The sequence below is a fragment of the Trichoderma breve genome, chromosome 2 (assembly GCF_028502605.1).
Source record: "Trichoderma breve strain T069 chromosome 2, whole genome shotgun sequence".
Classification (NCBI taxonomy): domain Eukaryota; kingdom Fungi; phylum Ascomycota; class Sordariomycetes; order Hypocreales; family Hypocreaceae; genus Trichoderma; species Trichoderma breve.
This window is the reverse complement of record NC_079233.1, coordinates 2,484,499-2,544,384: the sequence shown is the minus strand read 5'-3', so window position 1 is coordinate 2,544,384 and position 59,886 is coordinate 2,484,499. Positions and strand designations below refer to the sequence as shown.

Below are 59,886 nucleotides of genomic sequence, written 5' to 3'. Positions count from 1 at the left end.
CCATCATCCAAAGAGTGACAACCTTCCAAATAGGTTGTTATCTTGAGAGACAAACAAGGTATGTGTATGTATCGCACAACATAGCCTAGATTGGCTAAATCCAAGATATTCTCCTTGTTATCTCCCCGGGGATAGGGGTGCGGAAGACTAACTCCAGCTTCCGGGTGTCGTATGCCGTGACGAATCCGACTATTGATGCTACTGTTGACTAGTACTGCTGCAGCTGCCGGGGAGCTAACATTGATGCTATCAAGTGTATCCCGGGGAAAGAAATAGTATGCTAGTTCTCGAATTAGTGATAGTAGTAGTAAAATTATACGCGACGTCCACCTTTGCTTGTGATGGAGGAAAGTACTCGTACTTTTACCTCCAGCGAGGGAGCGGGAAGAGCTGTGGACCTCCGGATCTGGGGTATATGTCGGCATTGACAGCGGCAGTTCTACAAGATATATATCATATAGATACAACGGTACTCATTAACTGTTGAGAAGCTTGCTGGTCGCACAATAGGTACTGTTACAAACAACTCTGGAATATTCCCTGTCAATGGGCTCTAGCCGGTGTTCACTGCAAGCGGAGAATGTCTGCCCGAAACTACCTATCCAGCAGTGAATTTACATCGACTCTTTGATAAAAGGAATCAATAACTCCAAAGACAACTTTCATCTCTATTCTCAATAGTATGCTTATTAGAGCTATAAATGAACTATTTCATTGAGAACTCTGCCGTACGTTGTTGCAATCCACGTACGCAACGCAACAACTCGCACTATTGCCGATATCCCGAGACTAGGTAGCTTCGGGGATATTTGCCCCGACCAAACCGAGAACCTTGTAGTCTAGACAACAGCACAAGACCAATTCGCCAGAACCGCACTACGCACTTCATGTGCCGCAAGTTTTGCTCCGAGAGGGCGTAAAAATTACTCAATACGTGAGATGACTCGGCGACAAATCATTGGCCTGCTTTTCTCACTGGCACTTTGCATGTATGTACTCGTACAGGAGACTAACACAACCTAAGGCATAGATTAATTTCAACAGCACTGTTCAGTCGATAAGCTAATAACCTTCTTTACGCTTGTACTAGCTCTGTTTCATCATGCCATGGTGTTTTATAACGATAGCGACAGAAATACAATAGCTTCACCCGCTACGAAGGCTGCAGCTCAGCTTTTCGAAGCCACGTCCCATGGGCTTGCTTCCAGAACGCTCGCTCCCTGCAGATATGCCGGTCCAGCAAGCCACCGAAAACGGCGTTTTCCAATCAAGTCGCACAGCCAGCAACCTCCGAATGGTGACGATATTTTGTCTCCGGGTTTCTGTGACAAATGGCAACGATGGTTCCAAAGGCTGGGGCGTGTGCATATGTACTCCGTAGATGCTCTCGTAAATATCCATGTCAGTCTCTAGAGCAAAGGAAAACTTAAAGGAGGAAGCGAGAAGGCAGATGGAAGAAAGAAAAAAGATAATGCATGGTTTTGTTCCGGGCCATCCGCTGCGGTAGCGTTCCCTGTACATGTAGACGGCGGTCGCATCCAGAAACAAGCAAAAATACGCAAGCCCATCCCGTTGAACCAAGAAAGGAAAATACAAGGGAAACAGAATTAGTTATCATCATCCGTGAACAGCAGTCACAATCACATATCGGCATGTGACAACGGCGTATGCATGGGGCATCGACAAACTGGAAAACCCGACGGGAGGCAATTAATCGTCATCCCAGATACGCATTTCTTGGCAGCGATAGGATTAAGCGTAAGGTTACGCCATGGCCGCTAATGCATGGGAACCATTAGGGGCCAAGAGCAAAGCAAAAAAAAGAAAGCTGGCGGATTTGACCAATCACCTTGGCTGCTAAAGGGCCAAGCTTTTGCCTCGTGTCTGGGCTATTTGTTTATTTTTGCACCGAAACAATGCGAGGCTTGTTGGGTGTGACCCTTCTTTTGTGCGTGTCTCTGAGGACGACATCGGCGCAACGGGATGGGGAAATTTACGTTATTTTCTAGATGCACGTATTCCATGGTTCTTTGGGTGTTTCGTCATCATGTTTTTATGCCGTAGATGGCTTTTTACTTTGCGTGTACAGTACGGGATAGGCTCTGTCAATACTTGGGACTGTTCTGGAAGCGAGTGTGTGAGTGTGAACTCTCCCTGAGCCATGTAAATTCCCCCTGCTCTCTCTGATCCCCGGTACGCCCAAGAACTCTCTTGCCATAACCTAATACGATGGCCATCTATTCCAACAGTTTCCAAAAATACGCTTGCACCAGCGGGAGCCCCGTATTACAAGGAAACCGGCCATCAAGACAGGCTGCCTCTTGCTTACCCTACAGTGTGACAATCAGATCTAATATTAACAGCCTGGGGCAGCATTACGGAAGTAATAGAACTCAGTCAGCACCTTGTTGATGCCCGCCGGGTTGGATAAGCATATTGTTGAGCCAAGATGTGCATCAAGACAAACTAATGTCCTTTGACTTTCCAAATCCAGCTGAAGGAAAAAGGGTCGACCATCTTGGCCAAGGACCACCGAAGACGGAGGACGGAGGACATGAATGCTTGTGGTGATCCTTCCACTCCACCTCTACAGCTACAGCAGGCTAGTTGAAAATGAAAAGGGACAGCTGAAGACTAAGGAAAACTACTGTACAGGTTCCCCGTAGCATTCGGTCGTCTTCCCTCTAGGCATCCACATAACCAAGCTTACTAGCGACATAGTAACAACATGGATTAGAAACGGGCTTCGCGCTCGTCTTTTAGCCTTCTCGCACATACCTACTACATACAGTATGTGCCCAAGCAACACTTGGATACAAAACGTATTGAATTAGCTTGGCTACCATAAGTAAGGGCCAGCCACCAGTCACGAGCCATGCGCTGAAGCAGACCAATGATTTAACCTTATGCCAAAGAGGAGCCCGCCCGCCGAGTCTATACATTAGTTCTCTCCCACGGACGCACAGGTCGGATAATCGGATCTGACCTGCGTGTCTCGAAATCCGGGCTACGGAGTATTACTCGTGCACTCGCCCGCTGAATAATACCTTAGTACTCGTACTGTACTCGTACGTCGAGAAGCGTCAAAAACGACGGGCGGAAATGAAACGCTGCAATGTACTCCGGAATCCGCACTGGCCTAGCCCATGATTAGAAACATCGACCGCCAAGCTCAGGACCAGCGGCCTTTACAGCACATGAGCATTAGCACTGGTCAATGCCACGAGACGCCCTTGCCAGTGCCAGTAGAACAAACTCGAGCGAGACTCCACCCCCTCCCTGGGAGCCAAGTCGGCAAGCACGGCATCTTAGATTTGCGCCAAGTGCTCCAGCGGCTCCACACGCAGCAAGCCACCGTTTCCACCAGGAAAGAGGAAAAAAAAAAAACTGATGAGTAGGAGGAAGCTGTGGCCCATTGAGACCTGCGGTTGCTGGCTGGCTGGAATTTGAGCTGAAAGCGCGTGCTGCGAGATGAACTGACAATAGCACGGTATAAGTCCTCCGTCGCCGCTCATGAGCAGACTCTACTGTACTCACAGATGCCAAATCATACAAACACGCCCCCCCAAAGCAACATTGGACGATAGCTGCCGCGCCAAGCATAGTGGCTGACAACGCTTAAATTCATGCTTAAACGCGCGAGCTTGGCTCTTGGTGTGGGCCGCGCGCACAACGAGAAAGAAGAAAGAGACTTTTTTCCCCGGCCGACTTTGCCGTAGCGCCTCCACAAATCCCTGCAACCCTGTCCAATGGTCGCTCATGTTTCGGGCCATGTCCAGTGTAGCCTGTGGGAAGGGGTGAAGTTGGTGACCTTCCCGGCCCTCCTGCTGGGTTTGCTCGCTCTCTTGTGGCCGTTTTCGATGCAACGGCCGCTGAAGGTGCTGTAGGTGCTTTTAACTAAAATTTTCTTTGATGGCAGATGATGAAGATTTGGAGATGATTTCGTCATGGGACGTGTTGTTGACGATACTTGGCTGAGAAGGTACCTCGACGGAGTCTTGTACAGTGGTATGTCTGAGCGTATGTGTGTACCCGTGCTTGCCCCTTGGTACCTACAAGTGCCAACACTCGAGTATTGGATATTCCAAGTCGTCTTGCTTCAACAAGCATGTCCATTTTCAGGAACATGCCACGTAATATGTGTCAGGTCCCCTAGGAGCAGCAGGCAATTACCACATACTGTACTCCGTACTATTGAACGATGTAATTGCCTACCTTAGTAGGTACTAGGTAGTACAAGGTTGATGCTGTACTCGTGCAATATGAATCCATCCCATCTTACAGAGTGGTATCCTAGGCCGGGGGTTACGCTGGATCGACATCTTCGCTTGGCGTTTTCTGCTCACCACCAGCGCATCTCGCATCGCCATATTCGAACTGGACTCTAAGCGGCATCAAATGCAAAAGGGAAAGACGTCGTGCAATCTCTCGGCGACGACAAGAGATTGGGAAGGTCAATCTGTCTCGCCCTTGCCCAGTGAAGCAGGCCCAGTTCCGTTTCTGAAACCAGACTGTGGGATGGAAGCGATGTTGGAAGCCGATTACCCGGACAGCCAGGCCGATCAAGAGTCTAGACTAGCAATAGCAGCTTATCAGCGCGGGTCGAATCAGAAATCGCACTGTGCTCGCGCTGATCCTGGAAGATCAATACTAATTAATTGATTGCAACTATTAACTCGTTCATGCTGTTTGTCAAATTAGCCTACAATACTACTATACCTTGTCGTCTTTCTGTACTGCACTTGTCAACTACTAGTCTTGTATTCCAACTTTTCAACTTTTCTTCAGTGCTCTCTTCCTGTCTCATACTAAGCCCTGCAGCGTTCACAAGCCAAGACCCGGAAGCATGTCTCAGCAACCCTCCCAAGCCTTTTCGACGCCGCCGGAGCCGGCTCGGCATGCTGATGGCGACGTCATAACGGGGCTGCGAGAAGGCACTGTGGCTGCTTCTTTCCCTCGTGTGTACAAACCCTCGGTATCCTTCTAGGCCCGTTGCGGCCGTGGAGGGGCGTGTGCGCATCCGCCCCAGGGCAAGGCTGGCCGACTCAACCGAAGCTCGCGCCTCGCTGACGACTCTGTACGGCGTATCTGTGGTCACGTCATTCGCTGGTATTTTTACCCTATTTTACTCCGTCCTGCTGGACAATTAACTGCTTTTCCCCTTTTGGGGTCTGTGCTTGTGTGTCCTGTCCTGTCCTGTCCTGGGCTCGTATACAGAACAAGAACCAACCCAACGGCATGGATAAGCATGTTTGGGATGCCTCCTCTCTAGGCAAAGCCTGCTGCTTGGGCGAAACAACCTCTCAAGATCTCAGATGGGAATCCCGTGTGCATGACTTGTGCGACAACGGATTCCCTCCTCCGGTCTAGTGCAAACATGCTTACCTGTTAACCTCGCGGGATCGGCGCGACGCATCGCCCACAGTGTTGCGCGCTCTGCTGCGTGTATCAATTCCTGTGCTTCGTATGTACGAGTCTTTGCTCCGCGCCATTACCCCATACAGCCATTGACTGCTGCTGGATTCTTACATGTACTCTTACTGGCAAAAGCCAACCGCAGTGGGAGGAGGCAGAGGTGAGAGGCAGCAGGACAAAACAAGTGTGGCCCGTGCCTTTCTGGATATCGGCACCACACGGCATGTCGAAACAGCCCGCACGGCAAATGAGTCCCGAATGCCAGCAGCTGCTTCATCCGAGTAATAGGCCACAAGACTTAGTACCTGGACGGCGACCGTTACATGCGACAAGGCACCCGCCGGTGGCTCGGATGCAACTGCTACAACGGGTTGGCTGCGCAGCTCCAGGTAAGGGAACCCAGGCTGGCATCTTGTCCGTTTCGAGGCAATACGCATAGCCAATCTTGCTCTGCGGGATAATTGATATCGTGGGGAGCCGCACTACAAGGACAGGTGCTGTAGTTCCTGGGAGCCGAGATGCCGCTTGGCGGTCCTCCTTCCTTGTACGGCTGACAAGTTGAATCTATTAGCTTCACGTTGTTAGCACGCGGCCACCTTAATCTGTGCCTAGTAAGGCCTAATCTGCATGGCCTAATTTGTGCCGCCGATTGCTCTGATAAGGCGAATTCTGGCTTTTTGCTCTTTTGCTGCACAACCACAGCTGACGCTTCGGAGGAATTCAACTCGGCATCGAGACAAACTCATGATGCCGTCTTAGGTGTGGCGGTGAATCATGAGGACCGGCTCTCACCAGTGACTGCTAAAATTAAACCCGGCGAGGCGTCCGCGTCCCCTTCTGCGCCGTCTTATCACCAAAAACGACCTCTCTCTCTCTGATTTCCCTTGATTTCCCTCTCCTATATGCTCCGTATATGCGTATACGAACGCCAGCTTCGTCATTGCACCCCGTATTTGGATAAAACGGCATGACCAAGCTTTTCTTTCAGCGCAAAGGGGGTGTGAATACGTCTGCATTTGTCGGAAGTTCGGCGTCTCAGGCTCCGGCCCGGCTAGAGAAAGAAATGCTCGGGATCAGGAATGGAAAAAATGGAAAAAGCCCCATCAGCGGGGGGGCGTCCAAGCGAAACTAGGATGAAGGATAAAATAGCACCAAAATAGGATGGGAAATAGGATGAACATCCGTGTGTAAAGCGACAAATCCCAAGGGCAAATCAAGCTTCTGCGCAAGCCCCCTCACGGCAGCCACGGCAACTCAGGCTGGGTGAAGATTGGAGACGCGACTTTTAGCGCTTGGTGAAGAATGAGGCCAGATAGCCGCTACATCCGCGCAAGTACCTGCCAATAGCAGCCGTTGATATAGTTTGCAGTAGCATCGCCGAGAGGAACACCGATGCTTGTTATGTATGCTTGTTGGCCATGTGCAGGCATTGCTGCTCTTTTACAGTGGCATGTACAGAGGTACCTCATATATAGGTACGTGTACTCGTACTATCGCTTGAAGCTTTATGGGGGAGGAGGATCTAGTCGTTGCAATGAACCTGAAACAGACATCAGCATATCCTATCCTTCAAGGCTATGTCCGTGTAATAACATCAATGCCATCGATGACGAATACGGGCATTTGATGTTGTTATTATTACTATTCCGTTCGGACAGCCAACTGAACGAATGGTCACCAACGTCAAAGCCTCGCAACACGTAACCGTGGGCCATGACAACCCCCGTGCCGACTTACCCAGAATATGGGCTCCCCTCGGCGGTTCGTTGGTTTTAAGGGGGGTTGCTGCAAGGAAGGGGGTGCAAGATACGAGTACATGAATCTCGTCTTTAGGGGATCAACTGGCCAAGAAGACGAGACAAGAGAGATCAGGTTGATTACAGCAAGCCCCAACAGTAGCGAACAAAAGGCGCGCGGATCAGCGGGCAAAACGGCACAGCACAGCAAGGAAAAAAGGGGGGGCGTGGGTGCAGCGACAACGATTTTCGGTTTAAAGGTGTAGAATCGACAGGGCCCCCCATGTCGAGAATTGACGCTATGCAGCCAGTGGTGGCATGCTAAGCCTTTTCGTCAGCGAGTATTGAAAATAAGCTTAGGAGGAATTCTATGACCTTATTATACCAGCCAGTCCCGGAGCGGCGCGGGGCTTCTCGTGGGCTCCCCTTTCGCCGTGTTTTGTCATGAGCGATTGTGAGTGACTTTGCACCATTTTTTGCTGTTTAGTGCTGGGTAAGTGAAATGGGATGAGACTACTAATGCAAAAGAAGGTATCTGTAGCCGTCTTTTTGACTCGTACTCGTACTGGTTCTTGGCTGTTCTATCTTTAGCTGGATGGTACCCAGAAAAAAGAGGCTACAATTCTGGCGTCTTACTCATCTTAAGTTTAATAGCTGAAGTTTCTCTTATTCTCCCCGGCGGTAGAAATTGACACCGAAGCGTTGTCGAGAGATATACTAGTAAAAAGTCGCCTCTGGCAACTCTCCAACGAAACCGGGGGGCAAAGAAAGACGACACGAGTCATCATCTCTGGGAAACCCGGCACCGCGACGACCGGACTTTTTGCGCAGAAGCAAGCAAGGCAGGCAAAATAAATTGTGGTGCCCTTTTAGGGTTGGGATTTCCCATGGTTGGTTTCTTGGCTTGGCCGATTGAACCCCGTGCATTATTCCCGGCCGCCCACGCCGATTCCGTCCACCCCACACGGACTTTTTTTTTTTTTTATTTTGTGTTGGTTCTTCTTGGCTATTCTTCCACTTGAGCTATTAGTCGCTGGTCCTTTGTTCCTTTGGCATGCCGTCTTTTCCATGGCAGGGCTAGCGAATGACCAGGCTGTGCATGACGGGCTACGGTGCCGTTTCGACATCCGCCTGCAAGTGGGTGACTTGAATGACACGATATGAGATGAGATGCCATCTCTCTTTTCTAAAAATCCTTGCCCTGTTCCTTGTGCAGTTACAGTGGAGAGTACGGTATTAGACGGTGGTTTGTTTCCATCTCGCTTGATCCGACTTTTCCACCGCTGCATGTCCTGTAGAAAGAAAGGAAACCCCCCTTATCTTTCGTTTACAGAATCGCAACGCGTGGCCTTTTCTGTTTTCTTGGTACAACTCGCCCTCAAACCTTGTGAAACGGGGACGAGGCCTTTAGATGAGCCGGCGGATTCATTCAGGCGAGAGGTCTGGATAGCGGAAGTCGGACCCTCGCCGCCACAGCTTTGAGCGAAACAGGCAGAACGGCGCTTCGGCACGCAGGCTGGAGGCTAACACGGCAACTGAGGTTCCGTATGGGATCCCGAATCATTGGCGGTTGAATTTGATTTGATTTGGCATTTTGACAGAGGGGGTACGTAGGCGGCTTGTGTGTTTTTTGTCGGTTGGGGCTTTGCTTTTTATTTTGCTTTGCTGTCAACTTTTTACTCTACCTTTTTGCGTTTATGTTTATCTCTTGGCATCTTCTTTTCTTCATCTCTTCTTCCACCTGGCGCTGTCAAACGGGTTTCTATCAATCGGCACGGTTCAGCCCCGTCGTTTGGGTGGCCAAAAAGTCTCAACCCATCAATCGCTATAACTCTACGGAGGGCATCGCTAAAAGCCACCACTAAAAACGGCCGAATCTCACCAAAATTCAGCGCATTTCCACCTGAGACCGAACCGCTAACCGCACCCCTCCCCCCTGCTGCCAAACCCCACACGTCCCTGCGTCAAACGAGCCGATTTATCCATCCATGACCACACCCTGTTCACTTGGCTTGCCCAACCTTAATTCTCCCTCTCCTCCTCCATCTTTTCTTGTCCTCTTCCTTTTACCTTTGTGGCTTATATGTGTTAGTTTTAACCTTGTTCCGTGTGCAGATTCGTTCTTCTTTTTGCGATTCCGCTACGACGGCCGTTCGGATTACTGGCAATCTCATAAATCTGGCAGCCCGGCCTCTTTTTCTCCCTTCTTCCCCTTGCTGCCTTTTTCCGATTTTCTTGGCTACGAGTACATTATTTATCCTTCTGGTACATACATATCCACCGCCCATAGGTAAGCCGTTTTCCCTTGTCCTTCCATCTCCTGCCTTTTCTTGCCCTCCTTTGCGACGATATCCGCGTGCCTCCATGGCACTGGTGATTTTGTTTCCCGAGGCTGCCTGCATGGATCTAGTGTTCCCATGCTGAGGCGTTACTGTGCTCCCTTTGTGCTGTGGTGTTTTCCCGCCTCAACCATTCTCCTGCCTTAGAACAGCTCTGTGTGTGAGAAGGGAAAAAGAGAGACGGGAGCAATAAAAAAAAAGTAAAAAAAGAGGCAGAGACAGAAAATAAGAGGAGGGGCGCCAGAGCTCGGCATGCGTCCCGGGAAGCTGCCTTGTGGGAATGCGCTTCAGGCCGCACAAACACCCTCCAGCACATGTCGGAAGCTGTCCATCAGTTTCGGCCTTGATGGAACCGCAAACGCATGCATCCTTTGGTCGTTGCAAGTGCTCCGTCCTGCAAATCGCCGAGCGGCATCGCCACCAAATCAGACGAGTGAGGTCGATTTGCGACTGTATTCCAACGGGCAGCTCGATTGGATTCGAAAAAAGGTTGAGCGTTTTCAGGCATTCCGCTGCTTCACACGCAATGTGTTACTTTTGTCTCGCGGGCCTGCCAGCTCGTCCTGAGTCAAAAGGGTACATATGATGCAGATGAGCCCTCTCAGATTGATGCATGGCAGCTTGGCGTCAACCGTCTCATCCCTCCCTTCCATCTGAAAAGCACCGTCTTGCTTGCGCTTATATTTTCAACTGCAAACCTTCTTGCGTAATCAACTAACCCGTATCCCGTAGTGGTATTTGAAGCACATACTTGAAACACACAGTCAACTACGACACTTCTGGCGACAATTTGCTGTTGTATTCTGCAGCAGATATCAACTCTTGATATCAAAGTCTTGATTTCCCGGGCTGACGAGAGATCGCTTCAGGCCACCGTGTCTGAGTGATTCGGCCCTCATACAACTCTCTTATCTGGGATAAAGCTAGTCCGCCTCATCGGACGTTTACACATGTACAAATCCGAACCAATGGCTTCGGAGAAGATGGAGACGTACCATGGATACGTACGGACTCCGGCGGATGCCATCAAGCTGTTCGAAGCTTGTCGGCTAGGCCTTCTACCTCGAGTTCAGCGTCGACTATCAGAAAAGGAAAGACAATCCATCCGATCCGGTTCAGTTTTCGTATGGGATGAGCGGGAAGCAGGCATGAGGCGATGGACCGATGGAAAGTCATGGAGTGCCAGCAGAGTATCAGGCAGCTTCTTGACCTACCGCGAAATGGAGGGCAAGCGAGGCGGTGGCTTTGGTGGAAGCAGACGAGGGAACGGCAAGACTCCTGAATCCGGCCGCGGCAGTGACGAGGATCACGACGATGGCGAACCAGAGGGGTACCGATACAAGGCAGATGGTCTCATGAAGCAGTCGTTCAGCATAACAACTTCGACCGGCCAGCATCTCCACCTCATCTCCTACTACTCTCGACCCCAGCCCGGACAGCCCGAGCTCCCTCAGCCAACCACCGACCCCAACCTGCGAGCAATTGTTCCTGTCAAGGGCATGTATCCCGAGTCAAGCATGGGCGAGACGAACCAAACACCGGCACTCACCAGGGCGCCGATGCAGCAGCCTCCCTACATGATTGCTCCTCAGCATCACCCTCCTCACCCGGCTCACCAGCCATACGCAACTCATTACGCGCAGCCAGGATATGCGTGGCCTCCATCGCCAGTTGCGACACCTCCATATGCCCATTACGCTCCGGCCCCTTACTCTCATCCTCCCCCCGGCCACCATCTCCCGGCTCCATACCATCCCCAAGGACCTCCTCCGCCACACCATGCGTATGCGCCGCCTCCACCTCCGGCACAAGCGGCACCACCGCCGTCACATCACTACCAGCATGCCCCGGCTCCTTACGATCGCCCTCCGTCTTACGAGCGCCCTGCCCTGCCGCCTCTGCAAAACGCCCCAAGGCCTGCTGCTCCACTACCTCCGTACCCTAGCCAGCAGTATTCACAGGGACCGACGCCGCCCCGTATTCACGATTCTCCTCACCAACAGACCTTGCAGGCTGCCGCGCAAGCTGCTATTGGAGACTCACGAAACATGTCCGACAAGAAGCCCCAAGGACCCCTTCCAGCTCTGGGTGCTATTGCCAACGGCCCTCTTGCTCCAGCCCACAGCGGACTGCACACCCCTCCTACGCGGACACTGAGCTCGAGCCCGCCGCAAAGCTCTCACCTGGAGGTCCACAGCACGAACAGCAACAAGGCTAGCCTCTCTGTACTTTTGCACCCGACGACCTCTTCAAACTCAGAGACTGGCGCAAATGGCAGCGCGCACAGCAGCCCAAGGACATCAAACGTTGCTCTTGCGGAAAAGGGAGGCGCAAGTGAAGATACTCGTGCCCTAAGGATGCTTGATCGCAAGTTCTGTATCTGAGTAGCGCGGAGCTGGTCTATTCCCATACTTTCTTTATGACTCTTATTTCTACTTAGAACTGTCTAGGGCTTTGGGAGGCTATACAAGTCATGAATTTTTTGTGTGTTTTATATCGGATGCATTGTTCTGGCGTCTGGAGGAGCTGGCTGAATGACTTCTTGGGCTTTCAAGCTTATATCACTCGCTCCAATTGAGATAGGAGCGTATTTCCTTTGTGTGGATCTCTGGGTTGGCTTGGTTTGGTTCGGAACTGGGAAACAAGCCGGTGGAACCTCTGGCTTTTTGGCGAAAAGGAAAGACTTGAACGACTGAACATGATTTGGTCTTTTTTTATTATACTTATTTTTATAAGTAGTCTAGTTGAATGGTGAAATTTCATTCTCTTCTAAGTTTGCTTTAAGTTAATTGAGCGTCTGTGTCGTGAAGTATAAGTACAACTTGTCAATTCTAAACTAAGTGTTTGCTTGCTTGTATGAACGAGAATCGCAGATAACGCCGATTTCACCAAAACGCAGAGTACCTAGCAGTTGGTTGCTATTCAACCTTGACAGTATGTAGTGACCTGCTAAGAATAGGTTGTCCCGAACGAAAGATGTGGAATTTGAAGTCATACAGTATGATATCAGAGGTGCGACAGATGTCGTAATCCGTCATTCGGCCACGAGCAGCATGCGCTCCCCACGCTTTTTTTCCTGGTTCCCGATAACAATGAACTAAAAAGCTGATTCCCCTATTCCGTAACTAACCTTGTTGTATGGTTTTCCTGTTACCTTTTATGGCTGAAATTGTAAACAGCTACTACGGTCTTGAGTGCGCTGGACAAAAGTCTACGAGTAGGTACCACAATGATTGCTACCAAAAACTACATTTTAGAACTTCGTAAGAAAGGAGTCATAGTATTTTTAAAGCAAGACAGCCTCAATATTATCAACTTGATTGTCTTTTAATTATTTCGGCGCATTCGGATTACTTTTTTCGCCTTGTTGTACACTAACAGAGCCGTAGAAGTTGTGGAATTAACGTTTGGTGTCATTTCCAAACCCCATAAGTGGTCGCAGATCAACTACACACTGTACGTACTCAAACAAAGAGAAAGTAATTGGAGCAATCCCTTACTACCGAAACGAACGAAACTTGGTGCTACTTTTGCGCGGAAGTGTAATATGTGGACTATGCTCATTATCTCCAAGAGAGGCCGCGTCACCCCCCATTTTGGGATTATTTGATACCATCCGCATTAGGCCAAAGCTGGTGTGAGCCCACGGCAAGGAAATGCCGAGTCGAGCCCAAAAAAAGAGAAGGAGGGGTGTCTAATTTGCACCAAGGGGAGTCGCAGATGATTTTTAAAAACAGCAATGAAATAAGGATGGCGGAGAGATTGAAGAGCCGCCGGGCGCTAATAAGCTGTTTGCTTGCTTGCTTCGGGATCAGAATGCGGATTGGGAGGGGGGGGGTATTACATTTGTCCAGATGATGCTCTTTTTTGAAGCTGGGAAAAATTGATAAGCTTCGTGAGAAACGAACGAAAATGGGTGGTGTGGGAGAGGGAATGGTTACATTCTTTCTCGGCAAGATTAAAATTTAGATATACTTGGGTAGCACTGACTAAGAGATTTGTGTGCCTTTTGCCGATATTGCTCTGGGGAGCTAAAAGGGCCACGATGTGACAGGGAAGTGGTTTAGAGTGTGTTTCTGAATGCCGGGGATCGGATTGAGAGTGAGTGATCATGGGTTGGTTATTGGTTTATGTGCGCGATATGCGCAGACGAAAAAAGAAGAGTCACGAGCTTGTTCTGAAAACTCCTATCTAAAGCATAGTCTCGTCACGGTTCGTTTCGAGGGTGATACTTGAGAGATACTGTGCCGATATAGGCGAGAGTTGAGTACTAGGTATATAGTCTAGGTAGTGTTCCTTTGAACATAAAGTCATTCGCGCTCTGTTACTACTGCACAAAAGGAGCTCACGAGAGGAACAACCCCCTCACTCATACATAAAGAAGAGAGGCTTTTGGAAGAAGAAGATTAAAACAAACGAACAAAAAAAGCAGTGTATGCAAATGCAAAAAAAGAAATGCGCTCTTGATGTCTCGGGTATGTATATATAGGAAGAGCCCGATGCGGGGGTCGAACCCGCAACCTTGAGATTGCATCAGAACGTGTGCTCATAAGAGTCTCACGCTCTACCGATTGAGCTAACCGGGCAATCGTATGAAATCATATGATCCCGATCCAGCTCGAGCGCTTGTTGGGAACAGCGTTAATTAATATTTATTATAAGGGAAAGCTGAAGTGCGCCACGCCGGAAACTCAACACCAGATTGGACATGTGGTGCAATTTATCTTTCTCGAGGTCATGAGTGTATTTTGGGAAGAATTTAGAAGCGCTTCATGATTTTAATATGGCTGACTTTTTTTTTGCTCTCACTTCCTAATAATTCAGATGACGGACCCTATGGTCAAAATTTGGTAAGAATTGATTGGGTAGAGTCTCGGATGAGTAGCAGACCATTCGTCTGGCGAAAAAAATTTGATTCCTCTAGTTCATGAAATAACTTGAGCTATTGAGTGTACAAATTGCATCCAGCCTACTTGAGAGTCTCGAGCTACACGTATTGACATCGCTGGGCTACTGTAAAGTCAGTATTGACCGGTGGCCCGTTACTGCTTCACCCTAACGCCGCTGGTTGAAGACAGCAGCTCTACTTTATTGTTCTCGTAGTCTTGCTCTACAATACTGATTTACATGTTAAACCGCAATTCTCTTCTGAGAGATAAAATGGTAGCTTTCAGACTTGACCTGGGTAATATGGGCTGGCGATCTCTTTCCCATATCGTGGCGTTATGTACTGGGGAGTATAATTCAAGAGCCTGTTGCCGTGTGTCCTCTATTTTTTTTATGAGTTTTAATATGCTATATTGACTTGTAAGCGCTTATCTTACGTGGTCTGGCTATTGACAATGTTCTCCTCCCGTTCTACCGTCCATTTGCTAGCTCTGAATGCACGATACCCGCCACGGTCTCGAGTCTGATACACCCAAGAGTACGAGCTTGTACGGATATAAAAATTAGTGGACCTTGAAGATGTCAGACTGTCATAGCTTAATCTCTTGGGCGGTAGAATCATCAATCGTCCCAGAGAACGAGGCTACTCCCATACTCCTGCTATGAGCTAATTGATCACCGGAAAATGACGGTGTAATAGTATTAAACTATGGTAAGATAAGTTGAATTGGAAGATTATGTATAAGATGTTCTAGACACTTACATACAAAATGGTTGAGGTTGAGTCTTGGGCAATGGCTGAACTTCAGCCGAAAGTTGTAAGTGTAAATTCGTTTCCCTCGACAACCACCTTCGTATAAGATTCGCAGTAAACTCTCTAATTGGGACACACAACTGAATATCTGGTATTTATCGGAAACATCGACTGGTATTGTTGGTCGAGAGCACTCCAAGAGAGCGTAGCGTAGCACACATATACTCTATTGGGTAAGCACTCCCAAGTGGTGTGTACATTTTAATCCTTCATGGCAAAGTCACTGGCGATTTTGATGCCTGTTTATGAGATATATGCATTGATATGAGAAGAACATGGGAAGAGTGGAGGAGGAGGGAAGGGAAAATGACTCTATGAAGACCAAGGAGAGCAATGAATGCAGTACTTGCTCGATGCTAGACCAGCAAGCTGAATGCATTCCGCTCTTTCACGCTAAAACTAAAAGTATGCAAGCGCAAAGTGCAACAAATCTCGTGGTCATAGAACTGAAGCCGTAAGAGCTCTTTCATCGAGCCTGGTCTCTTCCTCAGTCTCTATATGACCAGCGATTCGCCTCCCGTTGCCTAACGAGGTGAGGCTGGCTCAGGCTTTCGTCTCCGCTGGCGGCCAGCAACTGATTGAAGCTTGATTTATGGTTAAATTGCTTCTTACACCCCTGGTGGATGCTCTGTTATGAGTTGTTAAGCGGGGATCGAGCTAACCGCATGTAAGCTTCTGCACATAGAGCCCTTCACTCTTAAACAAAGACTAGGATCGAGATGACTTCTTGATTACTCTTGGGTTCCGAGTATTTTCCGCCATATTACTCTTTTAGTCAGCCTCAACTAGTGGCACCCTTCTATCTATACTCCCCATTTAATCGCAGTAGCTTCTGAGGCTACCAATACGGCTTACTGCATCGTCTGGGCACTGAACATTCCCCAAGTATCACGGCAGTTGAACTGGCTGTTGCTACCCTAGCTGCGATGTCTGCTGAGCATAGAACAGATATTGGTCTCAAGGTTACAAAATCCTTTCGTCCAGCTTCACAGCCGAGCGGCCAGGGAGAGAATTAGATGAAACAAACCCTGTATTAAGTTGGCCTTCGTCTGAACTCTGTTCTAGGAGCTCGGGAATCGCAAGCTATTGGTACTAAGTAGTCATTATTCTTAATGGAGCTCTTCAGCCCGCCAAATTGGCTATCCAGCATCCCGGCGGCTTTGTGGAGTTTAGTGACCATGACAAGATGCAGAGGTAAGATCTTTGTAAGATCTTTATTTACCATACTTGTGAATCTAGATGCTCGATTCCTTGAGTATCCGCTACTCCCCATTGAATGTGACGTTATCTGCTCTGTTGCACTAACTCCATTTCCACCAGTTATGCAGTTCGTTCGTAACTCTTTGGTAAGATGAGCCATATCGGTCAGCTGTTACAGCCCGATCCCGAGCTATAAAAAGACGGGGGAAAGTATGAAAACAGATATGAAGAGCTTTAAGTTCATCAAATAAAATAATCCCATTTTGACCACAGAGTAGATGAACAGTCAAGGTGGTGTTTTCACTGAAGGGAGACGGTTAATCGGCTGCAGACTTGTTGGATCCTATACCGCAAGAGATTCTTAGAATTCAGAGGGTGTCCACTAGATAAATGACGGCCAGTGAGAAAATTCTCCAGTGGCTTGAGCAATATTTATACAATATTCAGTAGGCCGGGATTTTCCGTATAACCAATTTGGGGTTGGTAGGTAGAGCGCTGTAAATCAGTTTGAAGAAGGTGGTTCTACCTTGACCAACCTTCGTCAGTGATTACAAAGCGGTTTCTCAATGTTGCTGAAAATAACCACCCAAGGATCTGTAGAATGGTCGTTCAATCATCCTGGGCAAGAGCTGAATATGTTCGTATAATTCTCCAGTTAATTTAGGAAGATGATACTCCACCAGTGGGAGGCATTTAGAGCGTTTTATGGCTTTCCAGATCAGTGGGTAGCAATTGTCGGTTATAACCACATGTAGGTAAACCCGCCAATTCGCTCGGTCTTCGGTAGCAAACCAACTGCGTAGCGCAACTAGTTGGCTACCGAAGACCGAGTCAAGGGGCAATTAATTACTTCGTATACTCATATGCCTCAGGCTCTAAGACATACTGACTGACATAATTTTGCAAGTCTTTTCATTTGCTTCTAGTTAAGAATAAGAGTCGTCAAAAGCCATTAATTGTGCTCTGAAATGTCCAACTTTCCAACGCTAGTCTTTGTTCCTGGTGCATGGCATTCGCCTGCCTGCTACAATTTGATCATCAAACCCCTACAAGAGAAGTACAAGCTGAAATGCGTCGCTGTCACGCTCCCTTCGACGACCGGTGATCCAACCCGGACCTTTAAAGACGACCTTGACGCCGCACGCAAAGCAATCTCGGACGAAACAAGTTGTGGGCGTGATGTGGTAGTCGTCGCCCACTCATACGGTGGTATGGTTGGAAACAGTGCTATCAAAGACTTTGCTCGACCCCGAGGAACGGTTGCGAAGAATGCCCAGCGTGCAACTACCGGCTATGTCGTTGGCCTTATTCTCATAGCGTCCGGCTATACATTCACGGGACTCGCCTTCATGGATCCCTTCTTCGGCCATCCTCCCCCCATGTGGCGCGTAAATAAAGAGACTGGGTTTGCCGACATCGTTGTTTCTCCACGCAAGTTTTTCTATCATGACGTGCCAGAAGATGAGGCAAAGTACTGGGTCTCATTGCTCACTCCACAGAGTCTCAAGGCATTGTTTGAAGGGGGCGAATACTCGTATGCTGGATGGAGGGATGTGCCTTCTTGTTATATCGGCACCGTTGAGGACCAAGGGCTTCCAGTGGTAGTACAACGCATGAATGTAGGCATGGCGAGGAGTATGGGTGCATCAGTTATGCATAGGGAGCTGCAGACAAGTCATTCGCCCTTTTTGAGCCAACCGCAGGAGACTGTCAAGATCATGATTGAAGCTATCGAATCGTTTATTGGGAAGCCGGTGAAAGAAGCAGCGGCGAGGAGAGAGAAAGATGACAAAATAATACTGCCGGAAGCCAGACTATGGCGGCCTATTACTTGGTATCGGTTTGGGTTGCCTCTCATCTTTGGCCGCATCATCGGAAAATTTGTTTTACTCTTCGGCTTTGGCAGAAGGCTGCTGGGATACAGGTAGTAGGCAAAGACGATAACCTGGCTTTTGTGTTGCATTTCTCCGCTCCTGTCTTATATACTTGGAATAGTATAGATATGTTAAAAATTAGATATGAAATAACTACAATGGGACACTCTAATCACTCATTTTAGACCTGAAATATATGTCAAATTTGCTTGATATGGGATGGGATATGACGGAAGATCTTGTAAAGATTTGAGACCAAAATGCCTCTTCCCAACTCTTAAGCGCGCGTATGCAGATAACAGTAGAGTTCACGCTTACACGGATATTTTGACTGGACAAGAAATCTAAGTAACTAGTCAATTAACTATTGAACTGATACTAAATTTGTGAGTGCAGGGCATTATTTAGAGCCAAACGGTGGAAACGGAATCGGTCAGCAGCGAATGTGTATAGATTATTATGCAATATTTTGCTGTTTATCCCCAGTGTGGGAAATTCACACTCCATGTAGACTCAAAGGCATTGCGTGGTAAATAGTAAAGTGACCTTAAGCTTTCAATAATAAGAAACAGCCGTGCAAGAACATAGAAGAGAGCCAAAACTCCTTGGATTGTCCTGATTTGCCGTATTCTTATCTTCCTAATGTCTGTCCCGTGTTTCATAAAGGAATAGTGGGTAGCAAGGTACGGTAATGGCAAAACTGTAGCTGCCACCGAGCAGACTCTCCATAATTGTTGTTCGAACTTAGTTTGGAAGTAGAAGTTCCATGCAAAGATGTGAATTCCCCCAAATGAAAGAATAGAAACAACTGCAATAATAGCCGTTTTCACCCAAACATTGTTGCTATCATTGCTGCTGTTGCTATTCTTACCGTTACCATTGTCGTTCGGATAGGCAACGTGAAAGGCGCAGCTAGGGATCTGATAAAGCTTGGTTGGTATGATGGGAAATCGTAGATATGGATAAGGAGCTGCTTTGAAGACTTCCTCAAAAGCTCCTCTGAAAGCTTCTTTAGAAATAGTCGATTCAGTATTTGATCCTCGAGAGACACTTGATCCGTGAGATGCAGTCGTATTTTGAGAAGCGGTGGTTTCCGAAGAGCCTTTCTCTTTCGGCGGGGATTCCACTTTATTTGCACGAACATAGATGGGTACACTGACGTCTTTTGGCTTATTCCACTCCAGGATATATAAAATAATTGTAGAAGCCGACAGGGCAACTGTGCTGATTTCAAACGGTGCAGAGGCCAAATCGTAATATCTCCGGGCAGCAAGCTGGATGATGAGCCATAAAACTTGCATAATAGCCAAGGTTTTGACCAGTGCGTCGGATTTACTTTTATCTTGGAGCTCCTTTTTGGTGATTCTGGGCAGCTTGATGATTCCCTCTTTCACTGCAACGATGAGTTGTGCCGAGTCTAACACCCATATATCACCAGACAAGGCTGCGAGGGTTTGCAGCTTCCCATGTGTAATTTGGCTCTTATCCAGCCCATTTTTTATGTCGATAGCAATTTCTGTGTGTTTTTCGTCCTTTTTCCAGAGAATCGATCCAAACCAGCCAAAAAAGAATTTTTGCTTAAACTTGAAACGGTTAATAAAATCGGGATCGTCTCTCTTCGGCCGCGAGAGTAATTCGCAAATCTTGTCTTTATTCAGTCTTTTGAACAGTTTGAATTTAAATTCATTGATGTATATTAATAGGCGTTGACATATAGTTTCGTCGGGATTTTTTTCCTGAAATGGCCAAAACTCTTTGTCTGAAAAATAGATAGCGAACCCTCCCATGTCTGCAAATAGCGTATGCGTGCGGCTCCAAGGGACTTTTTGCTCAGCGGCTAACTTTTCAAGAAATTTATGGTTATGGCGTGCGCTGAACATCTTGTGGGCGTATAAAGAAGTCAAGGCCTCAGGAGCAACAAACATAACAATCATCCACAGAGACTTTCGAGCAATCGAATACAGTTTTTGTAAACATAGTTGCCATTTGGCCTGTTTTCGAAAGTCAGGCGGAATATTGGGATGGAGGATAGACCAGGTTGAGAGAATAATTATTCCGATGCAGCTCCAGATGATTTCCATGGTAGATCTGACATTTGAAGCGTTGACAAATACACCGGGTGCCTCAGGAAGCGTACAATTTGGTCTGAAAGTATTCATTCTGGCTTTCACCTCGTTCTTTCTAAAAGAGGAAGTTGAAGTGATATGCTAGAAGGGGGAAAGGTGATGGTGTATCAATGATGTGTACCGAAAGATAACAAGTGTGTGATTCTTAATATAAGATATGCCTCAGAACTGCTGATGATCTGGTTGGATTCTGATCAATGCCAAACGCTGGGTATATATAGCTAAAAAAAAAAAAAAACATTATCCTGGACATTAATGCTTAAAGCGCGATCAAAGGCCTGTAACCTGACAACAAGTTGGCTTCTCCTCAAATTCTCCGATCATTTAGGCGTGGCTTGTATTGACATAATTTATTTATGCGACGTGTCAACTTATTTACGCAATCACCGAACGAAGGGTATCACACCAAGACGCCCCTCGCCTTGTTGGATGATCAATACGCAAGGGTAAGGACTGAGACATGCATATTCAACCTCCAATGAGGAAGTCGCCGCATATTAATTGGCATACTTGTGCGATTGAAACTCAGATCATTCATGAGGATGATTGTTAGTAAACATTGAATGACCGTTAGTGCCATTATAATATGTATAAACTTTGAGTGTATGAGGCTCTGTGGGAACTTTTATCCGTAGTGGGTGATTCATATCGCGTAGTTGACTTAGCATGAGAGTACGAGCGAACGCAGTTATTAGCTGAATATCTATTCGCTGTATATCGAGATTTCATACCATGTTCATGACTTTGGCTATGTTTTCGGGGCGGTAGACGTGCCTATGTATCAGAGGACATTCAGCCTTGTCTCATTGCAGGTGACACTTTTCAGCTGGGGAAATGGCAACCATCTAATTGCAGCTATTGGCCTAGGCCACCAATGAAACCCCTGCCTGTTGATGCCGCGTGACTCGTATTTCATGGGTGGTCTTCATTGCTTTTCTTGCATTCGTGTAACCGAGAAAGTCGCCGGATTCTCAGCTTTCAGCCTCAGCCTCAGCCTTGGCACTTGGGCTGCTACTTAGGTAGACTTCAAGAGCGATAGGTGGACTAAATTGAGCCTTTCATGAGCAAACAAGCTCTGAGACAAAATCAAGATCTTCAACTCAAGTTACCCATTATACTGCTCAGCGTGGCTGCCCAACAACTCAAGTTGACTATCCAGCGTCCCGCATCTGAAACTAAAAAAATACACACTAAAGAGTCAGCTTATTTACCACGTATCTACTAGATGCATATACAAAATACAAAAAGAATTTGGAAAGCAGAAGGAAGAGGTGATACAAGGTGTGTCTCGCTAGGACACCGGAATTGTAGTGGCTTGCGGCTGTTTGGCTGTTGCATATTACTAAACCGTCGAGAAACTGTAGAAGGAAATCACACGGAAGAACAAGGGAAGAAAATAAATGTTAACAGCATATAGGCTTGGAAAATAGATAGAAATCTTAGAAAGTAAACTTGTAATATATTATTAGATGTAGTTGTGCTATTTAGTGAAACCACCTGGGGTAAGAGTCTGTACGTGCGTGCACGTATCTGGCCCAGTACAACGATCTTCTCGCTGAACGACAACCTCAGTGGTACAAAGCACTCCCTGGTTCGGCGTAGATGGCCGATCCCCTCCTAAAGACGCGTCCTTATCTGCCGTAGCAGTTGCCCGAAAAGAGACATCACACGGCTGCGCTTCGCCTGGGGCTTGGATCAAGCTTTTCTGCGCAATAGAAGATCCGGTTTGACTTATCGTTCGTGTTGTTGAACTTGGCTCCTGTGGCGGAGCGCGGGCTTCCTTAGTTCGTTTTGTCATGTCGACCAAACGGTTAAGAATCGTGAACTCCAGCTTTAATTTCGCGCTGTACGCGAAGGTCTTATAAGCAGTTTGGTATTCCCATTGATTTGCGTATTCCAGAGCGATAATGGTGCCGTCTAGGATGATGATTATGATATTGACAATAATTAGATGTTTCATGAGAGAGCGGCCGTATTGACTGATCCCCAGAGATTGCTGTACTCTCATGAGCTTGAGTGTTTCGAAGATATAAACTCCAGATATTATCAGTTCCTGGACAAAGAAAATGGTGACTTCGATCCTCTCCATGACTTGAAAAGGCGTGTGGAATAGCTCTGGATTGGCAACGGAACCGTATACCATAGGGGTGATCCCTCCAGTGCATAGTATGGCGTTGATAATAATCATCCATAAGATCATCCTTAGACGCCGTCGGTTGTGTAAAATGAGGTGTAATCGAGACCAGAGCACTAAGGACTGGCCCGTCACCATTGGTATCCATCCCAAAAGCGATATCGTCACCGCCAGATATGCCACCGATGGAGATGCATAATACAATATGAAGAAACCAGCAGTTTGGAAGACAAGACCCCCGGTGGCAAATACACAAGACCAAAAATAAAGACCCGAGTGCCGCTTAAAGGTATGGAAAATAAGAAACGTAAGTTCGATGACGTTGTACAGGGCGAGAGAGAAGAAGACGGGGATGAGGATTTGAAACACAAGCGATTTGTGATCTACGCCGGAACTAAACCCGGCCATATTGTCGTCGTCGGGCGCTGCGTCGTGCGTTCATCGTCTCAAGATTGAGAAACCTGAAGCGCAGACAGCCCAAAATCGAGCGTCCGAATGCATCGTAAATGGTGAAAATGTTGGCAAAAGCGATGACAGAATATGCACGAGGAAAATCTACAGAAACTACGGCAATGGTCTTTAATTAACGGCCTAGAACTTCAATATGTAGGAACTGACATGTGGCAAGACTGGCTTGGGCACCGTTCTTGTTCAATTCAGCTCTACCGTTTAGCTTAGCTCTGGCTTTCGTTAATATATCCTAGAGTCGATGTCATTGGAGTTTACATAAGAGACGTGGCTGGCCTCTCCGGAGTCTTCCAGCGGAGACTCTAAATGCTCAGCCTTGGGGATTCTTGATCCCGCGCAGTCGGTAAAAATGCCAGCGATCGAAGGGTGGAGTCTACCTTTTGGCAATGGTCAAGCAAATTGCCAACTAATGTGCATGAAACAAGATGAGGCATGAACATTCAGGCCACAAGACTGTCGCTAGATCCCCACGGGGCTTAGCAAACTACGGCAGCCGGATATGATCAATCCGGTTGGAGAATGTTGTATATGGCTTAAGCCCAGCGTAGTCTTAAAGTTAAGACTAATGAAGCCCATTATTGCACTGGCCAAATATACGATTAAACGGAGAATTGCGATGATGTGTGGCGTACTTGTGGCTCTCCTACTTATGTAACGTTCTCATGACCGATGGCGAAGAAGGATCTGCAGTATCCTCATTGTCGGTAAATCCTCAGTGTCGGTGAACAACAAGTCACGCATGTACCTGTCACTTTAGAATCTTTTTAATCCATATCAGTAGTGAAGTACCGGATGTATCAAATGTCGGTAATTCCGTATTAAAAAATTCTCCGCACATGCTAAGTGTGTTTCCTGGGCTTGTGGCTATGTGCATAGTGAAAAGTAAGTTGCCTGCCAAGTATCCAGAGAACTACTATCTGGATTGCACTATAGTTAACTTGTTCTCAAAAGATTGCCTGATTTATATAAACCCTCAAATTGTTTTGGCGCCAGAGCTCTGCATCTTCCGACTCACTCAAAAAATACCTTGGTATTTCTCCAAGGAAAATGCTGTAGATTTGTCGATACCAGCTGTCATGGCGCTTGGTGTTTTGCCCAAGGTCATCATAAGGAAAGCCAATAGCAGCAGATATGACTTTTGTGACAAGACAACTCAAATACATATGACGACATTGAAGCAAGAGTTGAGCGATTGGCCAGAAGAGACATCACATCCGCCATAGACTGGCATAATGCGTTCCAATAAATGAAAGGTGATTGGTTCACTTTTTAAATATTTATCAACGATACACTACAGGCTTTTTTACAGCAGCCTGACTGTATGACACATAAGGCTATATATTTCCTGTGACACAAAGTCGGCCAATTGTCTCGTGTATCTGTTGAGCGGAACTAGCGCGCTGCTGCTAGCATAGAGTGATGACATTAGAACACAAGACCCCGGATAAATTAGGAAGCACTTTAGCTTCGTAATTTTTCGCAACCTCATCCTCCTTAAGTTTGTGAAATGATACGTTCCCGTGAATATAAAGTACAATACGGGGCCAAGAGCAAATAAGTCTTCGTTCAAGCTTGGAGGCTTGCTTGGGCGCCACTCCGGAACGGGGGCTCGGTACCGGGATCCAGGGCAGACTGAGGCACAGGAGCCTTTTATCTATGAACCGCTGAAGTCAGCAATCTTCAAATTGAGTGATGCGTTCAATAGGAGGTTATGTGGCCACCATCACAGTGAAGAATGTCGAATGCATGGAGGAGTTGCAGGCCTTCGGCCGTCTATCGAGCCCACTGGAGCTGCAGAGGTCGTGAAGCATCTTCATAATGGTTTTAGATGTACTGCTTCAGCGTGCCACTGTGGCATGTACTCCATTACCGTTGTATGTTCCGTAGAGTCCCAATTTCGAATATTCACTAGGCGAGGGTGTTCGCCTAACATCTGATAGATGCTAGCCTCGGTGGTTAGGTCTTGGATGTAATATATTCCGGGATTGTTCCATGGTGTCTTGATAATACTATCAGTAGTTGCGGGAATCGTTTAGTACTGGTTGCCAGCATAAATGCTTTGCGGGATATAGAAAGTTGATAGTGGTCAGTGAAACGGAATGGGTACTTGGTCGTCTATGCGATTTGTGATCATACCTTGTTAGTTCCCAGCAACGCACTATGATTTATATGCGTCTCTGGTGGGAATACTGCCAACGCGTATTCATTCGTCTCCCGCGTATGCCGTGCTTATACCGACGAGCTGAGAATGTAGCACCAATTTCGCAACTGCCTCAACTCGCATTAAAACAGTGGCAAGGTGAGCTCTCTACTACCTAACATCTGCAGCACATAGTGTGGATTACATGTAAATAAAGTGCTTCTTAGATATACTTTATTCTCACACTTGAACTTTGTACGGCTGTTTGGGGGTTAGATATGCAGCTACTCCCCCTCTTGTAAAAGAAGCGACAGACACATTATTCAATTATGTATGATCTTGAACGTTTCAGCGACTACTCTCAAATTTGATTCTCCGAAACTGTCTTCCTCGAGTAAGTTCATTCACCAAGCGGTGAGCGCTAACGCCGGGTTCGTGTTCCATCTGACCCTCAAAATCTCTCTTCCTACCTTGGCCAACTAAACTGCGCTAAGCAACTAAGCAGCGAGAATTCTTTCACTTCTTCAACTCAATTCAATTTGCGAGGTTGAGTAAACTTGCGTCTAATCTAACACACATCCTCTTCTATCATGGAAGACGAAGCTCGTATGAGCTGGCTTAGTGGCCGGCCGCAGCGAGTTCTCAACTTGCGCCGGCCCGCAGAACTCGCGTCAACAAATCTGGAGTATTACGCGCAATGGAGCGTCATGGACGACCAGATCATGTTGACTTTACCGTCGGCAAACAGCGTTACATCTCCATCTCTAATATTTATAGCCGACATCAACGCCAACTTGGGAACAGAAGACGACGTAGTAGAGTTTAAACGGATCGTGGAGTTGCCATACCATGCCACAAGCTCAAAGCTACTAGGCAACCAAGCGGGGTTTGTCACTGCAGAATTCAGAAAAGGGTGAATACATATAAGTATCAACGTCAAGAACAGTCTATGAATATCTGACTTAGACGATATTTAGGGAGAGTAAATTAATACTGCGCACTTACGACCCGGCTGGCGGCGTCGATAAAGAAAAGATATTGTCTGCAGAGGCTACCAATGGAGAGATTGCCCTTCACGGTTCATCTATTGCTATCTGCGTATACGATGGTTCAGAAGACTCGTTTGGGAATTGCCTTGGCAAATCAAACCAGATTGCAATCTGGGATACCGAATTCGGAGACCTGTCAAGAATAGACATACCTCAAGATGAGCGCGCGCCTCAGTGTGTAAGCAATTCCAAGACGCCGCTTCCCACAACAATTACTTACTGTCTCCAAAGCACCGGGGAAATTTTCAATTCGCTACATCTTCGCATATTGCTCTCGGTGGCCACCTTGATCCGTCGCATGACAAACCATATTCTCTCCTAAGATCAATCCCAATTACATACTCAGAGCAGAACAAGAGCCGATTATTCCATCAACATGAGAACTTCGAGTATGGAAATAACCATGATGCAATAGCAATTCCAGGAAGCTCTGCCCACAATGATGTTGTTGTTCATCATCACCAGCACGGGAGTCGTTTCACAGTTGCAGACGTGGGTTTACTCACTGGCCAAATCCCGGTAAGTTAAACTACTTTGCTCAAAGGGTGCGTTATAGCTCACAACAATGCGCAGTCCGAGGCGCAACCGACGCCCGGGTATTTCATGGACAAAAATCTTTTCAAAGATCTCTTTCATGTGTTTTCTGACAAGGTCAACGCACGAACGCTGTACGGCGAGTTATTCGATCGACTCCCAAGCCTAGTCGGGAACAAATTACTCGTGCGGGAACACATCGAGGAATATGAACACGATGAAGACAACTACCGTGGATACCACGCTCCGCACACTTCATTTGGAACGTTTCAAGTTCTCTACCTCTACGATTTTGACCAAGATCGATGTAAAGCTCTGCGTCAACTTTCACCTGGCTCCGAACGCCAGGATCTCGAGACACGTCTAAAAGAGCGAAACCCTAACGCCAGCGTCGTTGTTATGTCTCGCATGTTTTACACCTCTATTGAAGAGGAAGAGGATACGGAAAAAGATACATCCCCGGAGTGGAAAGCGCACATGAGAAAAATATGGGAGACGAAATGGGCACGGGAAAAGGGAGAGGCCAAGTTTCCAACCCTCGAGTTTGATGATCCGCCAGAAGGTTGTGACGATCCTCGCATGTTATACACGCGCAGCATGATTTGTCTTCCGAAAATAAGGGACGGCGAAGCGTTTGCGATGACAACTTCGGCGATAATAGAGCTCCCCACGGCCAAGGCAGACGGATATGTGCACTACTTTGGCGCCGAATAAATAACTAATAAGTTCTCATATTCAACTAATCTACTATTCCTATGAATGAGTCTTTTAAAGAGTGCCCTCAGACCGTGTCATGGCCGTATAATTCCCTAATTCTTCCGTGCTTAGAATGAACCAAGTCACGGCGGCAAAAGTCTGCCTGCCAATGCCACGAATGATTCTTCGAGTAAGTGACCTGCGACCAAGATTTTGCCATATACGAACAACAGTGACTTCAGAAGAGGCCTGGATAGAAAAATCTGTTTCGCAAAAGTCGCAAGTCGCATGAATGATGGACCTCACGTCCGAGACGGAAAGAATAGGCCTGGATATTTAACAGCGTCGAGTTTGAATAGCCCGAAGGATCCTAGATTTGATGTTGACATATGCGGAACTGTCCTATAGATTGGCGAGAGACATTTCCGATGTCTTTAGTGAATGTCCAGACCGAATGAATGAGAAATCGCCCGTCGACAATCTTTGGGAAGACATGTAGTCTTTCTTTAATCTTATCCGACATGCCGCCTTCATGTGGGCGAATTGGTGCTGAGAACGGCTTCATTATATTGTCGAGATACCATTTATCTGACTTCTTCAATTGAGATACGCTGTTTCTGTTCTCAATCTGCAATCGGGAATACTTCAAGGCGAGTTGAATATGTCCATAGTAGGCCTTATATACACCCTGCGTATAATAATCGTTCTTTTTTTGACAATGAAGATCACATGGTGACTCTTGATTCATCGGAATACCAAGTTTTCTTCTGTGATGGAGTTTACTGCATCTATGACAGGCCCAGACTTTGGGTCGATTGCGGGCTAGAGCAAAAGATACTCCAAGCGCTGATGCTGGCTGAGGTTGGCGGATAAATGAAGGTCATCGCTTCCCTTGTGGGCTTTGTTGTAATTCAGGATAATGCAGCGTAATGGATAGCAAGTTTGAGAGAGGATTATTTGTTGATACTGTGGAGGATGCTTGAGGATCAAAATAAGAATCCGTCTGGGGAGGATTAAGGATATGGCAGGACGGATTCTGCTTGGGGTCTAATATGGCGGATTTTGAGACCACGCAGTAACCGGGTGAGAGACATGGCGGTGATTTTAGTGATACTGATGACTTGAAAGGTGTATAGGACAAAATAGAAATGGGAACAAAATAGAAATGGGGGGCAGTCTATGTTTATATAGGAATCCCTTTGGGTAAATTTTACCATGGCCACGAAACTCTACGGATTGTGTTTCGGGAAATGCCATTTTCCGTTGAGATACTCTCAGTGGCTTGTCCGCTTGGTGAGTTTGCAAGTTTAAAGCTAGCGATATCACTAGATGTCAGAAGTATACATATATAGTAGCGGAAACTAGAAGAAAGTAACGATAGTAGCAAATAGTCAAGGGATCTCCTTGTAGTCTATTTGGTAGCCAGATTGAACTCTGTCGTGTTGCATCCGGAGAGGGAAATGGAGGTACCTTCACTTATCAAATAAAAGGTTGTCATTCGAGTGCTAATACGAGACTTGAACTCCATGTACAAAGAATATTCTCCGGATTTTGAGGATTTCTTCTTCTTTTTCATATGCTTTTCAGCATACACGTAACCAACTACAATGTAAAGTTCAACTGCAATTTATTTCTGCAAGTCTCTCAACCGTTTTGCGCTTTATACTTTATATAATTTATAGTTACGTCCTTTCAAACCTTGTCTTTGACTGCAGAAAAATCTTTGTTAGCCCATGATACTATTAATTCGTACCCTTGTCTATAGGCCAGTGTCGACGACTGCGACTCATCAAAATCAGCTTGTCAAGGGTCACGATGTATGGCAAGAATGAACCTCTCTTAGGATACAGATTGCCCTTTGTAATGGAGGAAGACGATTATAAGCTTATTAACAGCAGATTAGATAAAATTCATCCATATCTATGCCTATGACGATGAGTCAAGACAGCCTATTGCAACTTATCTGTTGCTGCATTTGTACGTGTGGGAATCCAATGCCAAAATTACCCAAAAAGGAAGTCTGCAGTCATCGTTCTAGTCAAGGATCAAAGTATCCCCGATCCCGTGATCCGATCCGACCCCTGTCCATCATGTCAATTCCACGCCAGAGAATTGCATCAAATAATATGGCGACGCGATTCGCCCTGTAGACTTGCCTAGCATTTCCAGACAATTACAGGCATTCGCATTTCGACTCTGGGCGACTCTCAACACGGCATCGGACGAATCATGCTACAGAAAAGACTCGACTAAATCATTGCGATCGCGGCGGCAGATCCATCATGTTCACTTTCTGCCCGCTCCAGGGCGCTCTCTCGGAGTCGCTCGCGTCGCAATCTCTCTTGGAGCTCGATGGAGGGGTCAAGGTGCTTGTTGATCTGGGATGGGACGAGTCGTTTAGTAGCGATAAGCTTGAAGAGCTAGAAAAGTAGGCGCGGATGCTCCATTCAGTGATTCCTCTCACAATAGGCGGAACCAGTCGAAACAGAGTCAATTGAGCAAGAAGAGCTGACATGAAGCTTCTAGACAGGTTCCCACCCTCTCGCTGATTCTCCTCACACATGCCACGGTGTCGCATCTTGCCGCATATGCCCACTGCTGCAAGAACATAGCTCTCTTCACACGCATCCCCGTCTATGCGACTCGACCCGTCATCGATCTCGGCCGAACGCTCACCCAAGACCTCTACTCTTCTACTCCCGCGGCCGCCACGACGATTCGCCAGAGCTCGCTCTCCGAGACGACATATGCATACTCACAAACCGTTACGACAGCTCAGAACCTGCTTCTGCAATCCCCTACACCCGAAGAAATTGCTCGATACTTTTCTCTCATCCAGCCGCTCAAATACTCACAACCCCATCAACCTCTATCCTCGCCGTTTTCTCCTCCGCTAAATGGACTGACCATTACCGCGTACAACTCTGGCCACACCCTTGGTGGCACGATATGGCACATCCAGCACGGACTGGAATCTATTGTTTATGCAGTCGACTGGAATCAAGCACGTGAGAATGTGTTTGCCGGGGCTGCTTGGCTTGGTGGTGCCGGAGGTGGTGGTGCAGAAGTCATTGAGCAGCTGCGCAAGCCTACAGCCCTGATCTGTAGCTCTCGTGGTGCAGACAAGAACGCACAGGCCGGTGGTCGTGCGAAGCGAGACGAACAGTTGATCGAAATGATCAAAACGTGTGTTAGTCGAGGCGGCACAGTTCTCATCCCTGTAGACTCAAGCGCCAGAGTCTTGGAGATCTCCTATCTCCTCGAGTATGCCTGGAGGACTGATGCTGCAAACAAGGATGGCGTTCTTAAGTATTCAAAGCTATACCTAGCAGGCCGAAATGTCTCGAGCACGATGAGATATGCACGTAGCATGCTGGAGTGGATGGACAACAATATTGTCCAGGAGTTTGAGGCCTTTGCAGAAGGGCAGCGGAAGGTCAACGGTGGCAGTGAGAAGAAGGAGGGAGCTCCATTTGATTTCAAGTACTTGCGACTGCTGGAGCGAAAAGCTCAAATTACAAAGCTTCTGAGTCAAAATATTGAGAATGGGGAAACACAGGGACGTGTGATCCTGGCCAGTGATGTTAGCATGGATTGGGGATTCTCCAAGGATTTGGTAAAGGGTCTGGCCAAGGACTCTCGAAATCTGGTCATCCTAACAGAGCGACCCAACTTAGCCAAGGATGATGCTCCCTCCATTTCCAGGACATTGTGGGAATGGTGGAGAGAAAGAAGAGATGGCATTTCTACAGAGCAGGCCAGCAGCGGAGATAGCCTGGAGATGGTCTACAGCGGCGGCCGTGAATTAGAAGTTCGTGAAGCTCGCCGTGAACCTCTGGAAGGAGACGATCTTGCCATCTATCAGCAATGGTTAGCTACTCAGAGACAGCTACAGGCAACTCAGCAGGCCGGTGGAGCAGGTGCGCTGGAAGCATCTGCTGATGTCGTTGACGATGCGTCATCCGAATCATCATCTGACTCCGAAGACGAAGGTGAACAACAGGGCAAGGCTCTTAATGTGTCTGCTACAATGGGCCAGGCAGGGCGTAAGAACGTGGTTCTCAAAGATGAGGACCTTGGTATCAATATTTTGATCAAGAAAAAGACCGTCTTCGATTTCGACACACGTGGTAAAAGGGGCAGAGAACGATCATTCCCCATGGCCATCAGAAGGAAGAGGAACGACGACTTTGGCGAGCTGATTCGCCCAGAAGATTATCTACGAGCAGAGGAGAAGGAAGACGAGGCAGTTGACAATGCCCAAATCGCCGCAGAAGACGACAAGCTTGGCAAGAAGCGCAAGTGGGATGATGTCGCTAAGCAGGCAGCTGGTGCCAACAAACGCCCCAACACGAACCGAACAGTCGCAGCAGATGACGCCGATGCTATGGACCTAGCCGATGGGGCTGCCGCGGACGAATTGGATTCGGTCGAGGATACCGAGCCGGAGGAACCTAACGGTCCATGCAAGTTGGTTTACACGTCAGAAACAGTGGCAGTTAACCTACGGATTGCCATGATAGACTTTAGCGGACTGCACGACAAGCGAAGTCTCAACATGCTGATTCCCCTGATCCAGCCACGAAAGCTGATCCTCGTGGGAGGCACTCGAGAAGAGACTACATCTCTCGCGGCAGATTGCCGAGCCGCCCTCGCATCCGACGGAGACCGCTCCGTCGATGTGTTTACACCAGAAGTCGGCACATGGGTGGACGCTAGCATGGACACAAACGCCTGGGTAGTGAAGCTGGCCGATCCTCTGGTGAAGAAGCTCAAGTGGCAAAACGTCCGGGGTCTCGGCATCGTCACCATCACAGGCCAACTTCTCGCCTCGGCCCTGGCCCAGGAAGCAGATGGGCAGACGCACGACGACGTCGCCAACAAAAGGCAAAAGACGGAGCCGTCAACATCCACGGCCGTTGCGCTCACCAACGCAGCCGACACGGCTTCGATGCCCACTCTGGACGTCCTGCCCGTGAACCTCATCTCCGCTGCTCGATCAGCCGCCCAATCCCTCCACGTCGGCGACCTGCGACTTGCGGATCTACGTCGCGCAATGCAAGGAGCAGGTCACTCAGCTGAATTCCGTGGTGAAGGTACGCTTGTCGTCGACGGCTCAGTGGCAGTCCGCAAGACAGCCGAAGGACGCATCGACGTGGAGAGCGTGGGCCTACCGCTCGGCGGCAAGAGGAGCACGCTATACGAAGTGAAGAGGGCGATTTACGATAATCTGGCCGTCGTGGCTGGTGCATAAAGGGGAGGGGGGAGAAAGTAAAGCAAAACTTTGATTGGGATACTCTTTTTTTTTTTTTAACTCAAGGTAGACTTCGGGGACATAATATGTACAGACTACTTTCGGGGCTACATGATTGGGAAAGGGGGCACATGTATGATTATTTTATAGCCTTCTATCAATGCGAGATGAATGCCACCATAATTTCTTTCCCATTTAAAGGTATTGAAATGCTACGGAGGCATCTGTGCTTACATCCACGTTATAAACCAGCAGAGCATCCTCTGAGGAATGACGAAGAGGTCAGCTTCATAATCCGCACTCTTTAAACCACCAACTTACATCAGTAATCAAGCGTCAAGTCACAGTAGCAACATAAATTGAGAGAGAAACTGTTGGAATTGTCCCGCTGCCTAGCCAGAAACTATTTGCTCACTACTTTTCAAACTCGTACCCAGCATCTAAAGATAGTACGTATATCCCAGACGCCGGAATGAGTGTTCATTTAGTCCGAAAGCCATCAAAGTCCCCATCAGCTAAAGCGCTCACAATCCCTCTCTCAAAAAAAAAAATATTTTTTTGGTTTTTTTCAGTGGTTTTTTTTATCCATTTTCCTCACCTCCACCCGCCGAGTGCTCCGAAATTTGTCAATAATCGTCCAAGCTTGTGCCTCAAAGCAATCGTTGTCAAGTAATGGACGGATAGACTCGTCAAAGCGTGAGCTGACAAGATACAGAACACTCGGTCCACCAACCAGCCTTCCAAAGCTACCCTTGTTTCTTCCTAGGACGGCACTTCAAATGTGCTTGGAAGGTTGACTTCCTCCAAACCTTCGTCATCAAGGTCCTGTTCGTCCAACGTGATGAATCGTCAAAAAAGGTATCATAGCCGCCTCATGGATGCACCTGACCGATCCTTTCAACAGAAAATCGCAACTGCTCTCCTCCCAAACTGCAAGGAGCCAGCACAAAGATGCTGAGAAAAAAACCAGGTACGCCGTGATGCATGCCTCCCCTGCTCCCTGCGTCTAGCTACGCCAACTCCACAGCACCAAATCCTTCCCGCTGCCACGTTCCTTGAGAAATGGTATTCGCCTCGCTCCATTTCACAGAAAGTTCCTAAATCTCCAGCCCGCCCGCTCCCTTCTTTCCATCGTCAACGCTATCAATCATGCAAAGAACAAGAAGAGAAAATGACTTCCAGAGCCGATGGCAGAATGTATAATGTTGACAAAAGAGCGCCGCTCAAAAACAGAAAAGAAAGAAAGCCCAAGAGGATATAAACGGTGAGCTCGCTTTTTGTTGCAAAGCATAGCGTCTCTCTTTTTCTTCCCCCTTCTGGAAATTGTTCATGCGCTTTGTGGGGGGAGAAGGGGAAAAAGATCGAATCAGGAACCACCCTCCCAATGAACATGGAGTGCTCAGAGCCTCATCAGCAATCAAGTCCGGTTCGCCGTTCCGCTCGTGCGCCAATACTCGTGCGGATAATGTACAATCCAACAATGAAAAACTTTGCCCCAAAGCCTTACAGAAAATCATGTTGAAATCAGAAAAGAAGGTAATAAATAAGAAAATGATAGGAAAAAAATCAACACCTGCGACCACCATCCACCTACACCCACTTAAAACAAGGGGGTAAAGTAGGTTAAGATTGGGGTTCTCGCGGTGGCTGGCCGCGACCTCGACCGTTGCCGCCGCTGCCACCACCACGGCCACGGTATCCACGGCCACGGCCACCTCGGCCTCGTCCTCCGTTGAACTGCGAGTTGATATTCTGCTGGCCGTTTTGAGTTTGCCAGTTTCCTTGAGCGGGCTGATGGTGGGTTTGTTGGGCCAGAGGCTGGGCAGGGAATGACTGCTGCTGAGGCAGAGTACCCTTGGGAAGGTTCGAGATGGGGCGAGGAATGGATTCGGGGTTTTCGTAAACGTAAAGACTCTTGTCAATGCTCGCAGGAATGGGTTGGATTTCTGTGCCAAGATCCCGTTCAATGTTATAGAGGTTGAAGCGGTCGTCCCAGTTGATCAGATTAATGGCCAGGCCGAGGTGACCAAATCGACCAGATCGACCAATTCGATGAAGGTAGGTTTCGGCGTTCTTAGGGAAGTCAAAGTTGATGACGACATTGACAGCCTGAATATCAATGCCTCGGGTGAGAAGATCTGAGCAAACCAAGTTTCGGCAGACGCCATTGCGGAAATCGTGGAAGACGCGGTTACGGGCTTGCTGCTGCATTCTAGCGTGGCTGTAGAAGCATGAATAGCCAAGTTCGGTGATTTTCTTAGCCAGAAGCTCAACACGGTTGGTTGAGTTGCAGAAGATGATGGATTGGTTGATTTGCAGCTTGGAGAAGAGGGTGTTCAAGCAGTGGACTTTCTGCTTCTCTTCGACAAAGGCGTAGTACTGAGTGATACCACGTAGGGTGAGTTCGTCCATGAGGTTGATTTCGTAGGGGCTGGTCATGTTTTTGTCGGAAAAGTCCTTGACAGAGAGGGGGAAGGTGGCGGAGAAGAGCATGACCTGTCGGTCCTTGGGGTGGAATTGGAGCAGCTGTTCGATGACGGGGGTGAACTCAATGGAGAGAAGCTTGTCGGCTTCGTCCATGATGAACATGGGACACTCGCTGAGGTCCGCAACATTCTTTCCTGCAAGATCGAGGATTCTGCCCGGAGTGCCGACCACAATATGGACGGGCTCCTGTAGACGGATGATGTCGTCTCGCAAACCAGTACCACCGGTTGTTACCATGACATTGATGCCGAGGTGCTTACCCAACGTCTTGCATACTTGTGATGTTTGCATGGCCAGTTCGCGTGTGGGGACGAGGATAAGACATTGAATCTTTGAGACTTTGGGGTTAATGCGTTCCAGAGCAGGGATGACGAAGGCTGCAGTCTTTCCAGTGCCGTTCTTGGCTCGGGCCAGGATGTCCCGGCCAGTTAATGCAACTGGGATGGCTTCTTCTTGGATTGGAGAGGGCTTTTCAAAGCCAGCTTCAAAGATTCCCATGAGCAAGTCTCGCTTTAGCGCAAAGTTCTCAAATTCGAGGCCCTTTGTTTTTGTGACATCCTGTCATCCAACAAGAAAAAAGCAGCACAGCATCAGCCATCAATCGAATCAAGATTAGCTTTCAGGCACAAGAGAAGAACAAACCTCTGTCTGTTGTCTGGTGTCCTTGGCGGGGATGTTCAGGGTCTGCTTCCAGTCTTCAGGTCGTGGAGGAACGCCATCGCTAGTTACCAACGTAGAGTTAGCAAACGGATCAACCCCCTCTACGCTCAGCGAGACCAAATTCCATGTCTCTCTGAACAGGGCAAAAGGCACAGTTCTAACCTTAACTGAGTGTTCTGCAACTGATCTGCTAATTGGCTGGCCATGCTTGGCTGATTCTAGACCTCGCGTCCACGAGGTGAAGTCTTTTTTTTATTTTATTTTGCTGGTCGTGCGAGGGGTGATTCGACGGACCGCTGCAAAGGAGAGAAGGCCCTGCAAGCGGAGAGTTGGGTTTGCTCTTTTCGATCTCGAGCCCGGGGAGTGCTAGGTCGAGGAAGTCAGAACCTGTTCTTTGAACAATGGTACGACTTTTGGGTAGCAGCGGAGAAGGAGGGAGAGAGGGCAGTTCAGTGATGAAGGAGCCCGGGCGGTTGACGGTGAGTATCGACAGTGTGATGGTCGTCTATGAATTATTGTGGCGCAAGAGCCTAGGATCGCATGGAAATGGTATGGAAAAATTCGAGTGATGGGAAGAGAGAATTGGCGAGAGAGGCTCGGGACCAGAGGCAAAAGGCAGATGAAGCAAGTACTAGGTAGTTATCAGAGGAGGCCGGTTTGGTGTGAGTCACGTGCCGGCGGGGCTGCCTGAATGGCTTCAGCCGTTGGGCGTTACAGTAGACGCTGAACAAAGAAAATGCTCACAATGGGGGATTTCAGGTTCACCGCTATGGAACAAGTGCAAAAGCTATACAGAGCACTAGATGCACGGCTAGGGCCGGAATCAGTAATACAAACAGTTGGGAGGTGGTGGGATTAAAGTGTTGCAAGCACAGCACAACGATATCGGCAGTTGTGTGGTTCCGCGTCTATCCCTGAGCAGCTGCATCTTACCCCAGACAACAAGGGCAGAGGTGCCTTAGTGCCTCACTGCTAAGCAGTATAAAGAAGAGCCGTTGTGGAGTTTTGTATAAGAAGAGAGCAATTCAACCGTTACATAACGGCCCATGCGAATGCAGTGCAGTGCAACCAAGGGCCACTCAATCTTGAACTAAGCGCCATCTATCATATACAGGGGTGGCTTATCTTGACAGGTGCCTCAGTATAAAGCCTCAGTTTTTGAGTTACCTTAATAAGTAACCATGAGTTGAGAGCCAAACTCTACCTACGCCGGAGTACATCTCGCCATGAGTCACAAGTTAAGATTAAATGCAAAGTAAAAATTTCACTGTTGCTTCAAATTCAGTCATTCAATCTATGATATAATAACTAAGGTAGACACACACGAGCCATTCCCTGTTTCAAAAGGGGCCCTGGAAAAGAGGCAAACCACAAAAAAATACCCCCAACACTTGGGAGTATGTATTCGTACAAGTCATATACACGGTTGACTCCCAGCAATTCCATCCAATCTCGCACATCCCATCAAAAATATCGGAGCAAAATATTATAATTCTTTTCCCCTTGTCTGTCTCCCCCTTACAGCTTCATGCCCATAGCCTTGGCAACTCTCAGAGATTGCCTCATGCTGAGATCCAGCATAATCTCCTCAGAGCCACCAGGAATAGCATACGCACGAACGTCACGGTACAAACGCTCGACCTTTCCGCCCTGGCCGCCCCGAGAGTACGACAGGCCTCCAAAGATCTGACTAGCCTCGCGGGCACAGAACTCAAAGGTAATGGTCGACTGGGCCTTGAGACTGGCGATGGGGCCACCGAGACGCAGCATGGCCTCGGTCTCGCCCATCTTCTCGCACTGGTAGACAAGGCTTTCCAGCCAGCTGTACGAGGCCTCGATCTGGCGCGCCATGTGTGCCAGCTTCATGCGGATGACGGGGTGCTCAATGAGCTTCTTGCCAAAGGTACGGCGCTTGTTGGCGTACTTGACGGACTCTTCGTAGCAGACACGGGCGAAGCGCAGAGACTGGATGACGATGCCCATACGCTCGTGGTTGAAGTTGGTCATGATGACTATACGTTGTTGTCAGCCAGATTGGTCATTTCAAATACTCAAGAATTCATGGTTAAAGGACTCTCACCTCGGAATCCCTGGTTTTGCTTGCCGAGCAGGTTCTCAACAGGAACCTTTACGTCCTCAAAGGTAATGTACGTGGTACCAGAAGACCACACACCCTGACAATCCATACGGCGCGTAGTCACGCCAGGACCACGCTCAATCAGCAGCAGCGAGACACCATTCATGCCAGGGCCACCAGTTCTCACAGCAGTAGTGAAGTAGTCGGCCCAGATACCGTTGGTGATCCACTTCTTCTCGCCGTTGACGATGAAGTGCTTGCCGTCCTCGCTCAGCTTAGCCTCGCATGTGAGGTTGGCCACGTCGGATCCAGCATCGGGCTCTGTGATGGCCAAGCAGATACGCTTGTCGCCGCTCAGGATGCCAGGCGCGATGCGGTCCTTGAGGGCCTTGGATCCGAACTTGAACAGGGGCGGGCCGCCGATGCCAAAGCCACCAATGACGTTCCAGACGAAACCGCCAGAGCCGGTCCGTGACAGCTCGTCGGTCAGGATCATCTCGTGGAAGAGATCCCACTGCTCGGGAGCGACCGACTTGATGCCCGAAGGTACATACTCGGTCGGGTACTTGACGCCCAGGAGACCGGCCAGGTAACCTCGGCGACCCATCTCCTTGTAAATCTCCTCAGGCACACGCTTCGCCTCGTCCCACTCCGTCACGTAAGGCTCAATGTCGCTCTCAATCCATTGGCGAAGCTCAGCACGCAGCGCCGCATGCGACTCGTTGAAGTAGGGAGAGTGGTAGTTCTGGTACCAGCTGGGATCCGCAAAGGGAATCTGGTCGCCAAAAGCCTCCAGAGGCTCGGACTCCTCCTCGCTGCTACTTGACGCCTTGACGACGGCCTTGGGAGCTGGGGCGGGAGCTGGCTTGGGCTCCTCCTTGGGCTCTTCCTTGGGCTTGGTGTCGAGGGAGCCGACCTGGAGCTTGGCCTTGTACTTCTTCAGGATGCCCTCGTTGTGGTACTTCCAGAACTGCTTGGAGGCGTCCTTGCCGGCGACACGCTGCAGGATCTTCTTGCCGCCTGTCATTCAATCCAATGGTTAGACGCCGTCATCAGGCAGGATGGGGAAACAAAAAGGGCGGGAACTGCGCACCAGGGTGGTCGTCTTGGAACGTGGTCAAATCATAGACGTCACCGTCAATGGTGATGTACAAGCTGTCGGGCTTGTTATGCGACGCAACGTCGCCAGCTGTGAAGATTTTGGCCATGGCGAGGATATAATAAAAATTAATACTATCAACGGTACGCAAAGCAAAATAAAAAGAGTCAAAAAAAGACGAATGAAGAGGCCCTCCGTCGTCCCCGTTCCCGGTATTTAACAGAACCCCCAAAATCCCCATCGGCATTCCCTCAATCACATGCTTGGCCAACTGGCAGCGCGTGGTCTCCAAATCGCACCAACCAGCGGCCCCCCAATCGCGCTGCATCGCTTTTTCAGCTTGGCCCTCCGAGGCCACTAGGCCAGAGACATCTGCTTTCTCCCCCAAAGCAGCAGCCCAGACGCTGACACTCCGGATTTCTCCCCCACAAAAGAGCCACATGCCTCTCCACAGATCCTTGCTGTCTGGTCCCTTGAAATCCTACATACCTAAGCCCGAAAAAACAGGGCACGTCTTGAATCCGTTTTCCTCGCGCCTTTTCCCTGCCTAGTATCTATTCTAGTGAGGTTCAATGGCACATAGAATACATACTTGGACCGAGCATGTGCCAGCCAACGCCTCTCCAAAAAGCCACCCCCGGCATGTGAAAGGACGCCCTGATGTCATGCCCCCCGACGCTGCCGCGGACCAACCCCAAACCACGTTTCTGACACCTCCAAAAAAGATGCCGAGGCACATGTCAAAACCCCAGTCCGTCCATCCTAATGCGCCCCATTCAAGTCCATTTCGTGCCTGTATTTTTGATCCAAGCCAGTCAGGAGCCTGGTATTTGCGTCCGGAAGCAATCTCTTGCTTTTTTACTTGCCCCGAATTCCCAACGTATTTCCCCATGTCGGACTTTTCCCCCCACGCACCAAATGTGGTTCGAGAGCCGTTCGAGAATGAAGCGTGCGCCTGCATCCGGGGATGAGACATTGGCGGAGATGGTTTCCCGAGAGGTGGGCTTACCTAGGTAAATGCAAATGATTCAGGTAGTTTCCCCTATCATCCAAGCCCGCTATTCACAGGCATGCTATATCGTGGATCACAAGGCCCAACGAGGCTCGCCACCTTGCTCAAAGCAGCTTTCGAGTGCAAGTTCCCTTAGAATTCACCACCAACACATGTAAGAGAGCAGATATAGCAACATGGCATCGCATGACTTTAATTTTCTTTGCTTTTTTTTTTCTTCTGTTGTTTCAATCAAAGCTCATCTGCTCTGTAAAGCAGCCCTTGGTCTTACTTGATATACATAATAGCGTAATATTCTCCCCTACACGCCGAGAACTCCATGCTTCTGCACTCCTTAAAGCAAGCCAAGCCATGAAAATGTCCCTACCCTTGGGTTCCGGTGCCAATGTCACGCGTCCAATGCTTCCATCTACACTTGAAGATGGTTCCAATGCAGCAAATTTTATTCCATCCCGCCTCACTTTTTCGATTTCCCTGTTCACTCTGAATCATGCACCGCCACGAGGCTTCGCCTTGGCCGCAGCTTTGTCCTTCTTTTCTTGCTTAAGTTTCTTCTTCTTCTCTTCATTTTTCTCATCCAACTTGCGCTTGTGGGCAGCCTTTTCCGCGTCCGACTTGGGGACTGGCTTGAAAAATCCCTCCAGACGTGCCTGCTGTGAACTCTTCAGATTCTTCTCGAGTCGAGCGCCTCCACTACGAACACGGTCCTCGGAGAATCCCTTCTCGGTGACAAGGAATTGAACCAGCCCGTCAATGTCAGGCTTGTCCCACTTGAAATCACAAAGGGGGTCGTCTGCCGGGCGCACGTCTGGGTTGAAGAAGAGCTCCCGTGCGTCCTTGTACGGCCAGTCCTCAGGCAGAGTATACTTCTTCTTAGGGTCTTTTTCGAAGGCCTCGACAACCTTCTCCAAGGATCCATGCTCTCGGATAAGCTTCAGAGCCGTCGTAGGTCCGACCTTGGGAACTGGGTCGAGATAATCACAGCCCAGCAGAATGCAGAGATCAACGAACTAGAGAAAGACAATGTTAGAAGCCACCCGATCGTAGAATATCCATCAATCTACATACCTGGTCTCGCTCCATGTTTAAACCCTCCAAAACCTTGTCCAGGTGAATCTCCTGGATAGGCTCCTTTCTCTGCTCACTGAAAGTAAGATGACGCAACAGAATTGGTGTGTTAAAGCACAATGTGTCCATGTCCTCACTCGCAGCGGCATACACCTTGCCAGCTCTTGCCAGCACCGCACACTGCGCCTCGGCTTCCGTCGGCGCAACAATGTATGGAATGCCCATGAGCTTGAGCAATCGCTGGCACTCGGCATTGTGTTCTCTCGTTACTCGAACCGTCCGCCTGGAAAACTTCTCGATGTCCTCCGCGGTTCCCGTTTCTTTGGCCTCTTCAAGACCTTCCGTGGCCTCCTGCTTGCGTTGGAATCGCTTGGCCAGCTCGCCAGACTTGAGCTTGGGCGGTGCGCCGTCGAAGACGTAGAGAGGCTTGATTCCGTTGTCGACCATGCGCAGCGTGCGGTAGAACATGCCCATCAGATGAGATGTTGTCTCACCACTGTCGTTCATAAGCTGCTGGCCATCGGATCGAACTGCAATCAAAAAGCTGTAGATGCTCATGGAGGCGTCCTAGATAGATAGATGCAGCTGGTTAGAAATGACCGCCCGTTTGCGAAAGAAGCTTCAACGAGTCGCTGACATACAATGGCAACTTTGCGCCCAAACTGATTCTTGATTTCCCCTTCTTTAATGGCATCCGGGGCCTCCTCCTTGACAATCTGGAACAGCTGCTTGATACCCATGATTGCGGCCGGGTGGTAACGGTGCTAAAGCCAATTCGTAGCCGAGTGCTGAAAGAAAGAGAGAAAGAAACGAAGGGAAGAAATTGAAACCCTAACACGAGGTTCCTTTAACTCTCAACCAGCCGACAGGTATTTTAAAGCCTTCCTCTGGCGGTCGTGCGGTTGCCTGAATAAATGGAGAAGACGAGGTCGATTAACAGCAGGTGAGGGACGCGCTGAAGAAAGTGAATGACGCGCCCTTTCGCGAAATCGATAGCTGGGATGTTAAGTGGTTTCCACTTTTTCCGAGCCAGCGCGTCACTTTGCCCTCTTTTTCCAAGATCCAAAGCAACACTCAATTTTGTAGTATTAGGCAATGAAGGAAGCAATTATAAAGAGACAGAAGAAATAAAGCTGTAGCAAAGATTATCCGATTACGTATGTTGGGGCAGTCTTGTGTTACATAAGGCTCAAGGAATTGAATGTAAATCCAAATATTTCATTATAATATGCCATTCTTCTCAGGTCCAATTCCACGTTCAAACTCAAGGTAACAGTAATTCGTTTCATAACTGAAATCAAAGTTGTTGCAAAAGATAAAAACAGCACATGCACATACACATGCATACATCTATTCTACAGCATATATACCTTAGTAGTTCCTAGCAGAATGTCTCGACGGTCACCACCCCCTAACCAAGGCAGCACGCCCCCCGCCATCTTCAACAGCCAGCAGTCCCAAGGAACCGTCAGCTTTGAGCGGACAGCAGATAGCAGGACATCACTCAGGCCAGGAAAGCAAATGGTCATTTGATAAATCCCTTCCTCTCCCTCCCGTGTAGATGCCATCGAGTTGAATGTTTGATCTACCGCTCGGAATACAGAGCTGTCAAGGATGAGACTCGCCTTGCGCTCCACCTTGCCGTGCGGAAAATAGGATTGCTCTGTTGAGGAGCACCCGTTCAGTCACTTGTAGGGAAAATATGCGAGGACACATGCGCGGCACAGTATTTGGAAGACCTCGAACCGAGTCGAGAGCAAAAGTCAGGGGCTAGGCACAGTCTTGTATGCCTCTTGGGCTCCTAAATATCCTATTAGTTCGGGGGTTATCGTACACTGCGTCATCCTGGCGCATTTTCATAAATGTCATTTGACAATGCCGCTGGTATTCCTGTTCTCATCAGTCACCTGAAAATGTCTAAAGAAAATCAATCCTCCTCGAAAAACACCTTCTTCCTCCCGCTGCCTCTGTAATCTTCCATGTTGTTGAGGGCTTGGTCAATCTCCATGATATCGAGCATTTCCGCCTCCACATCTCGAGTAGTGAAATCAGCGGTGACGTCTGCTGCTGCGCTCAAGGTGTCGGTGAATCCAAAGCCGGCACGCGCCCGAGTTGTCGGAGTTGGCGCATCATCCGACCTATCACTAGCTCCGTTTCCATTCCCGTTTCCGTTTCCATCAAGCTCGTCTCTGGCAGACGGCTTCTGCCTCAGCGTTCCGGGCTTCACCGTGCTCAGGTTGAACGACAGGCTTGCCGATCTGTCTTGCTTCCCGTGAACAATGATGGCCTCCTTGTCACTCCTCGAGAACAGACGTTTCCTGTGGCTGGCGACAACGGCGCCGATCTTTCTTCCAGGGCCGTCTTCTCCCTCTCGCACAATGACTATCCTCGACTCTCCTTGAATCAAGACGTCCACTGGAAGGCCGCCATCATCAGGAATGTCTTCATCATTCTTTGACGAGTCTGGGATCAGACCAACTCCACAGCATCTTTCTCCCAAAAGTCCTGTAGAGAGGTCAACCAGCTTCAGCATTCTGGTAGGCTGAGCACCGCTGAACAAATTGACTCCACCGCCAGATCCTCTTCGGAGTTGTGAATCCCAGAATCTTAAAACACCCGGAATGACGCAGACGTTCTCTAAGCCCCCTATCCATAGAGCCAGACTTTCGTCTTGGAGTGCCTTGCCGGGAGTGTAAGGAAGTCCAATAGACTTTACACCACCGCGGACCGCGAATAGACGATCAACACTTGCAGCAGTGGTGCTTGTCAGGGATGCGGCCGCTTGCTTGCGGGTATGTGGTGTCATGGGTGCAAATTCACCGGCATGCTTCTCCTTTTGCTGTGTCGCGATAGTGCGAAGGGAGCCAGTTCCTTCGACGTATCCCGAGACACTAAAAGCAGTCAATGCAGCCCCCTGAACACCCGACTTCAACTTGTTTGACAATGCAGCTCCCGATTGCAGCGGTTTCGCTCCTTCAATATCCCAGATACCCCACATGCCATCCGCCAATAAAGCAAAAACTGCTCGGCCATGTGCGATCCATGCAGCATCCAGGATCGGTTTTCGTGAGGAAGATGTTTTAGTAAATGGCTGATATAACGAGAGCAGCCACGAGCCCTGGGTGGGGAAGGGGCCTCGGGCATCTGGGTCGGAGGGCAGCGAAGATTGCGCAAAGTCATATATCCTTACAGCATGTGGCGATGACACCGCAAGGAGCTGGGATGTATTTGTCGGGTTGAATGAGATGCTTGTCAGGGGAGCAGGTAAGAATTCGCTTTGGAAGGGCTCGACGGGCCGCTGGGAGGGTGACCTGTCGTCCAGTGCAAGATCCCACAGATGTAAAACACCCGACGCCTGCCTTGAGAAGGCAGCCACCACTGCCCTAAGCGGCTTCTTTGATGAATCAATAGACTTTGGGGCAACCATGGTGATGGCCAATCCCTCGCTGTGTTTTGTTTGGCCACCAAGAAGAGTCAGCGACTCACCCCAGGAGCCAGAGCCAGCTTTTCCAGCCAAGAGGTCCGCTCTCAACTCCGGCCGCGCCTTACTTTCGGGCGATGGTGGAGTCAGAGGGAGTGTGACAAGATAGACATCGTTTGTGGCGCAAGAAACCGCAAATACCATCCTTTCAGCCAAAATCGGCTCGCCGTTGGAGCCCGCCTCGGCTGACGAGCAGGGCACCAGAGGCATCACAGCAACCTTCAATACAGCGGTTCCAAATGCCAGGTCCAGTGTCTGGACAATCTCAGGGTAGGGTGTCTTTTCAACGGCATCTTCGAATTCAGGCTTGTCGACATAGCCTTGGGCAGCTTGTGACTTGGCCGGCGGCTCGTCGTCGTCCGAATCGATAATCATGACAGCATCATCAGTAGCTCCATTTCTCTGCTCCTTCTGGTTTGTCTGTGGTGGCGCTGCCTCTTTGGAAGCTTTGAATCGTCGGCCGCCTCGCCAAACCAAGGTCACACCGTTGTCATGTCCGTAGATTAGAATGGTAGCTCCCTGAGGCGACTGGATGGGGTATGTTTGGACATCGTTTACGCGGCGCGACAGATTGTATCTAGAGTCCCAGCATTAGCTCCATACCGTAAGAAAGGCAAGCATTCAAACTTGCAAACTCACGTAAACTGGGTATTCTGCGCCGTGCGACGGATTCTGGGTGTGGTTGTTGGGGCCATGGCGAAAAGATATGGTAGCTGCCACACACCCTAAGGTGGGAGCAGTAATTTGCAAAGCTCAAGTCGTTGCCGCTCAACGATTCTGGTGCATTATTTGTGGCTGAAGAATGAATTGGCGGAATCTCAATAGTTTCAGGCGTTTTGTATGGGGAACTTTTCTTGACGCGACTTGCCAACAGCAAGCTGAAGCTCAGGAAAATTCATGTCACGTGATATGCTGGACTTTGATGGCGGGCGACTAACTATTTCATGGAGAGGGCATCTTTTGCCTTGACGCATTCGCTACGTCTTTTGAGATTCTTGTAGTATTGGGTGGCTAATTACATGTATTGTTTCTAAGGGTGGTGAATCAACATGTAGAATAATTTGAATGAACTTGCATAGAATGGGGGCCTCGTGAGAAAGTATACACCTAGATCAACCGTCACCATGAGTCCACTCTCCATATAAATAAACGTCCATCTGTAATAACTAACATATTCATCAAATATCAACAGAAATCTAGCATTGACGATATCAAACGACGATTATGTCAATACGTAAAGGATCCATCTACTCAGACATTTACTGACAACCCTTTTTCCATCATCGCTAGGGGACAGACCGATGAACACCACTCATCAAAGAGACGAGAGTTGAATATGTACCAACACCGTGACCTAAATACTGAATCGTAGGCTGAGTATAGACTATATAAAATGCATCATAATAAAAAGATATAGTACAACTAGGGAACAACAATGCGCCAACAGACTTAATGATTACCACAACGCCAGCATAGCAGAAAGCACAAAGTCCCAGAGATGTCCTCAAAATCACAGAGGCCAGCAACAAGATGAAAGGAAATGATGAAAGACATTGTTTTCACTGGAAAGTGGTCTTCCTCAGCTCTCTTCTTGAACAAAGGAAATCAATAGCACTCGCAATCTGGATGTGGATCTTTTTTTTTTGTTTTGTTTTTGACATGACGTGCTTGGTTACTATGCGCAATCCCTACATACACAATTCCGCCCAAGATCCATCGCCCACGTCCGAAAAGAAATAGGAAGTAAACAACACAGGTAGCAACCATATTTTATCTTCTTCTAGCCCCGTGTCTCTCACACCCGCACGCGCCCCCTGGCCTTTATCCCTTTCATACATACACCCGAAGCGTGGATCGTGCCAACAGCTCGGTCAATGCCTTTTCCCCACGCCAACAGGTTTATACACAGGAGGTTCCTGGAAATGGGAATTGCAAATAAAAAAAAATGAAAAAATAACACGCCAGGCTGAATACACAAAGCGTGTCAGTCAGATAGCCTTGCGGCACCCTTTTGCTTCGTAAAAGGGTTGTGAAGATGAGGAGCCAATGCCGCTGCATTCCTCGCTCTCTAATCGCCAAAATTAAATTGTAAGGTTCAATCGGACACGTAAGGAGTGGACGGCGTAGGGAAGCCGGGGTATGATGTTGAAGATGGCCAAACTCATTCATTTCCCTCCGTATCAAAAAGTCTATCCCTACGCCAGAAATAAGAGAGAAAAAAGAAAAGAAGTCAAAACGCCGCTCGGCCATCTGGCCCGGGAGTCAACCAAATGGACATGAGCTACCATCCCGATAACGCCGTAAATGCCCATGATTGAAGGAGATGTTTGTAAGTTGAGTATAGGCAAATTCGCTTGTCGTTAAGTGGATATATGGCCATTTGCTCATGCGTTGGTGACCTAGAAGACGGTTAGCTAATCAGATCAAGATTCTTATAAACGAGCCACTAGCGAGGCAACTACATACCCTCAAGATGCGGCGAGAGTAATCCTCATTATCCGCAATACTGCCGTCACTAAGCCTGCGGTGGGCCATGATGGGGTCGAGACGAGAGTCGGTCATGGAAATGCTGCCGCTAGTGGAGGGCGGCTTGGAGCCGTTAATGAAGGCATTGACGGCGGCATTCCGGCGATGCTCCTCTTCGATTTCGGCATTCCGTCTCCGCCTCATGGTGAAGAAGGCAGCTCCGAGAAGACCACCCAGGACGACAACACCGACGACAGTGCCGGCAGCGATGCCAGCAACGTTGGTCTTCTTCTTGTTATCGGACGGTGCATCTGTGGGGGTGGCTTCCGCAGACTGGCTGGCAGGGCCCGAAGGAGATGCTGCGGACGAGGACTTCTCAGAGCCAGACGATGTCGTGGAAGTAGAAGATGATGAAGAAGAAGATGTTGATGACGAGGGGGGCTCGTAGTAAGGAGGGTTGATGTTGACACCGGTGTTGAAAACGGAAAAGAATCCTGGATGTCCGATTTGGCCACAAGCCTCCTGGGGATAGGCTGGGCAAGGGAAAGCGCATTTGGTATCTTCGACCTGATCGCCATCGGGAGGATAGGCGAATCCGCAGAAACATTCATCGCCTTGCAGGGCGGCAACAGGGAATTTATTTGTTGAGCAATAACCGGTGCATGATCCGGATGAAACTTTCGTGCTCACGACGGCGGTGGCTTGCGTCATATTACCCTTGGAGCTCCAGCAGCCCTGTGATCGAACGGCATTTGGCACAGGCGGTGCTGATGGCAACTGGAGGTTGCCTCGAATGACATGAGTAATATCGTGAGATCCTCTCACGGCAGTTCCGGCAAGCGCCGTGTACACCTGGGCTGCGACCACGAAGGCGCCGGAAACAAGTGTTGACGATTTCATATTGATATAGCGAGCGTATGAAGGAGAAAAAAAGGCGTTGAAAAAATCGTCGATTCGAGTGAAAACAAAAGAGGCCTATAAAGTCGAGGCTGTGGCTTGAACGTTGGCTTGAAACAAGCAAAGAAAATGAACGATTAAATATCAAGCTGGCTCCGCCGGGGAGTTTTGTCAATGAACGAAGAAAAGAGACGAGACGAGCTTTTCGGCAAGAGAAACGAGTTATTCGATGAGGCGTCGCTGTTGCCTTTGCTGGGCGATTCTGCGTACTCTAAGAAGTGAGGTTTTGGTCTAAAATTCGATGGGCCTGCTTCGGTTGCGAATAGCGGCGAGCGAGGCCTGGATTGCTGAACGAGGGACTCGACAGACGCCGGTCTGATGGAAAGTGAGCTTTTCTCAAGATGCCAGAGCAAAGGCCGACAGCATCTGATTCCTTGGACCCGATGGGCTTTGAGAAACGCTGTAGGGAATCGGTGTCGTCGGAAGAAGGAGGGACTGGAACGAGCGTCCTGAAGGCGTGACTTGTTTTGTTGAAAGGGAGAGGAGACGAGAAGGAGAAACAACAGATTTGGGGGGGCGGTCGACAGGCAGGACGGGGGGTGGATAGGCAAAGGCAGCAAGAGAGCAGAGGTACGTACTGTACTGCCGGATCAGGGAGCTGGGATTAAGCCAGTTGGTGTGGTTAAGGGGAAATTAGTGTGCTGGCTGGTGCGGGTGTGGCCAATGAAGGAAGCTGCTTGGTGCTAATGCAGGTCGCTGCACGCCGTCAGGTACCGGGTTGGGATACGAAGAGCTGCAGCGACGGCGAGGTACCGGTGCGCGTACGTGTACTTGTACATGCTCGTCACGCCGGTACCTTGCTTGGACGGATGGCACGCATGAGCTCTGTGTACGAATATATTGATATTGATCCGTGGATGCCTTTGTTCAACTGACCTCTAACAGCTATAGTAGTATTCGAGAATATCATGGCAGCAAGCTAATACGCTCCCACAGGTAGCGATATCCAGCAATGTATCCAATATTGTCGCCTTCAATCCATTCATCGATATGGAGGTAAAACTACAGACTGCTGCTAAAATGTAGGGGGGAAGATCGAAAGCATGGATGACAGCAGCTCCAGGCGAGGTACCCGTACCTATTTCTTGCAGGTACTGCCACCGCCAGCGCAGCCGTGCACGGTACATGTCGTCCATGCGAGTACCGCTGGGTACATGCATCAAAAACAGCTGGCTGTGATGCTCGTTCCTGGACCGCCAGCCCCCTGGCTAAAAGTCTTGTGCTTGGCTGTCAACCCCTGTCCGTTTGCATCGCCCAGCCAATCCCAGCCGCCATGCTGGAATGCAGCAGGCCTATTGGGCTGGCCAGCGCGTCCACACCCGCCCGCTAGGCCAATCCCAGGCTAGGCTTGCAAGGCCCGAACCTGTCGCGGTGGCGCCCAAAGACGCAGCGCAGGTACTGCCAGAGGGAGGAAAAAAAACTTCAGGAACCGCTGCGCTACTGGCTGGGGAACAAGGGGACGCGTGGAGCTTCAGAGCGCTCGAGGTAGCGGATACGGGGGCTGTGTCTGCGCTTTGTTAATCCTCGGCGCCAAAACGTGCGCACGAGCCCTAACTGCGTCCCTGAATTGAACAAGCTATCGGTGTCGCGAATACATTCCCAAGCTCCTGCAGACAGCGTCCGAGTGGCGTTCCGTCCCATTTCCCAACTCCACCTCAATCAAAAGCTCGTCCACTCAATGCGACCCTCCATCAGACATTCCAATAATAACGATCACGGGCCCGAGCATCGCATCGCACCGCATCGTAACAGTGCCTGTACCTGTTACCAAGCTCGTCCGTCGTGCCTAAACTTTCCGGGTTTGTAGCCGCGCTCGAGTGTGATCCGGAAGACACGGCCATGACGCTGTGTCATGTCGAGACGCGAAGCAGAGCGAATGAGGAAATGGCGGCCCGTTATCGCGCACAGCCCGGCCTCTCCAACGGCCGCTTGGTCTCGACAGGGATTTGCCTGGATGCATGGTTGATATTAAAGGCACAGAGTCGGCTGCTGATGCGTCGTCGTGCGACCAAGGCCACAAATTCGCGTTCCGCCTAGCGAAAAGGGAACTGGCAGAGTCCCGTTGGCTCCATAATAACAGGAGAGCAGTGTGTTTCATGTCGTGTATTATTTTATCCACGTCACACAAAGGCCATAATCCTCGCTGATCCCGGCGTGTGCAAGCCTGCATAACTCGGCGAGTACATGTGACAAGTGCCACTTGGTTCATCCTGCCGCAGCCACGTCGGAATTGGCGTCGTGATGGTCGCAAAACTGAGACAGAGTGACCCTCCTTTGTGCCAACTTGCGACGACGATGTGTTCCTTGGCCGCTTCATGTCATCGTCTATCCGTGCCTGATTTGCAGAATCCCGCTGCACATCACCGTGGCGAGGCAGCGATCGAGATGTTTGTCCCGAATGATTGGAGGCCGATGCTTCATCCTTTGCTCCAGCGTCCAACACGTGTCTGTCTCCGCTAGTAGTCTGGGTATCATCAAAGAGTCAATGCCCTGTTCCCTGTTTTGCGCATTCTTTTTTTTTTTTTTTTTTTTTTTTTTGTCTTCCTTTTTCTTCCTTGTTATCCGGCCTCCTTACTCATCGTCTTCTCGAACGATCTGGACCTTCGCATTTGTGCCGGGAAATCGTCCTTTGCTAACAGAAAGCAGAGCTGCGGGTCCTCTATCCCCAGGTTGGCACGGCCACAAGGATCCTATCCACGGCATTTTGCTCGATGAAGCCACAATCTCACCTCTCACCGCATTCTGGTTTGTGCCGTGCATAGGCAAGTAGAACTGATATGGAGTGCCTGTATCATACACGTATGTCTCGGATGGAGAGTGCTAAGATAGGTGGTGACACTTGTAGCTTGAATCAATGCAGCAGAAAAACCTGTTTTCTGCGCCCCATACAGCGCAAGTTTAACATGTACCTACGCGGGAACTCTCAAAGACGAACTTGAGCGATTAATAGTAGCAGATGGTTGTGAATAAGCTGCCGGGGCTTTGTTCTCCGGCAGAATGCCTCGGGGACTTTTACGCGTGGCATCACAACTCGCGTGTTCCGAGCGCCACCCATTTGCCTCATCATCAAAGACATCAATGCTTACATGAACCATCATGTGTACAGGTAGGGCTTGCCCTTCAGCTCGGTGTCCGGGCGGCATCCTAAACCGATGACAGTTACGGGGTCGACCAGGTAGTTGGCAAGATGTGATGCCGTCCGAGGCTCGTACTAGCACAAGTAGCACTGCTTTGTAGTGCCGATGTTTCCCAGCCCATGGGAATACTCCATTTTCCGTGATAAATCCCGGGCGTTCCGTGAATTATTGGCATCTGCCATCGGTGAAGGATGGAGCCTTGGCCATTGCCCGGGCAAACTCGGCAGCTCCTGGCCTGAGCCATTCTCGCATTGGCCACCTGGAGAGTCAACGTTTCTTTCACGTAAATACCTAGTATACAAAGGCATTCGGCGTTCTATGCACTCCGTGCGGATTTGTTGAAGTACATATGTTGGATAGCTCTAAAACCACCACAACTCCTTTTCTGCGGACAAAATCCACGTACGTACTTTGCAAGATATCACCAAGACGGGCTAAACAGGGAGGTGGCTTAAACCTCAGGGACTCTGTCATTACCAGTAATTGGAGAGTAATTTACTACAATACCCGAAGAAGTAGATGACATTACAAGTTACGCTGTCTTATATATCTGAGAGTGGCCACCCGTTTGAAGTCAACCATGATATTCGCACCTCTGAAAGTCCATACAAATTGAGTCTTGGGACTATATTGGCAAGATGCCTAACTCAAATCTCCAACTGAGAGAATAAACTTCATGGTGTAAAAGGGAAATGTACAGCATAGTTCACATGGCATGAACCGAGCCGCAACTCGTGATGGGCTAGGGCCAAGTCGTAATCGAAACAGCTCCCTACGACAATATCATACATATGATTATTGTTCATCTACATCGTGTCTGTTATTTCTTTGATGTTGAACAGGAAGATATTATTTATATTACAGAACTGCGGTGGCTCTCATTCTTAAATCTATACTAAGTGCACTACTCACTGCCCCCAGACAGCCGTAGGAAAGCATGATCTTTAGGTCGGAGAGTCCCAGCTGGTATGAGAATATGATATATCTACTCGTACATGGTGAAATCGTGATAGAATAGCTAGCTCAAGCTGCCATACTATCCTTTCTAGAACGCGTACCGACGACAATTGCTCTCACAGTGGTACTGATTGGTGAGGTCTTTAACACGTATATATTCTCAAGGCAGCTCCTTAGTAAACAGACGGGTGTTAATTAAACAAACAGCGGAGGTGGCTTAATTATATTCGGATCCTCTAATACGATAGGTCTATTGAAACAAGCAATGTTGTTTTAGGTTACAATTTAGTGAGGCTTGGCTGATAGTACGCCGAATATTGTACATATCGATGTCAATTTGCGCTCGCATCACTCTGACGGATTATAAGTATGCCAATATTATTTACTTAGCGCCTGACATATTTGAGTCCGCACGTAAGATTGAATCAACTTGTAGCCATTCTAACATGGAGAATAGTCATTCATATGAGCATTACAATATTGGCGAGCAACCCCCCAGACACATCAACAATGCGAAATCTGATGATTCAAGCTACCGGTTAGATACTGAGCAGATGCTGCTGCATTTTAGGTATTTAAGTCAAAGTACCCATGTGAAAAACAAGATTCCCCAATCATTATACACGCTTGGGCCATTGCCATGAAGGAGGCCGCCAATCATGATGAAGCCATACAGACATCAAGTAAAGCTATGAGTTTTTTTAACCACATCTTTTACTTCAGTTCTGCTTTCCAGGCCAGACTTTTGATGATGCATACTCGTACATGCACAAATGACCGGTGACATTTGCAGAAACAGAAGTGTCTTGCTTGATTCTGCCGTTACTGCATGGGTGCGGTGAGCACAGTTTTGCCACACTCGTAACCCTTGCCATATACACGGGAGCCTTACTCATACGTCTGAAACACCAAATACGTCGCAGATGCGCTCACGGTGGTTTTCCTTTACGCCCTTAATGCCGCATATAGAATTTGATCTAACAAATATTCACGGTCGGTAGATGTACACGTACTCGAGCCACTGTGAACAATAATATTTTGCTTTGACTGCGCACCTGCCTATTGTTTGGCGCCTTGGTGAGTCATGACGCAGGTACTGGATGTAAGGGACAAGAATCCGAGTCTGGTACAAAATTATTTGACCGCCACAGGTAGTACCTGTACAATAGCCAAAACTCTGTAGTAGCACAGAGTTAACTTCCAATTCCGTCCATGCAATTTTACTCATTCGCAGGGCTGCTTTACACTTTGCAGTCGAAACTCACTACTGTAGATAGGAACATGTACCCGATGGAGACGACTTCTGATACAGTTTCTAAGCAAAGCCAGCGCAGGAAAAGGGATTCATAGCGCCCGTGAGTAGCAAGCTCCTTGGCTCGTCCCGATCAGGACCAAGTAGCAGAACATGAGAAGCAATACTTCACAAGCCTGAGACGCTGGTAAACGGTACCTCATCCCGTAGCACTGGCAGTAATACCTTCAATATTGCATTGAAGCTAGCGCGGCCTGAGGCAGCGACCACCGTTTGTTGATCTCGGTTGCCCCATCAGCCAGTTAGGCTCGGCCCTGGACAAAGTTGGGGTAAAGCCAATGTACCTCCACCAGCCTTTTAAGGTGCAAGGGAACTTCCGCGGCCGTCTGGTAGCGCCCCTTGCAGGGAGCTTGTGCGTCATCGGGTCGTCAGCACAGGCACCAATAGGCGCGGCCAGCACGCAAACGGTGGCACGAGGCCAGAAGCCCGCCCTGTTTTGATTAGCCCAAGTCCAGTGACCTCTCGATTATCGCAGCCACCAATGCTACCTTGGTACCTGAAGCACGCTGGCCAGCTGGTCCAGTACTAAGCTGCCTGCCACCCTCTTATCTAATGCCCGCTACTGCCACTACAAAGGCAGCTTCGTCATCCTTTCTCTCCTCTGGCAGCAATCAATCTTTCATCCATCCTCCATCCATCCCATCCCATCTCCCAAACCACATCATCAATCTCTAAGCGTCGCCCAATATGAAGAGCGCTTTGATTGCCGCCGCGGCGCTTGTTGGCTCCGCCCAAGCTGGCGTCCACAAGATGAAGCTGCAGAAGGTTTCCCTCGAGCAGCAGCTGGTATGACAGACCCAACTCGCAGTGAACTGGCCCAAGCACGAGCATGAGCGCCGACTGACATTTCGCTTTTCATTAGGAGGGTTCAACCATCGAGTCCCAGGTCCAGCAGCTCGGCCAGAAGTACATGGGCATCCGCCCTACTAGCCGTGCCGATGTCATGTTCAATGACAAGGTGCCCAAGGTCCAGGGCGGTCACCCAGTGCCCGTCACCAACTTCATGAATGCCCAATGTAAGTCAACATGCACACCGCGACAAATTTCCCCAAATAGAGTCTGCGTTTGCTAACTCGCGTCGGCTAGACTTCTCCGAGATTACCATCGGTACTCCCCCTCAGACCTTCAAGGTGGTCCTTGACACTGGAAGCTCCAACCTTTGGGTTCCCTCCCAGTCGTGCAACAGCATTGCCTGCTTCCTGCACTCCACGTACGATTCGTCCTCCTCAAAGACGTACAAGCAGAATGGATCCGACTTTGAGATCCACTATGGATCAGGCAGCTTGACTGGCTTCATCTCCAATGATGTCGTCACCATCGGTGACCTCAAGATCGAGAAGCAGGACTTTGCCGAGGCTACCAGCGAGCCCGGCCTTGCCTTTGCTTTCGGCCGCTTCGATGGCATTCTTGGCCTTGGTTACGATACCATTTCCGTGAATGGCATCGTCCCCCCCTTCTACCAGATGGTCAAGCAGAAGCTTATTGACGAGCCCGTCTTTGCTTTCTACTTGGGAAGCAGCGATGAGGGTTCCGAGGCCGTCTTTGGTGGTGTCGATGAGTCTCACTACGAGGGAAAGATTGAGTACATTCCTCTCCGCCGCAAGGCCTACTGGGAGGTGGACCTCGATGCCATTTCTTTCGGTGACCAGGAAGCTGAGCTTGAGAACACCGGTGCCATCCTCGACACTGGTACTTCTCTCAACGTTCTTCCCTCTGACCTTGCCGAGCTCCTCAATGCCCAGATCGGTGCCAAGAAGGGCTTCGGCGGTCAGTACACTGTCGACTGCTCCAAGCGTGATTCCCTCCCCGACATCAGCTTCACCCTGGCCGGTTCCAAGTACAGCCTCCCTGCTACTGACTACATCATTGAGATGCAAGGTAACTGCATTTCTTCCTTCCAGGGCATGGATTTCCCCGCCCCCGTTGGCCCTCTTGTTATTCTTGGCGATGCTTTCTTGCGCCGCTACTACTCTGTCTACGATCTCGGCAAGAACGCCGTCGGTCTTGCCAAGGCCAAATAAATCAACAGGACGTGCTGGAATTGGGTGTATCTAAGATGAGCACTGCTTGTGTGTTGGCAGAAGCCAGTTTTGGTTATTTTGGGCAGCTTTGAGTGCAGCAATACAGTATTGCGGGGAGTATGGATCAAGACTGCAACGTCATTTATGTAATATAATGGATACTATTAGCTCCAGTTTGCTGCTACGCTTTAATCCGATGCCATTAAACTCTTGCATGATGCTACTCTTTGAGTGACAAGTGAATGTTGATTTCGTATTGAAGAATGTTGTGAGCGGCTGTGCGTATGCACGCTATTCATTGCGGGATGTCTTGTAGGGTATTGTCTTGGGAACAGCCAGACAGATCTATTGCTACTGCGTCCGTATACGTAAGAACTCCCTGCTAGGAGTAGTAGTAATCAAGATGCAAGATCCTATGCATCACTAGCACCATACTAAATAAGTAGCTTGGTTGGTACAGCAGAGTAGAGTCCGCATGGGATCCATTACCCTGCATTACTGCCGAACACTGACAATTTTGATCATCGGAACGTCAAAGACATGAGGCTGGGCCGGCATGGTAAGGCCGGGAAACGGGAGCCATGCGGTAAACTAGAACAATCTTGGGCTAAACAGAAACCTTCTGCGAGCAGGCTAGATACTATGCGCTGTCCATGAACAGAGGACCAATGTCTGTTCAATATTTCATCCAATACCTTCTTGGTGCTTTGCCCCTACTGACGCATGCAACTTATCTAGGCGGATTTTTAGTGAGTGCCCATGTATTGATGTCACCGTTTATTCATCCATTCAATAAAGAGACAATGCATGTAAGAGACTAAATAGTTCCATGCATTAGGAAGCAGTAACACCTACTAACCTATTGAGATATTGATGGCTTCAATTGTATGTAGGTATACACGAGCAGCAATAAATCGGTTTCACAGTGAAATCACAATGGCAGCCATCTCTCCATAGGGTAGCTCTGATTCTCTCTTTCAGCGGAGCCGCAGCGGGTCAGCGGCCATCACACAGAGGCATCACAGGAGGGGCGCGGCGCTTGCTTGGGGGGAATTCGAGGAAATCACGTGCAGGCAATTTTAGACTTTTCCCTCGAGAGAGTTAGCGTGATCCTGGCCCAGGGAAGTACTTGGCGATCCAGGACACATTCTTCCTCAGCAAGGCTCAACAACGGCAATCCATCGTGCAGCCGCCTAGAAATTCGCGGAAATTTGCTCACCATCGACTCCGGCTGCCTGTCGTGGCGATTTGCAGGCGCGGCGTTTGATTGCACTGCGTCTGGTGGATGCAGACGCTCTACCCGGGTCTTGATGAAAAGGTTTTGGAGTCGCACCAGCACCAGTCAGCCCTCTACAACCGCGTATCGCGACGGGGCGCGGCCAGCACCACGACGACGCACACGAGGCATCCAGCCAAAATGGCGCAGCCCACGCCCGACGATGCGAATGGCGTCTCGCTCCCCGACAGCCCTGCCAGCGGGCAGCTTGTTGCGTCGGGCAAGCGAAAGCGCGACAATGGCGACGACACCGGCGACGGCATGGATGTCGACGTAGACAAGGTTCTTGACGACGGCCAGGACGACAATCAGAGCGACAAGACACCAGAGCCGCAAGAGGACAAGGCCAAAAACAGGGAGCTTGTCAAGGCCTTCTTTGAGGCTCTGCGAAGGTACGGATTGCACCCATTACTCACCACTGCCTGCAAACAGCCACCCAGTTTTCAAGTCATAGTCATCCAAGGCTGACCATCGGCATCAGTTTCGACATCAGCCCCTCCATCCTCGACCGCCCGCTACCGGCGCCAGAGCCGGCTTCTCAAGATGAACCCCAGGCAAAGCGCCAGAAATCGGTCGAGCCGCCCATCAAACAGACCATTGCCGACAAGGTGACGGCTGACGTCTACGCCTCCCTCGATGCCATCGCGGCGGACATCTCCTCTGCCGTTCAATCATCGTTGTCTGAAATGGACTCCTCCTCCTCGAACCCTGGTGCGAGAGCTATGACTATCAAGAGGGCGGCGCAGATCAACGAATTTTGGGAGAGAGCCTCGGACCTCGTCCGCCGCGAAAAAGCATATCCAAAAACGCGACAGGAGCCTGCAAACGGAGAGGCCGAGTCGCATACTGCCTCGGAGAAGAGCGAAATGGTTTTATCGCTTGTCGGCTATGCGCCTCAAGAAAGGCGCTTGTTTTCTAGTCTACCGCTATCTAAAGATGTCGACTTGTCCGACGTTAACCTCCCGCCGGGCGTGTCCATCACCCGAGTTGTTCCATCCAATCCTCAGGACCGTACGCAAACTCTCGGCGAGCTGTTTGCTCCGCCGCGTCCTCTCCCGCCTCTTCAGCCGCCAAAGCAACCGAAAACACAGGCCAAGGGAAATCGGTTGGATTTCTATCATCCCCACTTGACCGACAGCTCCCGGTATCGGGGCAATTCGTACTTTAACACAAAACTGTCTACCGGATACTATCTAGACTACAGCCAGGCGACGCCTTCGTGGCAGACAAAGACGAAGCAGCATGAACGTGCGCAAAGCCTTGCCGGTCGAAAACCCTCACTTTCCGAACTGGAAATGTCGGAGATGGAAACTCTTTTCCGAGGGGCCTTTTCCACATTTGCACCGTGCAAGGATGATGCCGCTGCAGTAGTGCCGTCCAGCGTTGCCGGCCGGATTTGGTGGCAGCGCAGCGGCAAGCAGAGCTTCCAGAGAATGATTGAGGTAGAATATTATGGTGACCTCCAAGAGGCAGAACCCGTCGAGGAAACCCAATCAATGGAGGTGGACGAATCAGCGGTGCAAGACGCAATTGACAACTGGGATGAGACAGTCATTGATCCCTCCCTAGAAGACATCATGGGATCCAAGCACGACGAGCAGGACAAGGAGGCCGACGAAATCCTTGAAGAGGTCAGCGATTTAATCGAGACTCTAGCCTCTTACCAGCGCATCCGCAACCTGACGCTGCCCAACTCACAAAACCGCCAGTCCAGCGACCCTGTCAATGGGGACATGCTGGCCAATGCCGGGCCTCAGCCTTCGGAAGAAGAACATGCTACTTACTACATGCTCAAGGCTCAATTGGCACTCATCATCAAGACGCTTCCACCCTACGCAGTGGCCAAACTTAACGGCGACCAGCTAGACGATCTCCTCATCAGCACCAAGATCATGGTTCACACCGACCAATACAAGGGCACGATGGATGAAGACGAGGCGAGCGCGCAGGCCCGACTCAAAGCGCAACAGCAGGCTGCCCAAGCGGCACAAGCCAACGTCAGACCTCCACAGCAACGTACGCCCAGTATCTCCGCCGTTCCGTATCCTAACCAGTATGCGGCGGCGGCGGCGAACCAGTATGTCACGCCGAATCGGGCTGCACCCCCTCCGCCTCCTCAGTATTACCGCCCTACACCAGCCCCCAACTACCAGCAGCCTCGCAACCTGGGGCCGCCAGCTCCTCACCAGCAAAGGCCACAGCCGAACCAGTATACTCGTACCAATGGCTATCCTAACCAGTATGCCACCCAGCTTGCCAAAGCCCAAACCCCATACGGCCATCAAAGCTTGCCGCAACAGTATGCGACCCAGCAGAGACCAAATTATGGACAGATGCCACAACAAGGCACCCCGAATGCTAGGTACACCTTCCAGCCAAACTACCAGCATCAGCCAGCCTCGCCAGTGCCCCCAAACTACGGCGCCTACACGAATAGTCCGGGTGCGATCCCAGCCAGGACCATGTCCCCTCAAGTGGGAAACCGACAAAATTTTAGCCCATCGCCTGTCGTGCCGCAGAACCAGGGATATTCGGCTCCAACCCCAACCATGGCCAGCCAGATGAACAGGTTTCCAAGCGGCTCGAGCCAGACTGGGACCCACACCCAGAGTCCCGGCTTGACTGGATACCATACCGTCATCCCTGAGGCTCAGCAACAGCGGATACTGGACCAGGCCAAGGCTCGTGTGGCAGCCCAAGAGAGATCAGCCATGTTCACTGACAGGCTATCGCAAGGTGGCGTCCCCTCGGGCCTCGCAGGCATGGGAGTCGATGCTAGTCGGCTCGCGGCCATCCGGGCGACCGTGGCTAACCAGAACAAACCACAGACGCCCCCGCCTCCAAAGTCTGGAGTGAACGGTAATTCAGGAACGGGACATGTGCCTTACAAGGTGACTCCCGTGCCTGTGCCCGTCATCCCTACTTTGCAGCGCAAACCGACTTCATAATTTTAGATGAAAAGTCACGAAATGAAACGTCTCGAATATGGAAGGGGCAATTACGCTTTGTGACTGGCAACACCTTGGCGTTGTTGAACGGCGTTAAGAGGGCTAGGGTTCGTATAAAGGAGTTTTCGGCAAAAGAACTTGAAGAGAATGATGGCACGCTTTCGAAGACGATAATGCAAAGGGCTAATCTCCCAGACCTTGGGGAATGTGGGGTGTTGATATGGGGGAAATGGCTTGACTACTTTTAATACCTTTTTTATCC

At 49.3% G+C, this 59,886-nt stretch overlaps 12 protein-coding genes across 12 annotated transcripts; 6 read left to right on the top strand and 6 right to left on the bottom strand.

Annotated features, from left to right (window-relative positions):
- Nucleotides 1–10,458: 10,458 nt before the first annotated feature.
- T069G_02999 (gti1/Pac2 family domain-containing protein) lies at nucleotides 10,459–11,874 on the top strand (the record flags this gene model as incomplete). Its single annotated transcript, XM_056170209.1, has 1 exon — nucleotides 10,459–11,874. The coding sequence occupies one exon, from the start codon at nucleotides 10,459–10,461 to the stop codon at nucleotides 11,872–11,874; it is 1,416 nt and encodes a 471-aa protein (XP_056031101.1).
- A 5,485-nt stretch (nucleotides 11,875–17,359) lies between these two features.
- T069G_02998 (alpha/beta hydrolase family domain-containing protein) lies at nucleotides 17,360–18,319 on the top strand (the record flags this gene model as incomplete). The annotated part of the gene is made up of 1 exon (XM_056170208.1): nucleotides 17,360–18,319. One exon carries the CDS (start codon nucleotides 17,360–17,362, stop codon nucleotides 18,317–18,319), a length of 960 nt encoding a protein of 319 aa, XP_056031100.1.
- A 3,552-nt stretch (nucleotides 18,320–21,871) lies between these two features.
- On the bottom strand, nucleotides 21,872–22,933 carry T069G_02997 (uncharacterized protein; the record flags this gene model as incomplete). Its single annotated transcript, XM_056170207.1, has 1 exon — nucleotides 21,872–22,933. One exon carries the CDS (start codon nucleotides 22,931–22,933, stop codon nucleotides 21,872–21,874), a length of 1,062 nt encoding a protein of 353 aa, XP_056031099.1.
- A 2,790-nt stretch (nucleotides 22,934–25,723) lies between these two features.
- T069G_02996 (uncharacterized protein) lies at nucleotides 25,724–27,430 on the top strand (the record flags this gene model as incomplete). The annotated part of the gene is made up of 4 exons (XM_056170206.1): nucleotides 25,724–26,046; nucleotides 26,111–26,360; nucleotides 26,414–26,701; nucleotides 26,756–27,430. 4 exons carry the CDS (start codon nucleotides 25,724–25,726, stop codon nucleotides 27,428–27,430), a joined length of 1,536 nt encoding a protein of 511 aa, XP_056031098.1.
- Nucleotides 27,431–29,694: 2,264 nt separating this feature from the next.
- On the top strand, nucleotides 29,695–32,666 carry T069G_02995 (metallo-beta-lactamase superfamily domain-containing protein; the record flags this gene model as incomplete). The annotated part of the gene is made up of 5 exons (XM_056170205.1): nucleotides 29,695–29,840; nucleotides 29,939–30,176; nucleotides 30,252–31,223; nucleotides 31,278–31,404; nucleotides 31,480–32,666. The coding sequence occupies 5 exons, from the start codon at nucleotides 29,695–29,697 to the stop codon at nucleotides 32,664–32,666; spliced, it is 2,670 nt and encodes an 889-aa protein (XP_056031097.1).
- A 1,623-nt stretch (nucleotides 32,667–34,289) lies between these two features.
- T069G_02994 (DEAD/DEAH box helicase domain-containing protein) lies at nucleotides 34,290–36,019 on the bottom strand (the record flags this gene model as incomplete). The annotated part of the gene is made up of 4 exons (XM_056170204.1): nucleotides 34,290–34,447; nucleotides 34,520–35,711; nucleotides 35,796–35,874; nucleotides 35,976–36,019. The coding sequence occupies 4 exons, from the start codon at nucleotides 36,017–36,019 to the stop codon at nucleotides 34,290–34,292; spliced, it is 1,473 nt and encodes a 490-aa protein (XP_056031096.1).
- Nucleotides 36,020–37,331: 1,312 nt separating this feature from the next.
- On the bottom strand, nucleotides 37,332–39,098 carry T069G_02993 (acyl-CoA dehydrogenase, middle domain-containing protein; the record flags this gene model as incomplete). Its single annotated transcript, XM_056170203.1, has 3 exons — nucleotides 37,332–37,825; nucleotides 37,894–38,910; nucleotides 38,984–39,098. 3 exons carry the CDS (start codon nucleotides 39,096–39,098, stop codon nucleotides 37,332–37,334), a joined length of 1,626 nt encoding a protein of 541 aa, XP_056031095.1.
- A 1,391-nt stretch (nucleotides 39,099–40,489) lies between these two features.
- T069G_02992 (XPG i-region domain-containing protein) lies at nucleotides 40,490–41,809 on the bottom strand (the record flags this gene model as incomplete). The annotated part of the gene is made up of 3 exons (XM_056170202.1): nucleotides 40,490–41,011; nucleotides 41,070–41,636; nucleotides 41,711–41,809. The coding sequence occupies 3 exons, from the start codon at nucleotides 41,807–41,809 to the stop codon at nucleotides 40,490–40,492; spliced, it is 1,188 nt and encodes a 395-aa protein (XP_056031094.1).
- Nucleotides 41,810–42,996: 1,187 nt separating this feature from the next.
- Nucleotides 42,997–45,245, bottom strand: T069G_02991 (uncharacterized protein; the record flags this gene model as incomplete). The annotated part of the gene is made up of 3 exons (XM_056170201.1): nucleotides 42,997–44,573; nucleotides 44,619–45,127; nucleotides 45,190–45,245. The coding sequence occupies 3 exons, from the start codon at nucleotides 45,243–45,245 to the stop codon at nucleotides 42,997–42,999; spliced, it is 2,142 nt and encodes a 713-aa protein (XP_056031093.1).
- Nucleotides 45,246–46,934: 1,689 nt separating this feature from the next.
- Nucleotides 46,935–47,916, bottom strand: T069G_02990 (WSC domain-containing protein; the record flags this gene model as incomplete). The annotated part of the gene is made up of 2 exons (XM_056170200.1): nucleotides 46,935–46,949; nucleotides 47,017–47,916. 2 exons carry the CDS (start codon nucleotides 47,914–47,916, stop codon nucleotides 46,935–46,937), a joined length of 915 nt encoding a protein of 304 aa, XP_056031092.1.
- A 6,150-nt stretch (nucleotides 47,917–54,066) lies between these two features.
- On the top strand, nucleotides 54,067–55,400 carry T069G_02989 (eukaryotic aspartyl protease domain-containing protein; the record flags this gene model as incomplete). Its single annotated transcript, XM_056170199.1, has 3 exons — nucleotides 54,067–54,165; nucleotides 54,242–54,395; nucleotides 54,466–55,400. 3 exons carry the CDS (start codon nucleotides 54,067–54,069, stop codon nucleotides 55,398–55,400), a joined length of 1,188 nt encoding a protein of 395 aa, XP_056031091.1.
- A 1,417-nt stretch (nucleotides 55,401–56,817) lies between these two features.
- Nucleotides 56,818–59,624, top strand: T069G_02988 (uncharacterized protein; the record flags this gene model as incomplete). Its single annotated transcript, XM_056170198.1, has 4 exons — nucleotides 56,818–57,068; nucleotides 57,158–58,975; nucleotides 59,039–59,150; nucleotides 59,196–59,624. The coding sequence occupies 4 exons, from the start codon at nucleotides 56,818–56,820 to the stop codon at nucleotides 59,622–59,624; spliced, it is 2,610 nt and encodes an 869-aa protein (XP_056031090.1).
- Nucleotides 59,625–59,886: the final 262 nt, after the last annotated feature.